Source organism: Rutilus rutilus, assembly GCF_951802725.1.
Source record: "Rutilus rutilus genome assembly, chromosome: 6".
NCBI lineage: Eukaryota > Metazoa > Chordata > Actinopteri > Cypriniformes > Leuciscidae > Rutilus > Rutilus rutilus.
Window position 1 is genome coordinate 41,464,561 of NC_140214.1, and position 72,089 is coordinate 41,536,649.

Consider the following 72,089-nt stretch of genomic DNA (forward strand, 5'->3'; position numbering starts at 1 on the left):
GTCTATGAACTATGATGATATTGTAATCATTGTTTTAACTATGTACGAGGCACTGCGAGTGCGAGCTGACATCGCGTTTGTCTCTCATGCAATTGCTTTCACTGCGTGATGTGTCAGTGCAGTTATAGATGTCCCCAAATGAGTTTTTGTCTTATATTTATATCATATTATGTTGTTATATTAGAATATCACATGAGCAAGAGTGCCGTTTTCCTGTGCACAATTGCAAATGTGCTATTTATTTTATACAACAGTTAAATTAACAAAGGTAACATTGTGAGTTACTTTTTGGACACAATATTGTCAATTTTCACTTTATATCACCGACGAGAATTTCATAATGAAGCCGTAGTCCAACAGACAGCGATGGTGTTTTTATTTTTATTTTATTTATTTTTTAACTGAAATCAGCGTTTTGAACGAATCATTTTAACGATTCAATGAACAATCAGTTGTTTTTCTGAATGAATCAGCCGTTTGATCAAAGAGTATAGAAGTACCAAGAGGCGAAACTCCGTTGCAGTTTTGAAACAGCCACTAGGTGGCACTTCGGTAGCGCGGCCGCCATTTTGGACTGAACCAACGGCTTTACCGTTAGCACAACTACTGTATACAGCATTAACATTATGAGTGGAAATAATTGGAAACAAAGAAAACAGTGTTCTGCCATCAACTGCAACAACTACCAGTGTACAACATAGACTGTAAGAAATATGGACAAAGCGTCTGTGACGTCACCCATAGACTTTCTGAAGAACGGTTTTGAAGCCGTTTATGGGGGGTATGGGCGGCGCCATCTTGGGAAATCCTAACCCCGCCCACCTTCTGACGCAGCGCGTGTCACTCAGCTCGCTGTGCTACTCCGGTTATCTCTGTATATTTTAGGCAACGAAATATGTTATAAAACACCATACTAACTCTTTTCGTTTTCATTTAAAGAAATCTTAAACATTATAGCCACACAAATGTGGTTCAGGCAACGCGTATTGATTATATTCACTGCACATAACGTTTGCCTATTTATAAAAAAACTAAATATAAAACACAAACCTGCCTCTTTTCGTTTTAAATATAATATAAAAATATTAAACATTTTAATATGGTCCAGGCAATATGTGCATTTGTACTAAACAACAGATTTTGCAGTAAACAACATTATAGATCATCTTCGTTGTATTAAAATTTAAAATGACAAAACTCAACCCAGTCTCTTTGTTAAATTTCAGTTTTATCAATATTAGCCATTATAAAAGTATAAGTAAAAGGTATAAGAACCTATACAAATAAAGCAAACAATTCAGTCAAACATACAAAGTCAGCGCTCTAGTCTAACGTTAACCATACAACGGTAAAGTTAAATAGCTTATAAAGTTATGAAACTTCCCCTCAGCCAAAACGATTGGCCAGGGAACAAGTTATAGATTCACAAAACCAAAAATCGCCTGTTAGATATAGACAAGACGAATTATACCTCATGTTTAACCACTACAGAGACGCCAGGGTCAGCGGCGAACGACTAGCCGAGGAAAAGCTGTTGCAGGCGGGGTACATGCGCCGAGCGCCCGGTCATCATCGCTGGATCTCACAACTGGATAAAATTTTCATAAATCTTTAAATAAACCACAGATTTGAGCTTTAAACAACTACATTCTCGCCTGAAAAACTCTTAAAACTACATTTCATGATACAGAAACAGTAGTATTATATTTCAAATGTGTTAAAAAATGGCGCTTCTTATGTTGTCATTCTCCAGTTGGCGCAGCCTAAGCTGTCAATCAAGCTGTCAATCAAAGTTAACCACGCCCTTATTTGTCATACATTTTATATCTAAATACTATCTAAACTAACGAGTTAGAAAAAAATTCACTACCCTCGCCGTTGTCAGGCACTCGGAACCTATCGAAAAATACAATAAAAGTCCATGGGACCAACCTGTAAAAACATGAATTTATGCTGTGAAAACAGACATTTTAACATGGGGGCTATGGACATTTGCTCCCTTTTGGGACCTTCCCCTAGCGGATTTTCGATGTATTGCAGTTTTTCGCACTTCCGGGTAGGCTTCATTTTTCAGATGAGAATGTTGCCCCTTGGTGTACAACCAATCAACTAGCATTTCATAGATTAGATCCAGAGAGGTAAAGTAGAAAAGGTTTTTATTAACGTTAAAGTGAGCTAACGTCAACGATAACAGGTGCTGTAACGTTAATGTAAGCTATCCCATAACCGCAGTAACAGTTTGCTAACGTTACGGATTTGGTCGAAATTGAGTCAAGACTCGAAGTGGGCTTTTTAAATCGCATACTTTTAGAGATATATGAACACCTAACCTGGCAAATGACCGCTTGATTAATTCATTGTTATCACTAAATTATCCTTTTAACTGGCACCTTTTTTTCGCATAAACATGAAAATCACTATCCAAACTTAAATGGTTGTAATTCAAGAATGCTTTGGAATATAGACCTATGGTTGGTCTTGCTTTAAAGAAGACATTTGTCAGATTATTGTTGAAGTGAAAAAAAATTATGAAAGTGAAACAGAAAAAAGTTATATAAGTTTGAGTTTATTAAAATGTACAAATTTAAACATAGAATTATTTATATTTTATATAAAATATATATTACAAAATATATTTTACTCTATAACTGCAAGAAAAGGAAAGCAAAAAATCTGAACAAGTTGTGTTCCACATTTTATGTTGATCTTTCTCTCGCTCCCTCACCCTTTCTGCCGTTGTGCTCAACACGGTTTGGAGCTGCGCGCTCTTGCTCGCTCGCTCTAGATTCCGGGAGATTTGAGCTAATTTGTGGGCATCAGGGAGCTGCTATCAATATGCGGGAGACTCCCGGAACTTCCGGGAGACATGGGATGTCTGCCATAGAGATATTAAAAACTAGAAACTACTATTTAGTTCATTTAACCGCTTTTGATTTTGAACCGGTATCGTTCATTTTGATGACAGCTGTGTTGCGTTCAGTCCAAGATGGCGGAGCTGCAGCTCTGCGCATGGGTGTGTTTGTTGCAATGGAACGTTCTATTGAGTTTCGCCTCTTGGTACTTCTATACTCTTTGGTTTGATCAAATCGGTTGAATAAATGACTCCAACAACTCGCTTAATAAGACAGTGACGTGCCGCCACATACTGGTGGTTTCAGTTTCATATTTAAAGTATCATTTAATTAAAACGTTAAAATTATAAATATTTCATATTTAAATATTGAATAGCTATATTTATGCAATTGTAAATGAAGTGTAAATATAGTAGGCTAATGCCAGTTTTGATTTACAAAATATGAATATTTTCATGAGTCTTCTGTCAATAACAGGCCTAAACCAGCCAGGGTACCAGTACAAAAACACAATCAGTAAAATATCATCTAATTATTATCAACAAAACTTTGAAAATATCTGTTGAGGGTAAATGTGGCTGAGTCGTCGTGAGCAGATGTAAACACTCAGGAGAAGTTGGATGAGTATGAACAGATGGGATCTTTTTATTTACCCCAATTAAGGCCACAGAAAGGCAATCAAAATTTACAGGAAAAAGGCAAAAAAAAGAAAGAAAAAAACACTGTTTAGTAAATAAAGTAAACTGACATGAGAGTCAAAAAAAAAATCAAAAAAATTTGCAGCTGCTTAGAAATTGACCTTTGCACAAGCCACTATACATAGAGCATCAACAGACTTATGTCATCTCATCTCACGCCCCTCCTAAGAGAATGAAGCTACTCGTCTTTATAGAACTAAAGGCACCCCTGAAATTGGCACATACCAACACAATATTACAATACAGGGGTGGCTCAGGTGAATAGTCCATAAATGCTTAAAAACAGCCAAAATGCTACATCTATAAAACTAGAAAATTACTAAATATTATTTCTATGGTTTCAGCTAACATTTGGCAAAGCTACAAGTCATATTAACAGCCAAAAAATTAATAACTCAAACTCCGGGTCATTTCCAATTGACCCAGAAGTCATAGCGTCATTTAAACCCCACAATTGCGGCAAAAAATCCTTTACACAAACAAACCGGAGACGCCAGTAAGACACAACGATGGTATGCCAAAGCTATGTTCCTTTTAAACTAAATAAACAGATACATAATTAACAAAAACATGTGTTGCGTGGTTATTGAAACTGATCATGATTGTGAAATAAATGGCATGGTTTTAAACAGCAAAATATGTATTGATAGTAGTAGCTATAGCATATAAATCACCGTAGTATTAGATATTAAGAGTGTGCACACGAAAGCTACAGGATTACTATGAGAGTTTTGATGAAAGGCTAGTCACAATATCTAGACGTATTTTTGTCAATATTGCGCACCCCTAATGTACGGTATTAATTTTGATTTCTTCAGGTCTTAAAAAGGTCTTAAAAAGCCTTAAATTTGACTTTAAAAATTGTGCAGATACCCTGATAACATGTTTCACTTTGTGCTTCTTCATTGGTGGCGATCATTTAGATCATGATATTTAAGCTGCCTACTGGTTACTATACGGCATGCCACTATCTCTGTAAGCCTTTTTTGGCACCCACCCCCTTCCAACTCGTCCTTCTTTACACTATTGTGTTTTTGTGTTGTGTTTCCAGACACAACAGGTACTTCCCTAGAGCAGTCCATTGAGGGACGTTACCTTAACGTGAGGCAGCGGAAGCAGGCTCTATACCGCCAAAATGGTATAATTACATTGTTAATAGATAATTGCGCACTGTATTTTTGGTCACTATTTTTACCTTCTGCTTCATGTCTTTACAGATACTGGCAAGTTCCGTCACCGCCTGCGGAGGAAAATTGCTGAGAGCAAGAGACTGCTATTGAAAGACATAGAGACCTATAACACTCATGAGCCTGCCATGCCAATTGATGTTAACGAAGTGGAGCAGTCGCTATCAGGAGACAACCCGTCCCCAACATGGCCGTGGGAGGTTCATGGCAGCGGTAAGTGGAGTTTCCCGAGGCCTCTGATTTATTTTGTAAAGACTCAAGTTAAAATTGTTATTTATACATTTTCTTTCCCTCTGTTGTAGCACAAATCGAAGACAAGTTAAACAATTTTAACAAAGCCATGCTGAAAATGAGACTGGAGGAGGAAAGGACAATACTTGTTCAGGAGATGGCCCAGCACTGCTCATGGTTGCAGGCAACTCTTAAAAGAAAAGCTTCAGAGGAAGGAAAGTTTCATCTTTGTAACCATACCAATCAAACAAGGAAGTGATGATGATAAGGACACCATACTTTAACTTTACCTAACAAGAGACTACTAGAAATCTTACTAGAAAGCAGTTGAAAAACATTACACTGACCATCTAATATTGGTGAGTTATAACAAATATTACAAAGCAAGTGGGTATGTCATGGTAATTTGGATTTGTTTTTCACTTTTCACTGACAGACAAGCGAAACAAGGGCCTTTCCTGTCTCTGCAGAGGACGACTGTCTGAAGTTTCGGATACATTGAAAGAGGTGCTCCTTCAATACAAGGCTGTTTTAGGCCCTCAGGGCTCTGCTATAGAACTGGAAGATAAACAGGAGAATGAAAGTGATTTCAGCAGTCCAGACACCAGTGAAAATGAAGAGGAGGAGTGCAGGTAATGAATAATGTGAAAAGTGTCATTTTTTTTGAATACCCTTAATTTATGTAACCTGTCAAATTGAGTAAAGATAACATTAATACTACATTTGTTTTCCAGAGTTTGAATAGGGACATGTTTAATGTCTACTCTTTTGTCTGTTTGTGTCTGTGTCTCTCAGGGAGGAGCTACCGGGCAGGTGTCTGTAATGGCTTGAATGCGGCCTGGGCGGTGAGAAAGGACTTCATGGCTGCCATTCCGGGTTCCTTTTTCTCCTGTATCACATTGTTTGGGTTTTTGTTTGCCGTTTTGCCATATGACTGATTACGCCACACTTTCATTTCATACCATATCATTTATACTGATTATTGCTCATTTCTCATTTTTCATCTCACATATTTACTGTAATAAATCACTATTTTTTGTATCTTTTTCCACGTGTGGTCTCCCATTTCATGTTGCCTGGGCAAAAATGAAGCCTGGTCAGGGTTACACTGTTGTTCCATTTTTGTAAGGAACCTGTTTGTAAGGTTTATATATGAGCTAAGTAAAATCACACCTTACACCAGGGCTCGAGACTAACGGCGTCCTATCGTCCTGGGGACGACAGAAAATGTGTTTAGGACGAACAGAAATATTCTCCAGGACGCCTACAGGACAAAAGACATTTTTGTATGTGTGTTCATTTATTACTATTAGGGTAATCTTACTTAGAAAATGTAAATACTAACTGACCAAGCGCTGACTACAACGGAGCGCGTCTTCTCATGCTGTTACTGTAATGGGTAGAGAAAATTACCACATATATTAGTTTAATTGAAAAAAACCTTCTTCTGTTTTGTTACTTTTTAAAAAAAAGCCGTTACACTGTTTCAGTTGGGTTGCCGTGGAGACGGTAGCTCAAGCGCTCAGAAATAAACATCCAGCGCTTGAGAAAGACATAATTTTTGTATCTCCACTTCTTTCCAACCCACAGGTATTTTTTAAACCTTTCCAATCTCTGTCAAAAGTTATCGAAAGAGTATATAACCAGTACGGTTGTTTAGGTGATGTATGTTGTCATGTTCCGTGTAGAAAGGTTATTATGCTGTGTTTATACTGTATGTATTGGCTTGCCGCTTTAGCTGGCGAGCTAGTTGAACTGTCACCGTTAGTGAAGGTTCCGTTCTCTCGTCTTTTTGTACTGACTGTAAACAGTAGTGTCAAGTAAACATTGGTGTTTAAAGTGTATGGTGTAATGTCTACATATTTGAATGTGCTAAAGCAATTGTTTCAAGATATAATATATAGTGTCATTTGTTGATGTATATTTGATATATTATAACGTTACAGTAAGACTGGTATCTATTTCACAATATGTTATTAATGGGTTTTGTATTTTATCTGATATATACCAATGCTTTTCATATTGGTTTGTTTATTGTATTCAGTATTATAGACCATTTCTATATTATATGGTCCACGTAATGGCTGAAGTACGGTTTATGATCTCATAGTATTATTGAGATATTTGATCCAAAAGAGCTCAGAAATAAACATCCAGCGCTTGAGAAAGACATAATTTTTGTATCTCCACTTCTTTCCAACCCACAGTGCTATCCAGCCTGTGGTTTTGTACCTGCCCAGATTCCCCTAGGTCTGAGGCCGGTAACAATTGGGGGCTCGTCCGCGGGATCCGTTGAGTCAAAAGCGAGGTGAGCAGTCATTGCGACGGTGAGACCAGGGGTTCAAGCTTCAGGGAAGGCTGCTAGGTTGAGCGTCATCCAGAGAGCAACAGTCACCGGTGAGACGTCACGATGACTACAGTAACTGCTCTGCTTCCACGTAGAGAGTGTAAAATACATGGTGGTCAGGTATCTGACATGGGTTCTGACATATCCTTTAATGGTCTTTGTAAGCAGATTGATGCTGCTTTACAAGAGGGGTTTAGCGAGGCTGAAACTATTAGAGCTGTACTTAAGATAACTAAGCCAGGTACATTCAGGGAAATGCTCACTAACCATGATGATCTAACAGTGAAGGGGTTAAAAAGGTTTCTCCGTTCTCACATCAGGGATAAAAGTGTAACCGAACTCTTTCAAGAGCTCAGTAATGCTAGACAGCATGACAGAGAGAGTCCACAGCAGTTTCTCTACAGGCTTATGGGGTTAAAGCAGAGAGTCATTTTTGAGTCACAGCAACCTGGTGTAGAGTTCAGTTATGACAGAAGGCTTGTACAGGGTACTTTTCTACACACACTCTACCAAGGTCTAAATGAGAGAAACACTTATGTTAGACATGACATCAAACCCTTCCTTTCTGACATGCAGGCTAGCGATGACTTTCTGTTAGAACAGATGACCAAGTCCATGACTGAGGAAGAGGGGAGGTTAAAACGCCTGGGTGCTGTAGCTAAGTATAGACCGGTGACTGTAAACAGTGCCCGATATGACCATGACGGACAGACTGATACAACCAAACCGAGTTCAGTTGACGCTGAATTACAGGCTAACCGTGACGCTATCAGAGAGCTGACTGCCCAAGTGTCCTCACTGACAAGACACATGACACTTGTTGACAAGTCTGCAGAACGTGTACAGTCTGGTCGCCCTAGCACATATGTTAATCTTCCACGGACACTGTCAGCTGACAAAAAGGGTAGATGCCACGACTGCGTAGTGAGCGGAACCATGAGCTGTCCCATTGTTTTGTCTGTGGCCAGGCAGGACACCGAGCTATTGGCTGTTTACAGAGGAAGGCGTCGGGAAACGGGAGGAAGTCGCTGGAGCAGGGCAGCCAGTGACTGTGAACAGCATTCAGCCCATTGTTAAGATCAAACCGCTACCCATACCATGCCAAGCAGGTCCAAAAAAACGCATCGCCCAGCTTATAGGAAAACGTTGTACCGTCTCTTGCAACATCAATGGTGTACCAATTGAAATGCTTTTAGACTCAGGGGCTCAGGTGACGATGGTCAGCAAAACCTGGATAGACAGAGCAGCACCCCATGTCAAAATCCAACCACTTCAATCCCTCTTTGCCGATCAGCCTCTTGAAGTATCAGCAGCAAATGGTACACAAGTTCCCCTTGATGGATGGGCAGAGGTTGACCTGCAAATTTGTAGTGAGCGCCATGGGTCGGTGACAATTGGAGTGCCCCTACTGGTCAGTCAGACTTGCCACTGCCCCCTGTTAGGGAGTAACGTCATAGCTGAGATCATCAAAGAGCATGACAACACTGTGAATGTGACTGCTATTCTGACCGACGCTTTAAGTGTCCCTGAGAACACAGTGGAGGCTTTGGTCTCTGCCCTTCGGATAACCACCACTGACGAGACAGCCCTGTGTACTGTACACACAGGCAAGAAAGGTGTCACTATACCTGCTGGTAGAGTCTATGAAGTCAGGTGCCAGGTTAGGGGGTTGCCAGGGAATTGTACCGTACTGTTCCAGCCTCTTATAGAAAACACCTGCCCTGAGGGCCTAGAACTGTTCCCTGCATTAGTTGACATTCCCTGTGGGCCCTCAAAATGCATTAAAATTCCTATCCAAAATGCAACCCGACATGCCATTTATTTGACCCAAAGAATCACTCTCGGCACTCTTGAGGAAGTGGCTGACATTAAACCGGTCCCGAGTCTTGAGCACATGCCGAATGACGTTGTCCAAACCTTTGCAGCTCAACTAAGTACAGATCCAACGGCTTACATGAACAAAGAACAGGACAGACAGATCAGATCTAAAGCTAAAGACAAGTGGCACCCTCCTGTTGACGTATCACATCTAGCTGAGGATGAACAGAGATTAGTTAAGGAAATGTTGTTTGAGCAGTCTGAGGTGTTCGCCAAAGACGATGCTGACATTGGTTGTATTCCTGACCTCCAACTTAGAGTCAACCTTACAGATGAAACACCTGTCCAAAAGTCTTACAATTCCATCCCAAAGCCCTTGTATCAAGAGGTAAAAGACTATGTTCAGAACTTGCTTGACCGTGGTTGGATCAGAAAATCCACCTCATCATACTCTTCTCCTGTGGTCTGTGTGAGAAAAAAAGACATGAGCCTACGTCTCTGTATTGACTTCCGGGGGCTGAACAGCAAAACCATCCAGGACCGCCACCCCCTTCCACGCATCCAGGACTTGCTTGACAATTTAGGAGGCAACTCATGGTTTTCCATACTTGACCAGGGCAGTGCTTACCACCAGGGCTTTGTTGAAGAGAGCTGCCGGCACCTGACAGCTTTTAGCACACCCTGGGGGTTTTACGAGTGGGTACGCCTCCCATTTGGCCTCACCAACGCTCCGGCAGCATTCCAACGCTGCATGGAGGGTGTGCTGGCTGGTCTAAGAGATGAATGCTGTTCTCCTTACCTGGATGATGTGCTCTGCTTTTCCAAGACTTTCCAGGGCCATGTTGAGGACTTAAGACAAGTTCTGTGTCGCTTAAGGGAGCATGGTGTGAAGCTGCGCCCGAAAAAATGTGAGCTGTTCAAACGCCAAGTGAGATATGTTGGACGCCTGGTCACAAGTGAGGGTGTTCAGGTAGATCCCAAAGACCTAGAAGCTGTGTTGCAGATGAAGGAGAGAAAGCCAAAGAACGTTGGAGAGGTCAGAGCTCTACTAGGTTTCCTGGGTTACTATCGCTCTTTCATCCAGGACTTTTCCAGAATAGCCCGACCACTGTTTAAGCTTCAAGAACATCCTGCCTTGTCCAACAAAAGCCCAGTTGCAGCCAAGTCCACCCAAAAAGGCCAGAGCAGTGGTCAGTTACCATCCCGGACACCAGTTCAGTGGTCCCCCGAACACAGTGCTGTTGTGTCCCGCCTTGTGGACATGCTGATCAAACCCCCCATCTTGGCCTACCCCGACTTCGATTTGCCATTCATCCTACACACTGATGCATCCAATGAAGGGTTGGGGGCGGTGCTCTACCAGGAACAGAACAGCAAACTCCGGGTTATTGCTTATGGGTCCAGGTCACTCACGCCTGCTGAAAAGAATTACCACCTCCATTCCAGTAAGCTTGAGTTTCTCGCTCTGAAGTGGGCCATATGCGATAAATTCCGTGATTATCTGTATTACGCAACAACATTCACTGTATATACAGATAACAATCCCCTCACCTACGTCCTGAGCACGGCCAAGCTGAACGCTGTTGGACATCGCTGGGTTGGTGAATTAGCCGACTTCCACTTCAACATCAAGTACAGGCCAGGCAAGGTGAATGTGGATGCAGATACCCTGTCCAGGTTTCCAGTGAAACTCCAAGACAACCTGAAGGAGTACACCGAGACAATGCCACCTGAGGTTGTATCTGCCATCTGGCAGGGGAATAAAGCTCAGAGAGATGAGGATGTGTCCTGGGCTGCCGCCCTTCAGATCTCCGCCTTTGATGACAACTCTCCCCCGATGAGTGCGCCCATGTTCACCCCAGAAGACATCAGAGCCGCCCAGAAAGGAGATGAGCCCATTTCCGAGGTGATTCGGTTGAAAGGGAGCGGATGGAATCCGAGAGACAAAGACTGGAGTCCAATACAACCAGGAACACGACGACTTATACATGAGTGGAACAGGCTCAAACTGGATAATGGTATTCTGTACAGGCATGCAGGACAAAATCAACAACTGGTCCTCCCCAAAGCACTCAAGTCAACCGTGCTCAAACACCTGCACGATGACATGGGACACGTTGGTGCTGATAAAGTCACCCACCTCGCAAGGCAACGGTTCTACTGGCCTTTTATGCAGCGCGACATCGAAGACTATGTCATCCGCCAATGCCCATGCATCAAACAAAAACGACCTGCTGTCCATGAGAAAGCACCAATGGGCTCAATCACAACTAGCGCACCTTTTGAACTACTCTCTGTTGATTACCTTCACCTTGATCCCAGTAAAGGAGGCTACGAGTACATCCTTGTGGTAGTGGATCACTTCACCCGTTTTGCTCAGGCCTACGCAACTCGAAACAAGTCTGGCAAAACAGCGGCCGAAAAGATCTTCTACGACTTCATTCCACGCTTCGGGTACCCTCAAAAGCTCCACCATGACCAGGGTCGGGAATTCGAGAACACCCTGTTCCAGAGACTTCAGCAGCTGGCAGGAATATCTCACTCCCGAACTACTCCTTACCATCCGCAGGGGAATCCTGTTGAACGCCTGAACAGGACACTCCTCCAGATGCTCAGAACACTCCATGAGGAAAAAAAGGCAGAGTGGAAAGACCATCTCCCCAGCATAGTACATGCCTACAACTGCACGAAGCATGAGTCTACAGGCTACTCACCATTCTTCCTCCTCTTTGGAAGACATCCACAGCTGCCCATTGACCTTATATTCAATCTCGACCCAGATCGGCTGGTACAGACACGGCAGGAGTATGCACAGACCTGGGCTTCCCGGATGCAGGATGCATACCGGATTGCCTCTGAGAACAGCAAGAAGTCTTCTGAGAAAGGGAAAAGGCACTACGACCGAGGTGCCAGAGGAGCCTTGCTGCAACCAGGTGATCGTGTGCTTGTCAAGAACCTGTCGGAGAGAGGTGGCCCAGGCAAACTTCGATCTTACTGGGAACAGAAGATCCACCGTGTCATAGAGAGGCTGGGAGATGGACCTGTATATCGAATCCAAGCTGAAACAGGTGACCAGACTCTCCGGGTGCTCCACCGCAACCTCCTCTTGCCTGTCAGTGACTTGCCAGTCAACCATGAGGAACGTGACACTGGTGTGGAGCGAAAGTCCCAAGGACAGAGACGTCATATGCCAACCAGAGAAGCAACTAAGTCTGATGTCGGCACCTCAGATGATGAGGGGGAGTGCCCCTACAACCTTAGACCCTTGCCTGTGTATGAGAGGAGGGCTGTCAGATACCATCCACATCAACCCGAGCTACACAGTGAGCTAAGGGCTGGGGCTCCCGAATATCAACCGTTGAGTCGTGCACCTGAGTCTGAGAATGTATGGCAGCCAGGACCATCTGACCCTTTGGTGACAGCAGAGCCAATGCCGGTACCAAGAGGGGTAGATCCGTCCCCTGCTGTGGAAGGACCAGATCAACACAGGGATGATGCTATGGAGAGTGAAAGCCCTCAGGATCCTGAGATAGATGCTGTGCCTGTTCCTCAGCCAGTAAGAGAGGTAGATCAGCAACTGCGGAGGTCCACTCGACCAGTCAAATCCAGAAACATCTTCATGTATGACCAGCCAGGAGAACCTTCCTACCAGCCCTGGAGAATGGGAACTAATGCCATGTACTGTACCCCTTCATCCATGCTGGCCTACCCAGTGTTTCATGAGAGATGCTACTATCCTCCCCCTGCTGTATGGACATACAGTAGAATTGACATGGACCAGGACATGAAAGACATTGATATCGACATACAATCTTACCTTCATACTACTTATCTGTGATTGACATACTGCAGGCTTACTTCCTGTTCAGACTGATGACTCCTGAAGACCATACTTACCTGAGGTCCTGACCGATAGTTTGAGAGTACCACTGTAGCCGGTAGTTCAGTTTAGTACTGGATGTCGGGAGACATCTCTTAAAGTAGGGGAGAGTGTAATGGGTAGAGAAAATTACCACATATATTAGTTTAATTGAAAAAAACCTTCTTCTGTTTTGTTACTTTTTAAAAAAAAGCCGTTACACTGTTTCAGTTGGGTTGCCGTGGAGACGGTAGCTCAAGCGCTCAGAAATAAACATCCAGCGCTTGAGAAAGACATAATTTTTGTATCTCCACTTCTTTCCAACCCACAGGTATTTTTTAAACCTTTCCAATCTCTGTCAAAAGTTATCGAAAGAGTATATAACCAGTACGGTTGTTTAGGTGATGTATGTTGTCATGTTCCGTGTAGAAAGGTTATTATGCTGTGTTTATACTGTATGTATTGGCTTGCCGCTTTAGCTGGCGAGCTAGTTGAACTGTCACCGTTAGTGAAGGTTCCGTTCTCTCGTCTTTTTGTACTGACTGTAAACAGTAGTGTCAAGTAAACATTGGTGTTTAAAGTGTATGGTGTAATGTCTACATATTTGAATGTGCTAAAGCAATTGTTTCAAGATATAATATATAGTGTCATTTGTTGATGTATATTTGATATATTATAACGTTACAGTAAGACTGGTATCTATTTCACAATATGTTATTAATGGGTTTTGTATTTTATCTGATATATACCAATGCTTTTCATATTGGTTTGTTTATTGTATTCAGTATTATAGACCATTTCTATATTATATGGTCCACGTAATGGCTGAAGTACGGTTTATGATCTCATAGTATTATTGAGATATTTGATCCAAAAGAGCTCAGAAATAAACATCCAGCGCTTGAGAAAGACATAATTTTTGTATCTCCACTTCTTTCCAACCCACAGTGCTATCCAGCCTGTGGTTTTGTACCTGCCCAGATTCCCCTAGGTCTGAGGCCGGTAACATTACTATAGTTACTATCACTGGCCGGCTACTCACCTGGAGACTTGTTTCGCGGTACATCACATGGCTTATTTTCACAGACAAAAACGAGACGATAACTAAATAAAAACTAGTTTTGAATGACAAAAACCATGACGAAAATCTATTGACATTTTCGTCAACGAATAAAAACTAGACAAAAATGTTAGATAGTGACGATTTGGGAAGCGATCCAGTCAGAACTGATGTCCTGCGTTTGTGGTAGATGCGCACATTTGTACTGTAACGTGCTGATCTACCCAGCGGCACACGGGTTGACATGCGCTGCATGTCTCATAAAACGTTAAAAAATGTAAACGTCTGGGAGATTGAGTAGAGCAGACAGATATAGATCTGAATAAGAGTGACGACGCAAAAAAAAAGAGCTCTATTCGGTACGGTTTTCTGTGCGCACACACCCGACCCGAAGCGTGCCGCCATGCACATAGGTCAAGGTCAAGGTCAAGGTCACTTTTATTTATATAGCACCTTAAAACAGCATTTCTGCTGACCAAGGTGCTTCACAGAAACACAATAAAAACACAATAAAAACAAAAGTCGTACAAATTACATAATAAAAAATATAACTCACTAAGGCTACATATCCACAATTATGAATAGGCCTGAGAGAAAAGATGCGTTTTCAGTGCTGACTTGAATACATATAAAGAAGAAGACAACCTGACAGATTGAGGTAACGAATTCCACAGTCTAGGACCAAGAACGGAGAACGCTCTATCACCTTTAGATTTCAAGCGAGAGTGCGGGATAGTTAATAATCTCTCAGATGATGATCTAAGAGATCTTCGAGGAGAGTACGGACAAATAAGGTCTGATATATAAACTGGAGCAAGACCATGCAAGGCTTTAAATACAAAAGTCAAAACCTTGTACTCAATTCTGTATTTGACCGGTAGCCAATGTAAGTGCAATAGAATAGGGGTGATATGCTCAAACTTTCCCTTCCCCATTAAGAAGCGGGCTGCAGCATTCTGTACCAGTTGCAAACGCATTAATGAAAACTGGTTGATACCAGCATACAAGGTGTTACAATAATCCAGCCTTGTTGAGATGAAGGCATGAATTACTGTCTCTAGATCACCAAAAGATAAAATAGATTTCAATTTCCGTAAGCCTCTAAGCTGGAAGAAACTGCCTCTGACAACAGAGTTTATTTGCTTGTCAAATTTTAAATGATGTTTTATAAACAAAGTTCGGGAGGAGCACGTTCAAATAAGCAATCCAATCTACTCGTCATCAAACAATTATGTCTACCCTAATCAGCATGACTAGAAGTATATATATATCCACACTGTCAACTCACCTAATATTCCTTGACAGTTTTTCAGCATCCCTCCACCACCCCGACTCCTCACTCTTGGCTTAATCTTTACAGCCAGGAATACGGGGGGAGTACTCTGGGTTCGGGCCGAATACCGAGCCCGGAGCCCTCTCCTCGGACAGCACGCCAAATACGCATTTATTCTATCTAACTTATTTGTAAGTGTGAACTAGTGAACTCTGAGTCGACAACAACACCCAGGTTTTTTACCTGAGTGCGGATATAGACACCTATACAGCGCGCGAGTACTGAATTGAGCTCTCTTTCGTGTATGAATGGACAAATGCACACATTATGTCGAAATGTCCGTTTTGGAGAGTATTCACGTAAACTATGTTGGTTATGTCTTAAACAGTTGTGAGTGTATCGGATGTGCATCAGTGCAATTGGGGATCCGCATGTCATGGACATGATCCGATGTCTTAAAGTGACAGTGGGTAATAAACCTAATGCGGTCTGTGTCCTTAATATTGATCAAGCAACAAAAGAAAAAGAGAAAAGCATTCACTGCTCGTTAATAGCTTTAATAATGATTCATTATATTTAATTCATACAAATAAGTATGTCTGCTGCTTGAAAGAATAAAGAATGATGATATTTTTGAGATGATATGTTGGCTAGTCACCAGTATTTATTTGTTATTTTTTTAATCCAACCAACTCAAAAACGTTTTGAGCTGTATGTATTTTTATCTTAATTTTCGTATATGTAAAAAAAGAAAAAGGAAAAAAAATGATTTGTTCTGCATGAATACAAAAAAAGCATTTAACTCCTGTTATTTTTTATTAAATCTGTTTTTTACCTGTTTACAGATAACTACTTTGAATGGAGCTAAATAAATATAATAATATATATATCATAAACATTTTAATGGTGTTTTTATTATGTGACTAACAGCTAACAACTATAGATGATAATAACAAAGTACAGAAACAACATGTTTATTTTGGGACGGTTGACATTCACTTTAGGACGATTCAAATCGTTTTTCAGGACGGTTCCAGGACGGAGGTGAAAAAAGTTAGTCTGGAGCCCTGCCTTACACATTCACTGACTCTATAGTGCCTTCTAGAAATCAAAATCTTTCCAATCTTATGCTCCGCCTCCTGACAACACACAAGCAGCTGGAGGTCTAAAATTTGACTAACAAGTTTATCATTCCCTGTATCAAAATATGTGCCACATGCTGACATTTCATGAATTAATGGGTGTAACACTTACCTAGGCCTGTCTGGCCAATATGGGTGTCTGAATTGTAGTTTATAAGTATATCCGGTGCATCAAGCTTGCCACGGCAGGTAAGGTCAGTGAAATTGGATTTATCTCAGCAAAGCACACCTCTTTTCAACCTATAATCAATCAAAATATGGATGTTTTAATGGTTTGTGTATGTTTTCAAAACATTTCTTAAACAACATATATGTCAGCTCTCTGAACAGTAGTTTTTGAAGATGTCTTGTGCGTCAAAATTCCCACAGCACCTAAGATAAGCATAATTAGGTTTATTTCACCAGAGCACACCTCTGTGTATCATAATCAATCAAAATATGGACGTTTTAGTGGTTTGTGTATGATTTCAGAACTTTTGTTGACCAACACATGTCAAAAATATGCTCTCTGAACGGTAGTTTTAGAAGATTTCTTGTGGATTAAATGTGCATAAAACATACATCAAATGTATATGCTAATACAGAGCAGCACTACAGGCATTAAATACTAATAATACATTTGATTTGTATAGTGCTTTTTAAGACCATAGAGAGTACTGTTGCAGTAGTCCAGTCTGGAGGTGATGAGAGCATGGATGCGATTGATGCATTGGACAGTTAGTTCATCAATATAGAATATGGGGCTATGTGTGCAGTATGATGCACCGAAGTAAGCAGGAAGATAGAGCATGTCTTAATTCATATGAATTGACATGCACAGGCTTTTAGCATATGGGTTACAGTTTACATAGCCCCATATTGTAGATTGAGGAACCAACTTTACAGGTGGTACATTTTGGCCTATTTACCAATGAGGGACAGCTGATTCAACCACCAAAACCATATATTTTTCTAAAAGCCTATAGCCTGTAAATGTTCTGTCAATGGTTGGAGAATTATTTAGGAACTGGTCTTTCCCGAAAATTACTGCCCACATGCTGTCTTATGATCCGAGGATGTCTGGGCCCTTGACTTGCCAAAGCAGGTCAGCTATATCATATGAAACTGGATATATTTTAGCAAAACATATAGGCCTACATCTGAATTTATTTTCCCAAAATTGCACACATCTTTATGTTTTAAGGTCGTGATTATTGTTCATGACATGCTCATGAAATTGTACTGTATCTCTGCATATGATATGCCTGGTGTGTGTGGCAATAAAATGACATATGTTATTTAACCAGATAGAAGGAAGCATCTGAGGAAATGTTACTGCCCCTGGACCCCAGGTTATCTCAGTAGAGCCCACCAAAGGTATAAAAAATGGCACATTCAAAAGGGCTTGAATCCTTGAAACACTGGGTCAGATCTTTCTGAAATGTGTTATGCTAATTACTTAAGATATGGTTTATAATGATTAGGGGTTCAAGCATGAAATGCTGAATCCCTATTGTAATTGTAAGGATTCGTAAAACGCATCGTGCAGGCCAAACCGTAAAGCCTAGAGACGTGAAACCTGGCCAGATGGTAGGCCTCAATTTTTGGGACAACCTATCAGAGTATGACCCCGATTGGCCCATAGGTGGCGCTACAGCAACCAAAAGTCCAAATTCGATTTAGGCAGGAGAAATTTTCTGCTATGTCGCATTTTGTCCAAAACCTACTTTTGCGAACTAGTCCCTGGTTTTTCGCCCGATCGGAACCAGACCAGTCTAGGACAATTCTCTGGACTCTCTTGATCAATAATTATCGAAGAAAAGTTGAACTTTTGCATTTGGGTGGCTGTAACAGGGTCATTTAGAAAAGGGGCGTGGCAAAATACACTAAAAAGCCTATAAATCCCAAATGAAAACTCAGAACTTCACCAAAATTGATGAGCATATGTGTCATAACATGGTAAAGAAGCATGCCAAGTTTCATGCAGATCGGACCAAAGGTGGCGCTATAAATGGCAAAAAGCTTCCATTCTTATTAGGGGTTCAAGCATGAAATGGGGGCAACTCCACACATTGGGGGCACACCCGGAGTAGTGGGCAAACTCTATTTGACTGTAAACATCAACACCCACCAAATCAACTCAGATCACAAACTGCACAACTACCTTTAACAATAAAACACTGTTAACATACTAAATTAAAAAACTATTCCATGTTTATTAATGTAATGCATACTGATTTCATTGACAGACATTGTTTGCTTCTTTTAATTAATTTTTACTTTGTTGAATGTTATCGTCTATATCAGTGGTTCTCAACCTCTCCTGCAGGGATCCCCTGACAGGCCATGTTTCTGTTTTAACCCTGAAATGGCACACCTGATTCAAATAATTAAAGGCTTAATGAGTAGTTGACTAATTGATTAATTGACTAAGTCCTACTCCTCCTACTCTAATAACTACTCATTAATTGAATCAGGTGTGCCATTTCAGGGTTAAAACAGAAACATGGCCTGTCAGGGGGTCCCTGCAGGAGAGGTTGAGAACCACTGGTCTATATGAAAGTGACAAAAGTATCACAAATATTGTCTTCTCTATGCATATATGTATGAAAGTGACAAAAAAATCTTTATTTAATATACATTTAATGGAAACTACAGGGATGCAAGCAGATGAAAGGTGGGAAAAAGGAGTGTGTGAGGGGGGTGGGGATTGTGTTTAGGCTTAACAGGCTGTTTGATTGGACAGCCGTGTGGTAAAAGCGGCATGAGGTAAAAGCAGCAGCAGCACCACCACCACCACCACCACCATTATCCACTGGAACATTCTCATCGTCTTGGGTCTTCTTTTTGGGTCCTTCTACAGTCTCACCACCACAATATAACAGGAGAGCCTAAAAATCTAATTGGAAAAACATAGATTTATGCCCCAAATGCCGGTCATTATTGGGAAATAAGTCCCTTCAGGATGAAGCAAGACCTGTTCGCCTTGTAGGGAGTTATTTTCAATATAATGACTGGCGTTCTGCACATTATCCCTTACTTACTAAATTACTAAAGTCATTCACAGGCATATTGTGTGGCTGTGAAATGAAAGTGAAAAATGTACTTACCAAGGATCAACGACCAAACAGTGGAGTGGGACTACTACAGGGAAGTGGGGCACGACAAAGACCGGCTTCTTCAGCTTGCTTCTGGTAGGGGGGGACAAATATGTAATGCTCAGCTGACATTTTCCAGTGGGTGTACAGAAGTTGGTAAAGTAAAAAATTGAGGATGTCCAAAACAGTACAACACTTACTTATCTACCTTACCAGGGACCACTGATGGAACTGCAACCAAATAATGCAGTGGGACCACATCAGCCTATCAGGAGCAGTGACTGGTAAAACATCAGTAAAGGGGACAGATGTAAGGTCATTTAAACCACCAAGAATAACAAGTTTCAGCTAAATCAATCACACACACACACACACACACACACACACACACACAACCCCCCAAACCAATCCTAAATGAACAAATATTGTAAATAATCACACTACATCACCTTCTATTGTATGAATGTTGGAAACTGCCATGCATATTACATATGGAAACATGTGTTTGTGATGACCATTATGGATATTGCACATTCATTTTAAATTATTAACACTGTCATTCGTGAGGGATAAAAAAAAAAAAAAAAAAAAAAAGTACAATAACCTGCATCTGACTTACAGCATGTACAGAGTCCTGCTTCCATTTGTGTGCGCATTTTGCTGGGTTGAATAATTGACTAACCTCTTGATAAACCACATATCAAAAGAAGAACATGTTTCTGTATGGAGTTAGGCATTCTTGAATTATCCAGTTCTGAAATGGCAGGAAATGTTGAACATCTACCATCTTCAACACAGGGCTTGTAAACAACACTTTACTTTGTATAGAAATATCACAAAATTACTATAAAAAAACTTTATTTAATATGCAATGTACAATAAAAAAAATAAAACAACATATATTACAAAATGAATTAACTTAAACAAATGACTCCTTGGGCTCCCAAGTAGGAGTCCACTGTTTCCCACTGAAAACAGAAGGGAGACATTAATTACGTTACATGTGATATTTCAATGATTCGATTGGGAATGTTAACTTTAAACACATTTGCACATTCTTCAAAACAGGTCTAGGTAAAAGCGATTGACTTCAAAACGTGTGTGAGAGTGAGAGTGAAATAGAGAGTCAGAGCAATCTTATTTCTGTATTTGTCATATACTAGAACACATACCATGCTGCACAAGGCTCCCAGTCAATCAGCAATTCTGTTTGGCTCTATGACAGGAACAACAATACATGCTTACATATTTTTTGCATCAGGCTTTGGTAACAGCCGCCATGTTTCCTGTTTCATGGTTTACCATGATATTTTAAGTATTTTAGTCAAGAGACTGTAGTATATACTGTATACTATATTTACATTATTTGACTATTTGCCAGCTTTACTTCTGTGATTGACAGGTATTTTAACTTAACATCTTGACTTTAATTTGACATAAATAGAACAAATAAAGAGTAGTATGGTGTTCTGTTATGCATGTCTTACCTTTCTCACTCTTTCTTTCAGAGCACTCCTAATTGGATAAACACCTGTGTGGTAGGAGCAATCTGAAGGCATCAAAACACAGATTAGGAACACAACAACATCATTAACATATTCAGGTCAAGCATTCACATCAAAGTGATCAAATATCAAGTCTGAATGCAAATGTATTAAGTCATTTACACTTACTTTTTTGTTGTTGTTGTTGCTTTTATCCATTCCTGCCTCTGTGGGATAGAAAAAACAGACATATATCCACTCAAAAAAGGCAAACAATTAAAAAACGGTCTTGCTCATCATAGCACTTATTACAAATATCAATATCATAAAAAAAACTGACAAATGCAAAACATGCCTGACTTCCGCTTTCTCTTCCCTGTTGACCCTGTGGTTTTGAAGAAGTCAGATGTCAAACTAAGTATGGAGTGGCAAACAATTAAGGACTATCTAGTTATGTCTTTTTTATACATGTTCATTAAAACAGGCACACATTCACTTGCTCACTCTCTCACACACACACACACACACAGAACAATACGCACACAAACCCTCATGTGTAACCTATGTCATACCACAAAAATGATCATGAACACCCAATCAGAACTAAATCAATCGGTTGAGAAGTTGCCCAGCAAAATTGCTGAAAAAGTTGTTGGATACAGTACATACCATAATCTTTCTTATGTGTGCAATAACCTCCATTGTAACAACTGACATCATTAGCTTAGCTTGGCCAAATCACAGGAGTACTTGGGCCAAGCTAAGCTAATGATTTCAGTTGGAGACAACTAGCCTTTAGCTTACATGCTAGTCGGCCCCTCCGACTTCAATTGAAGTAGGCTAATAGGGGGATATTTCGAACTGGGATGTTGCATGTGTAGCGGGGGGGCCGCTCAAGGGGAGGGGCTCAATGACTACCTCTAGATATGCACGACTACGCCACCCTGTTTAACAGGGAAATATTAATACTCATGAATACTCTACGGTACGCCACAAATAATGTTTCAGAGTAGTGTGCTCAGACCAGTGCTGAGACAGGTGACATGTTCAGGAAGTGGAGGGGTCTGGGCATCGATCGTCCCTCATGAGACAGTGTGCAGCGGAAATGAAGCATTCTGGAGAGAAAGGAAAGGGGAAAACATTTGCGCCAAGTAAAAAACGAGCATGTATTGACACTGGGGCTGGGCATTGCCACACATTTCCCAATGTGATCCAATATTGATGAACTCAGGGCCTATCAGGAACAGCACAGCACATTTCTCCAAAGAAACATCTCTCTCAACTCATGCTGTGAACTATAAGGAACCCCATAGGCACATCATTATAATATCAAAGGTTAAATATATATATATATATATGCATTTAAATTACACATAAGGAAGTTTTTATAATAACGTTATAATACATTTTTAATGACATAATAATGTTTCTACTCTTTTTTTTTTTTTTTTTACATATAAACATTTAAATGGTGGCTGTCATAAGTACATATAATTTATTCTAAAGCAATATTCTCACCAGCGTTCTATCAGCTTTAACATACTGCCCGTTATTTACCTTTATAAAGGCCAATTTTTAAAACCTTATTAAATATATGCATCATCTTTTTATGTCACATTTGTAATAATAAGGGCTGTTATCAATCAAATTAAATAATTTACACTGCAAAATTAGAACTGTAATAAATATAATAATGTTATGAGATTGATTTTTTTAAACAAATGTAAATAAAAAAATACAAAAAATAAATTAAATCAATGACACTTGTAAACATGAATCTAAACCGCCAATAGGTGTCAGCAAGAGACCGTCTTAATAAATGAATCATTGAGTCGTTCATTCAAACGATTCGTTCAAAACGCTGAATCATTCAGTCACGAAACACCGCGCTGAGTTTGAATTTACTATTACTACTGAAAATGGGCTCATTTTTTTCCATTCCTTTGGCTCGACCGCCCTACATATTTGCTCTTACCGAGTCTCAGCTCAAAGAAGGTCAGTGACTGAATTAACAGTTGAGTTCAAAATCCTATTGAGGAGACCAGGGCTGGTTGTCACTTTTTTCCGTCAAGTGTTGTAAAGATTTCGTATGTTTATTCATTATTTTAAGCTGGCAGGTTTTCCCAACGTGTTGTTCTTATTTGTACGTTAAATTACATGAAATTGACTATAGCTAATCTCAACAGACAACGTTACAGTTGTCAGTTAAAGTAAGGGTTAATGCCCGACGAGGTGTCCATTGTCAGGTATTAACGGTCGCGGAGGACGGTTGCCTCCGCCGAAGTCCATTAATACCCGTTTATATACTGTCTATGTTAATACCTGACAATGGACACCTCGAAGGGCATTAACACCATGGTCACTTGCCAAATAACACATTTTTAAAACATTAGTTTATATTTTAATTAATTTTACAATCGAAATCTAAAGTTTTTACAAACAATAACTTGGTTTCCATGGTTACGCCTGACGGTTTATTTACTAGGTGTCCTCTATCACTTTTTAATGGACACCCTGCAGCCAATCAGAATCGAGTATTCACCCAGACCATGGTATAAGGTTAGCCAGTTAACGTTAGCCTGCAGCAGTTTAGTGTAAAGCTAGAGCAGAACTGTTGAGGAAATGAGTAACAGATATTTATTTTGTTTATTTGATTTAAACTGACTTGCTAAATCAAGCTAGGTAGGATGGCACATTATTTAAATGGATAATGTTAGTTCACCAAAAATAAACATTAACCCATGATTTACTCGCCCTCAAGCCTTCCTAGGAAAGTCATCGGCTACACACCTATGTAGGAAAGTCATACACTAGGATGGCTTGAGGGCGAGTATATCATGGGATCATTTTTATTTTTGGTGAACTATCCCTTTGTTTAAGCTGGGTGACTTGTGTGGTTTTGCTGTTTTGGGCAGGATACTGCAGCCCGGAGGAATAGCCTATGGCATTTCATGACTTGTAGTAACGTTGATGTTTTCGATCTGTGTATTGCAGCTGAAGAAGACAAAGAAGAAGGAGATGAAGACAATATTTTTGCAGAGTGTCATGCAGCGAATGTGGCCGACTGTGCAAGAATGGAGCGGCAGAATGATCGCTCCAAACTGGAGGAGGAGAGGTTCAATGGTATAAGTTGGCCTATCACAATTTCTGAAACATGAGACATTTAGAAGTTTGCCTAACACTTTCTGTTTTGCAGCCAATGTCTGAATCCCCTGTCAGTGTCCATAGGTACAGGCATAATGTCGATGATTCACATGTTTTTCAGAGAATAGACGCCGCTGGAATGAAGTGGTTGAGAAGTTGAAGGAGAAATACCCCCAGTGGACTTCTGAAGACATCTCCAACCTTAGATTTCATTTTGAGCATTTTGCCGAGGAATATGGGTATCTTCTCCACTTCAGTAGTGCCCTGTAAGTGAACACTTACTTTCAGTACCCATGCATTTTGCAAAGCTAAACCCAGACAGATATCTTTTTAATTGTAACAAACACTATTTCAGCTCTAGGTGGCAGCACTCTCTGACATCACAAGATTCCACTCCACACAAGTCAATAATAGATCAGATTATTTGAATAAAATAAGTATTAATAATCTCTCACAATCTCTTGTTGTTTTTTCCCCCGTTTACGGTCCCAACATGAACTCTGGGACAGCATTGAGATGCTTGACTTCTTTCAGCATGACTCTTCTCCTGAGCAGCGCAGAGCGATGTTTGACTCTGTAGACGTTCATCATTATGGCGCCATCAACTTTGAGGAGTATCTTCAGGTTATAAATAATACCTTGAATTATGAGTTTTTGCAGAATTCTTTAACATCTATGTCCGTTTGTCTTCATCAAGAAGTCTTTAGCAGATGTTTGTTTCATATAGCCTAATTTTCACTCGTTGTCTCTCTCTCTTTTAGCTGATGAACAATATGGAATTTGCGTCACCTGTGCCCACGTCTACTTGGTTTGAGGAGGACAGAGATGAGATTATGAGATTGTGCTATGAGATATCACAAGCTGACACCTTTACACAGATGTGCTTTGGTTTGTTCTAGACTAATGATTGTTTTGTAAAGTAATGGCTGTCATCTGTGTTCTGTTAACTCTTTTTTAGAGAGAGCCAAAAAATCATTAAATATCAAATCAATAAGAGTCTGTGACACTATTTACTGCTCAGTGATCGCATAATATGTTACCTTGAATGATGCAATGGTACATTTGCCACAAATATGAGGTGACTTGTTTTAAATGTCACACACTCCTTACCTCAGACGTGCCAGCGCTGCTTTCACCCACTGATCCTCAACGCTCACACACACACCTTCTTGTTGTTCTTGGTGAAGAAAGAAATAGTTTTTATTCAGCTAGAGTTCATTTAAGTGATTAAAACTTGACAGTAAAGACATTTTACAATGTTACAAAATATGTGTAACTTTATCAAAATATACTGAATGTATCATGATTTCCACAAAACTGTATAAGCAGCACAACTTTAGTTTTCAACGTTCCTAATGATAAGAAAACATCTTGAGCACCACATTTGCATAATGATGTGTGAAGGATCATGTGGCACTGAAGACTGGAGTAATGGCTTCATTTTAAATGGATCATTTTTCACATTATTACTGAGTTTTTTTATAACAAATGCAGATTTGGTGTGATTAAGAGACTTTCAAAAACTATTAAATCTAAATGAACTTTTGAACAATGGTGTATTAAATAGTACATTTAATGTTTATTCACAGATTTTAATCATAATTATTTTTCAAATAAATCAACTTAGAGTGAAAAGTTGATTTAAAAACGTAAAATAATAATAATTTGTTACATTATATAGCACTTTTCTTGATACTCGAAGCGCATTGTGTTGACGGCAGCAGCACCTGAGCCGCATGTAAAACTTGATCTCCAGCATGATTTGAGAAAGACTCAAAGAGCATCTTGCTTGAACGGAAGCAAGAACGTCATACCTTATTTTACTAATTATTTGTATTGTATAAAATTAGTGACCAAGAAATAATGCTGAATCTCAATCATACAGTATATACACTACCACATTACATTGATCAGAAGTGATAGTAAGACATTTATGTACTACAATGTTTTTATTTCACTTTTGAACTTTACATTTAACAAAAATATTAAGCAGTCTTCAATACATCAAATCAGCATATTAGAATGAGTTCTGAAGGATCACACTGAAGACTGGAGTAATGATGCTGTAAAATCTGATTTGCCATTACAGAAACCTATTTATTTAATATTGTAATAATATTTCAGAACATTGCTGGTTTTTTCAACTAATTTTTAATCAAATAATTGCAGTGAGTGTTAGTGAAAAATCTTTCACGTTATAATAACACCCACTTTTAACATCTTTAAAATATTTTATTATTATTATTATTAACAAAAGTCACAGATTTTTCAGTGTACCAGACTGTATGTCCTGTGTTTTTTGTATCGGCTGTGTGCCCTCATATTTAAATGTATGGTTAAATGAACACCTATTTTGGTGTAACCACATTGTGTGGGTAAGTGGGTGAACCCTGACTCATCTCTGAGATCAGATCACAGTGACTCACATGATGGCATCTATGCGACACACACCTCGCGGGAGCTCTGCTCGATGAAGCCCTTGATCACACCGAAGGGCAGAGGATTTCGAGTGTATTTCACACAGCAGGCATAGTTCAGCGGCCCATCTGACGTGACATAAAGATGCTATGATTCTTACAGTCATAGTCATAAACCCACATACGTCCGTTTCTTACATAGTCCCCATTTAAAGGCATCAGAAATATCAGCTGAATCCACAGCAATGCAATAAATCATGAGGTAAGACCTCATTTGTATCCAGGAGTGTGCATGAGGAAACAGGCTCAGAAGAATGCTGCTGATGAGAGTGATGCTGACCAGAGACATTATGAAGCGCATTTCAGACAGAGATGTTTGCTATGGCAGTGCAGGGCCTTATATACAGTATTTGATGAGATAAGTGATAAGATCTGCACGTGTATCGTAGAATCACAAATCAGATACAGGCTCCAAAATGGGGACGGCAACCACGGAAAACGAGGACAGGAAAGCCAGTAATGCCGATATTACATTGCTTACAAAGCAAGTCCCAACCACAGATGTGCAGAGTGATCTGAGACTGTTTCCGCTTGGTATCTTGAGCAATTACGCATGTCCCATGTGAGAAGCTGCCGTGCAAATGCTAGTTATTGTAGTACATTTTACAGTATGACTGAATTTGTTGTGACTGATGATGCTAATTAATATCATGTAAGTAATACAGAATATCTATAGGGAAAAAACAGTTTCTATTCTAATCTAATCTATTCTATTCTGTTAATTTTACATCCCCTCTATGGCTAACAACGAAATGCATGTTATCTCGTCATCTATTTTGAATCTTTTGTTAGCTCTTTGAGAGTATTTATTTTATCTGATGGTATTACATAGGGCTGGTCCGAATACCATTTTTGAGCTTCGAAGCTTTGGTAGTAATGAACATCGACTACTCGAAGCTTCGGAGAGAGGGTGCTGAACATATTCTTCTCTCCAATAAAGGCAATATTCTCTAGGCTATGTGTCTGTATGTCCGTTTGCATTTTGATTATTTCGAGAACCGTTCATCCAATCGACTTCACTCGGGAGTGCAGTGTCGGATTTGGTGCAATATAGATGGACACGGGGCAGCCGTGATAAAATCTACTGTCTATGGATAAAATAAAGGTATGGATTACTCTTTCGAAATCTTTATTCGATAAAAATGGGTTAGTTTTTGCTAGTAGACGCAGATTATAACAAGTTATTGTCAATTAAAAAGCCTAATGCCTCGTTTCCACTGAGTGGAGCGGTACGGTACGGTTCGGGTCTGTTAACCATGATCTGGCTAGCGTTTCCACTGCCAACAGTACCTTTACTTGATAGGCGTGGTGTTTCGATCGACGTCATTTTCGCGCGAAGAAGAACATAACTGAGTAAACGGATAAATTTTTTTCACGAGTGATGTGGATGTGGTGGATGTGGATTCGGACGAAGGGAGTGGACAAAGTGTCACGCTAGGGCTTCATTAAGTGGAAACCTACATTATATAAAACATATTGTATTTGAGACATCACTGTGGCTCGTTGGAGACGTTGGATGAGAGCAGCTTTGAGCAGGCTGATCTGTGTGTGTGATGGAGGCGTTCGGCTACGGTTCTCCTGGTAAAGCATGCGCTTGTCCTCAGCTGCCCGAGTCTTCATATGTCAGCCATCAATCCCTCGCCTTTTTCGACTCTCGAAACATTATCTTCCTCAGTCTGGAAGACAAAAGAAATAAGAAGTGCCATGTCATGTTACCGGGTGGATTCTACAGTAGAGGGTTCCTCAGGTAGATGTGGTCGGTGAGCGGTTGTCAGATGTCAAGTCAAGTCATCTTCATTTATATAGTGCTTTTAACAATGTAGATTATTCAAGCAGCTTTACAGTGATAATAGGAGATTACAGTGACAGAGATTGTTCTGGCTTTACAGCAGCTCTAGAATAAAGTTATTGTCCAGATAAAGTTAGTTTTGATTGATTCACTTCCGTCGCAACGATCATTAGTTATTAACTTAGGGGCCGCTAACACGACACCGCTCTAACAGAAAACCCTTAAGCTCTCTCTGCGCAAACTTCAAGTCAAGTCACCTTTATTTATATAGCGCTTTTTACTATACAGATTGTATCAAAGCAGCTTCACAGTGATAACATGAAAATAATACAACAAAGTTTGTTTCTAGAAGAAAATTGCGTCATCGTCCACCTTAAGCAAGGCAGATCAATATACAATACTGTTGAATATTAAATGTCCCCAACTAAGCAACTAAGGCAACAGTGGCAAAGAACCAAAACTCCATCAGTGACAGAATGGAGAAAAAAACCTTGGGAGAACCCAGACTCAGTCGCTCAGTTCTCCTCTGGCCAACAAGCGAACAGTGTGTGATTATGATCCAGGCAGCATTACAGGTCCGAAGTCAGATTGGTCGTGTCGATGAGGCCTTCACAGGGCTGATGAGGCTGGCACTTCAGGGATGCGTCATGGATGGGTGCAGGTGCAGGTCCACCACCTGATCTGGATACGGCCGGGGTCCACCTCACTTCAGGAAACGGAGAGACTGGTTGGGACTACAGGACTGCGTTGTCATCATGTCCAGGCGCAGGTCCTTCATCGGATCTGGATACGGCCTGGATCCGGCGGACTGCGATAAACCTCGGGATAAACAGAGAGACTAATATTAGCGTAGACGCCATTCTTCTTATGATGTAACGAGTTCATGAGGATTTATGGGAAGTGTTCCCGGTTCCGGCTGGCCTAATCTATGCAGCCTAACATTGAATTATAGAAGTCTATAATGTGTTATGTGTATGCTAGGTCAAAGAGATGTGTCTTTAGTCTAGCTTTGAACTGACAGAGTGTGTCTGCTTCCCGGATAATGTTAGGAAGACTGTTCCAAAGTTTTGGTGCTAAATAGGAGAAGGATCTACCGCCAGCAGTCGATTTTGATATTCTAGGTATTATCAACTGGCCGGAATTTTGAGATCGCAATAGACGTGAAGGACTATAATGCGTTAAGAGCTCGCTCAAGTACTGCGGAGCTAAACCATTTAGTGCTTTGTAAGTAATCAGCAATATTTAAAATGTATACAATGTTTAATAGGGAGCCAATGCAGTGTCGACAGAACCGGGCTAATATGGTCATACTTCCTGGTTCTCGTAAGAACTCGAGCTGCTGCGTTTTGGACCAGCTGTAGTTTGTTTATTAAGCGTGCAGGGCAACCACCCATAATAGTGTAACAAATATGGGCTAGGCAAATAACTGCGGATGCTACCTGGCAACAGAAGATGGATCGTCACGGAGCCTGGGTTGTGAATGAGTACACCGGAGTCATAAATTTTAGCTTGAGTGTGTGTATTCAGTAATTAACAAAACAACAAACTAAACATAAACAAACAAACAATATAAACAAAACAAACAACATAAACAAAGTACCTTCAATGACACATACAAAACATAATTCTACTTAAAGTTCAGTTCAATGGCAGATTAATGCACTGCCAGCGAATGGAAAAGAAAACAGGAAAAGAAGAGGAAAAAAACAACAACCCCGACGCAATGTGTTCCACGGCCGAGACAGAGTCAGGTGAGATGTCAGTTAATTACGGGTTGAGCAATAGATAATCCAGATAGGAAAAAGTTCAGTCACGATGGATGTGTGGTTCGCTTATCCTACCACATATATGTCCAAGTTCTCTTAGCTCGCCATCTCGATCGGAGTCCTTGAGTTGGGACAGTCGAGAATTCAAGAGTCCATAATTGGAGAATGGAAATTAGTTGATCCAGAAAAAAAACCTGACCTAAGAAGGCCAAAAATACAAATTAAAAATTCCATTCAAAAAGAAAGTAACCGTAACAAATACTAAAGTAAGTCAATATATGCATAACCATACCCGCTTAATGCAAGGCATTTCAGTAAATAAATACATCTACAAAATGCATCTACAATAATTGTATTATACTTACATAGAAGTATAATAAAGTAAAATAATTAAATCTCATGTTCCATGATATTTCATCATAACTTGAATTTCATAGTGAACTAATCTAAATGTAATCATTTTCAAAATCAAAACATATACTCAAAATTAACATTCAAAATAATAATACAAAGTGCACCTTCAAATTCCAATAAACAAAAATATTAATCTCCAAATTACCCAAAACACTAAAGCAGAGTTTGATATGAAAAAAATGAAAAGTATTGCGCAATATCAAAAAGGAAAATACGTAGCTACGTTAAAATCAATAGGCTTCAATGACCACCAATACATGTAGCCATTTCAGCAGTAGTCACAACAGTGACAAAACACGCTCAACACAGCAATAATGCTCTAAACTAGCAACCTTGCTAACTTATTAAATCAATGCATTCATAATATAACAGGTCAAATGTTTACCTTTGAAATCGGAATGACTAACGCGGGTCTCCAGGCGTGACCCGACGTCTAAACAGAGCTAAATCAGACAGAGGCTCTGATTAGAAAACGGTAGCAACTATAGTCAAAATAATACTTCAGTGAGCAATCATACGGCTGAACTGAACATATTACAGTCAATTAACGGATGGCAAAAGACTCACCGAGTATTCAGAGCTTGAATCGCCAAGGTTAAAGCACTTTGTAGGTTTGATTGGGGACGCCAAACAGACCATACCACAGCCACAGTGGAGACAGAGAGAGGAAGTGAACTCCGTAACCCGTAACTTTAAGGAAGTTGGAAGTTCGCGGGAGCCGCAGGAAGTGGGCCCGCCAAAATAAAAGTCTTAACTAAATACGGGTTACAGGTTCCCCCCCATACTCATGTACGGCCTCGTACATGTAGATGGCTGATGGCACACAGCATCGTTACAGGGAGTGGAGGTCAGAGGGGTCTCATCAAGCTGAAGAGCAGAGGCATATACATTACTGAGCCCATGGAACAGAGACTGAATGCTATGCAGGAATGGATTCCCAAGCTTCGAATACTGCAGACGAGTAGGCGGCTGGCGTGTTCGAATGGGACGTTGTACTCGTGGTTCAGAGTCTGGGCTGGAAAGTTCAGGTGTAAAAATTGATTCGGAATCACTTGAAATGCTTACTGGCTTCAGAGCAGGCACAGGTTCTGGATCAGAGGAGGTGCTTTCCCCAGGAGGCTCCGGGTAATCAGCAGCATTTGAGTCAGTTTCATCTGGAGGTTCTGCAGCCACACCTAGCTCAATGGAATCTAATTCTGGTTCAGAATCAGCAGTAGGTGCAGGTCCAGACTCTGATTTTTGTTCCACCTCAACAGTTTCGTCAGTGACAGACTGTGAACGCTGGCCAGGCGGAATCACAGACATAACAACGGGAGGAACTGCAGGTGCTGGAACAGGTAAATCCACCACGGTTGTGACACGGGTAGGAGAGGAGTTGGAGTTGTCAGGTAAGTAAGGTAAGAACAGTTCTTGCAGATCATCATCAGGGTCTGGAAAGTCAGAGCTTTCAGGAATCACTGGAGGCAATAACTTTACTGATATTGTCTTTGCTGGTTCAGGCTTGGAAGCTGACGATAAGTAACCACAAGGTAGCAACAGGTCTCGGTGGAGAGTTCTGATGGGGTAATTTTTGCTTTCTGGCTTGACTGTGTATACCGGAAGAGTGCCGGCTTTCTTCTGGATAACATACACATCTGGCTCCCATCTGTCCGCGAGTTTGTGCTTGCCTCGTACTTTGACATTCCTGACCAGAACTCTGTCCCCAACAGAGAGTTCTGAAGCTTTGACTTGCTTGTCGAATCTGAGCTTGTTTCTCCCCATAACCTTTTCTGAGTTCTCGGTCGCAATCCTGTAGCTTTCTTCAAGATGGAACTTTAGCTTTTCAACATACTGTGAATGAGATGTAGACGGTTTCTCAGACACAGGCAGCCCAAAAGCCAAATCGATAGGAAGGCGGGGTTGTCGACCGAACATAAGTTCATATGGGGAGTATCCAGTGACATCATTTCGAGTACAGTTGTAAGCGTGTACAAGCGGCTTGACGAAATCTTTCCAGTGAGTTTTATCCTGATCTTGCAAAGTGCCCAACATGTTTAGAAGGGTTCGATTAAATCGTTCCACAGGGTTGCCGCGAGGATGGTAAGGTGTGGTCCTGATTTTATGGATCCCAGCCATTTGACAGAGCTCTTTGATGGTATGTGATTCAAAATCACGCCCTTGATCGCTATGGAGCCGCTCAGGAATTCCATAATGAACCAGGTAGTTGTCCCATAGGGCTTTTGCGACTGTCTTGGCTCGTTGATTCGAGGTAGGCACTGCTACGGCGTATTTTGTGAAATGATCCGTTATGACGAGGACATCTTTTGTGTTACTCCGATCTGGTTCTATAGACAAAAAGTCCATACAGACGAGTTCTAAAGGCCTTGATGTTCTAATGTTGACAAGGGGTGCAGCTTTTTCGGGTTGGGCTTTCCTCCGGATGCATCGCTCACATCTTTTGATCTTGTTACAGACATCAACTGACATGCGTGGCCAGAAGAAACGGGATCTCACAAGGTCCAGTGTTCTCTCTATGCCCAAATGGCCCATTTGATCGTGAAGCTGGAAGAAGACATCAGGCCGATACTCCTCTGGAAGGACAAGTTGGTAAGTGGGCTCACCTCCGATATGTCTCCTCCTGACGAGAACATTATTATGGAGCTCCAGACGTGTAAGCTCTCTCAGGAGTAATGGCAGATCGGGGAGCTGTTCCCTCAGAGATGGCGGCGGAGTTTCTCCTCTCTCCAACTGAGCAATGATGTGCTGAAGGACTGGATCTGCTCTTTGTTTGGCAGCGATCTCAACATCAGAAAGGGATGGCACAATGGGTGAAGAGAACTGCAGATCGTTTACAAAACTGTCTGGCAGGCTGTCAGCGGTAGTGGAGAGCGTTTGCACAAGAGCAGCGACTTGGTCTTGATCAGGTGAGCTGTACACCAGTTGTCTGTCACATACAGCTTGGACTGAATGCTGGTCAATAGAAACACAGAATGGATCCTCAAGGTGTTGTTCTGTGAACTTCAGTATTCTCTCTCTCTCCTTCTGGGATAGGGCATCCTCTGATAGTCCAGCATGAGGTCGCCGAGAGAGTCCGTCAGCATCAGCATTCAGCTTCCCGGCTCGATAGACAATCTTAAATGTAAAAGTTGAAAGGGCGGAGAGCCATCGGTAGCTGGTAGCATCCAATTTTGCAGAAGTCAACAAATACGTTAATGGATTGCTATCAGTGACTACAGTGAAATCCGATCCGTACAAGTAGTCAGTGAATTTCTCCGTGACCGCCCATTTGAGCGCCAAAAACTCAAGTTTATGTGCAGAGTATCTGCTTTCACTGCGTGACAGGCCTCTGCTAGCGTATGCAACCACTCGGTTTCTTCCATCATGCTCTTGATACAATACCGCACCAAGACCCATAGAGCTTGCGTCTGTGTGTAAAATGTAAGGTTTCCTTGGATCGGCAAAGGCAAGGACCGGGGCGGTCGTGAGTTTCTGGATTATCTCCTCAAAGGCTTGCTGGCAAGCAGGGGTCCAACGGTCAGCAAAAGGTTCTTTTGGATTCAGATAATGTTGCGACTTCCCCACCTGCTTGGACCTTTTCTGGCTGGGCGGATATCCAGAAGTTAAATCATTGAGGGGTCTAACGATGGAAGAATACCCCTGCACAAACCGCCGGTAGTACCCTGCAAAACCAAGGAATGATCTGAGTTCTTTGAGGTTTTGAGGGACAGGCCAGGACGTTAATGTGGCAATCTTGTCAGGATCGGTCTTCACACCATCGCTGGAAACGACATGTCCAAGGTAGTGAACTGATGTTTGGAAAAAGACACATTTTTCAACGGATAACTTCAGTCCGAACTCTTTCAGGCGTTGGAGCACTTTCAGCAGACGTTGCTCGTGCTCTTCCAGTGTTGGTGCAAACACGAGCAAATCGTCAATAAACACCAGCGCTTCTTTCAAATTCAAATCCCCCATGCACCGCTCCATGAGGCGTTGAAAGGTGCTTGGGGCATTCGTCACCCCTTGAGGCATACGATTGAATTCATAAAATCCAAGTGGACATACGAATGCTGTCTTGCTCTTGTCGCATTCCTCCATCTCTATCTGATAGTACCCAGATTTCAAGTCCAATGTAGAGAACCATATGGAGCCAGCGAGTGCTGAGAATGTATCTTCCAGCTTCGGCAGTGCGTACGCATCCTTAATTGTCTGTGAGTTCAACCGTCGATAATCAATACAGAGCCGTACCGTACCATTTTTCTTTCGCACCACAACTATCGGGGAAGCAAAGGGTGAGTTAGATTCACGTATAACACCAGACTGCAATAGCTCTTGAATGTGCTTACGAACAGCATCCACATCTTGAGGGTGTATCGGTCTTGGTCGTTGCTTGAAAGCAGTTGGATCCGAAAGCTTGATGTCATGCTTAACCTTGTCCGTGCGACCAAAATCTAATTCATGCTTTGCAAACACCTCAGGCATACTGTCGAGCATGGCTGTTACACGTTGCTTCCATTCAGTTGAGAGCGGCGACTCTCCGAATTTGTAGTTCAGCTTGGTCGGAATTGACTCTGTACAGTGGGAAGGTTGACGCATACTTTGTTCTTTTTGAAGGATGGTCTGAATGGCACTTAACTCTGCAATGGCTACTCTGGTAGGAATCACAACATCGTGGTCAGACTCGTTAGTGATTACCACTGGCAGATAGACAGGTTGGACTGGAGGTAGGTCGACAAGACTAGATTTCACCATCAAACCACCAGGTAGAGAGAAAGAGGTTGGATGTTGAATAAGCACTTCTTTCTCACCTTGCAGGAATGGACAAATGGCATATGCGTCCAGCACAACAGTCTTCCGAGCAGGAATGGTCTGTGGGGTAGTGGACAGCATCTTCAAAACACCATGATAGTCATCGGTTGTTAGCTTGCGTCTAATCTCCAGAATCTTGTGCACCGCCTTGTATCCAAAAGGCACAGGCTGAAACTCAGAGCGTGATATATAGTGCTGGTCGTAGACGACATCTAGAGTGTTGGTGCCAATCAGAACAGGGGGCTGTGTCGTTCGCAGGTCCGGTACAACCAAGGCCAGGGTATCTATGTCCATCTCTTTGCCTATAAACTCAGGTGGGAAAGTCAAACAGAGTTCGACATACCCGATGTAAGGCACACATTGTCCATTGGCGCCCTCTACCTCCAACAGATTATTCAACGGCTTTATCTCATGGTCTGAAAGGTAGGTGTTGTAGAAGGAATGTGAAACTGTGGTGACTTGAGACCCCGTGTCAAAAAGGCAATGGAAGATGGTCCCTTTAACCTTGACCTCGCCGGTGCTTCTTGTACCCACCAACCCCTTTGGCAATGGGCAACGTGGTGATGAATGCTTAACATGGGGACATTCATTGGTTGCAGCTCCTGCTTGTCCCTTGGCAGAAGCTGCTTCTAGTTTGATGGCTTCCGCTTTTCCCAGGATTGCTGCTTGCATTTGAGCTGGCGGCGTTTCTCTTCCACCAGACTGGGATTTGACTGACTGGAACAATTGGGGACTATGTGACCATCCTGCCCGCACCGGAAACAAAACCAAGGCTTTGGCCTGTTGACTCCCTGACCAGATTTTGGGTTCTTTTTGTTCAACTGAGCGTCTGATTTAACAGAGTTCTGAGCCAACAAGGCGGACATCTGGCTCTGAAGTCGCAACATCTGTTTTTTCAATTCTTCAATAGCGCTTGTGTCTGAGGTATGGTCACATGCACATGCACTAGTGCTATGAGTTTGCAGTTTTGCCTGGTGCCTCACTGATGGAATGTGCTTCTTCATTAGTGTCTCTTTTGCCAACTGCCTGTCTTCTTCAGTTCTGAGCATAAACAACAGCTCTGAGAAGGGAGGTGGTTGGTCTCTTTTCTGTTCCAGTTGCAACTTGTTTATCACACCGCTGTCCCAGCACCCTCTGCAAAATTGTTTCAGCAAGTATCTATCCAATTCAGCAGCTGGAATACCACCACGCTTAACCACGCCACCAAGAGCGAGCTGGAGTCTCTGCAGGTATGAAGATGGTTGTTCTCCCTGGTCTTGAAGAGTGTTCAGATATTTGGCAAACAACTCCTCCCCATCTTCAACTGTGGCATAAGCGGAGTCAAGCACATGCAGAAAGGCAGCAGGCAGAACGTTGGGTCCAAAACTTTTCACCAGGTCTGCAGCTGGAGGGAGTAAACTTTCCAGTATGCGCCTCGTGATGTGTACCGGTGCTAGACTTGGATCTGCATTCAAAAGTTCAATTTGTGACCTCCAGGACTCGTAATTTACTTCATGCTGTGGTTTTGGAAGTTTTCCTGAGAAGGTGCGTAGTCGGAATGAAGACATGGGCTGAAAGTTAACATCGTCTCTGCGCACAATGTGTTCAACTACCACCCGTTGGACCTCAGGAGGATTCAGTTCATTGCCAGAGAGTGAGATTCTTGGTCCAACGTCCCTCGTTGGGGTTGGTCGAGGTCGAGGTCGAGGTCCTTGCTGTGCAACCGAGGAACGACTTCCATGTAATAAGGGAAAAGTAACTGACTGCGGTTGATCAGTCTCCATAGCTGTTCCAAGCACCTCAACAGTGTCCTCTTCCTCCTCCTCCTCCTCATCATCTTCATCATACTGATCTTCCTCTCCACCACCAGTGGCTGCTATCCCCAAATGTGAACTTATTTGGTCAAACATTCCTTTCAGAACGCTATCGAATGACTGGCCACTCTGTCGGGAGATACGTTTCAACTCTTGCAGGTAATCAGGAAACGGGGTGGCCTCCACTGTGGCTGCGGCGGCACACTCACTCCTGAGTAACTTAATAACAAAATTGGCAGATTGAGCTGGAAAAGTATAAGGCAGTTTCGGTTCTAGCTCTGCTAAAGCTGCTGCATTAATAAATTCAACGGTCAGGTTTTTGTAAAATGGACTCTCATGTTCAGTAACGGTAAACGACTGTTTAATTTCACCGTAACTACGTAAATGATCAATGATTTCATCATCTGCTTCGGTGTTTGTCACACCACTAATAATGACAGAATTAGCTACATTGATACCAGTTTTCTTAAAGAAATCCATGGTCCCACTTGATTACTATTGTTCTATATATAAAAAAATGGTAATTACACAATGACACAAGTACAGACATTCACAATATCAGGCTCCTGGCTGGCTCGCCAAACATGTAACAAATATGGGCTAGGCAAATAACTGCGGATGCTACCTGGCAACAGAAGATGGATCGTCACGGAGCCTGGGTTGTGAATGAGTACACCGGAGTCATAAATTTTAGCTTGAGTGTGTGTATTCAGTAATTAACAAAACAACAAACTAAACATAAACAAACAAACAATATAAACAAAACAAACAACATAAACAAAGTACCTTCAATGACACATACAAAACATAATTCTACTTAAAGTTCAGTTCAATGGCAGATTAATGCACTGCCAGCGAATGGAAAAGAAAACAGGAAAAGAAGAGGAAAAAAACAACAACCCCGACGCAATGTGTTCCACGGCCGAGACAGAGTCAGGTGAGATGTCAGTTAATTACGGGTTGAGCAATAGATAATCCAGATAGGAAAAAGTTCAGTCACGATGGATGTGTGGTTCGCTTATCCTACCACATATATGTCCAAGTTCTCTTAGCTCGCCATCTCGATCGGAGTCCTTGAGTTGGGACAGTCGAGAATTCAAGAGTCCATAATTGGAGAATGGAAATTAGTTGATCCAGAAAAAAAACCTGACCTAAGAAGGCCAAAAATACAAATTAAAAATTCCATTCAAAAAGAAAGTAACCGTAACAAATACTAAAGTAAGTCAATATATGCATAACCATACCCGCTTAATGCAAGGCATTTCAGTAAATAAATACATCTACAAAATGCATCTACAATAATTGTATTATACTTACATAGAAGTATAATAAAGTAAAATAATTAAATCTCATGTTCCATGATATTTCATCATAACTTGAATTTCATAGTGAACTAATCTAAATGTAATCATTTTCAAAATCAAAACATATACTCAAAATTAACATTCAAAATAATAATACAAAGTGCACCTTCAAATTCCAATAAACAAAAATATTAATCTCCAAATTACCCAAAACACTAAAGCAGAGTTTGATATGAAAAAAAATGAAAAGTATTGCGCAATATCAAAAAGGAAAATACGTAGCTACGTTAAAATCAATAGGCTTCAATGACCACCAATACATGTAGCCATTTCAGCAGTAGTCACAACAGTGACAAAACACGCTCAACACAGCAATAATGCTCTAAACTAGCAACCTTGCTAACTTATTAAATCAATGCATTCATAATATAACAGGTCAAATGTTTACCTTTGAAATCGGAATGACTAACGCGGGTCTCCAGGCGTGACCCGACGTCTAAACAGAGCTAAATCAGACAGAGGCTCTGATTAGAAAACGGTAGCAACTATAGTCAAAATAATACTTCAGTGAGCAATCATACGGCTGAACTGAACATATTACAGTCAATTAACGGATGGCAAAAGACTCACCGAGTATTCAGAGCTTGAATCGCCAAGGTTAAAGCACTTTGTAGGTTTGATTGGGGACGCCAAACAGACCATACCACAGCCACAGTGGAGACAGAGAGAGGAAGTGAACTCCGTAACCCGTAACTTTAAGGAAGTTGGAAGTTCGCGGGAGCCGCAGGAAGTGGGCCCGCCAAAATAAAAGTCTTAACTAAATACGGGTTACAATAGCATTACAATAATCTAGCCTTGATGTCATGAACCCATGGACTAATTGTTCTGCATTTGTCAACGAGAGCATATGACACTTTATATATATTTTTAAGATGTAAACATGCGATTTTACAGATACTAGACACGTGACTTTCAAATGAAAGATCGGTATCAAAGAGCACACACAGGTTCCTAACCGATGACGAAGACTTGACAGAGCAGCCATCAAGTGTTAGACAGTATTCTAGATTATTATGTGAGGAAGTTTTTTGTCCAATAATTAGAATCTCTGTTTTTTCAGAATTTAGTAGTAGGAAATTACTAGTCATCCAATTTTTTATATCAGCTATGCATTCCGTTAGTTTTGTGAATTGATAAGTTTCATCAGGGCGTGAAGAAATATAGAGCTGAGTATCATCAGCATAACAGTGAACAGACCCTAACTAATTCCATGCTTCCTAATGATATATCCTAACGGTAGCATGTACAGAGTGAACAACAGTGGTCCTAGTACTGAGACTTGTTTGTAGCGGTGGACTTGTTACTGCTACAAACTGATAACAGTCAGATAAGTATGATTCAAACCATGCTAATGCAATTCCCCTAATGCCAACATAATTTTCGAGTCTATTTAAAAGAATGTTGTGGTCAATAGTATGAAATGCAGCACTAAGATCGAGTAACACTAATGGTGAGATACAACCACGATCGGATGATAAGAGCAAATCATTTGTAACTCTAATGAGAGCTGTCTCAGTACTATGGTACAGTCTAAATCCTGACTGCAAATCCTCGCAGATATCATTTCTTTCTAAAAAGGAACATAGTTGTGAGGATACCGCCTTTTCTAGTATCTTTGACAGAAAGAGTAGATTCAAGATCGGCCTGACTAACTCTGTACGATCAAGTTGCGTTTTTTTAACAAGTGATTTAATCATAGCCAGCTTAAACGTTTTTGGTACGTATCCTAATGACAAAGATGAATTGATGATAGTCAGAAGAGGATCTATGACCTCTGGAAGCATCTCTTTCAGTAGCTTAGTCGGTATAGGGTCTAACATACATTTGTCGGTTTAGATGATTTAACAAGTTTAACGGATTCTTCCTCTCCTATAGCAATGAATGAATCAAATTTTTCCTCAGGGAGACTACAATGCTCTCCCTGATGCGATACTGTAGTAGACGGTTGCATAGTTATAATTTTCTCCCTGATATTATCAATCTTATAAGTAAAGAAGTTCATAAAGTCATTACTGCTGTGCTACTTGGAAACTTCTGGGCTTGAAGCTTTATTTTTCGTTAGTTTAGCCACTGTTTCAAATAAATACCTAGGGTTTTGTTTATTTTCTTCTAATAGGGTTGAAAAATAAGCAGATCTAGCAGTTTTTAAGGCCTCTCTTTATGCAATCAAACTCTCTTTCCATGAAATGCGAAATACCTCTAGTTTTGTACTCCACTTTTCTGGCTGCTCTCTTAAGGGCCCAAAGCTTAAGGACCCAAAGCTCATGACCATTGGTGAGAGTAGGAACATAGATTGACCGGTAAATCGGTCAATTCTTCACCACGACAGACTTAAATACTCTAAAGATTCTTAGACGGATTAAGAATCTTGCTGAAACAGTTAACTTGTTGAAAATCATGCTGTGCATGCTTCATGTTATTTATTGTGATGTAACTTATCAGTGAATTGATGCATTTATTCATCAATATTAATTTGGCTTTTCAAGAATTTTACTAATGAAAGCCATTTATTATGTGTACCTACTGCTTACAATCTACACTCACCTAAAGGATTATTAGGAACACCATACTAATACTGTGTTTGACCCCCTTTCGCCTTCAGAACTGCCTTTATTCTACGTGGCATTGATTCAACAAGGTGCTGAAAGCATTCTTTAGAAATGTTGGCCCATATTGATAGGATAGCATCTTGCAGTTGATGGAGATTTGTGGGATGCACATCCAGGGCACGAAGCTCCCGTTCCACCACATCCCAAAGATGCTCTATTGGGTTGAGATCTGGTGACTGTGGGGGCCATTTTAGTACAGTGAACTCATTGTCAACCAATTTGAAATGATTCGAGCTTTGTGACATGGTGCATTATCCTGCTGGAAGTAGCCATCAGAGGATGGGTACATGGTGGTCATAAAGGGATGGACAGGGTCAGAAACAATGCTCAGGTAGGCCGTGGCATTTAAACGATGCCCAAATGGCACTAAGGGGCCTAAAGTGTGCCAAGAAAACATCCCCCACACCATTACACCACCACCACCAGCCTGCACAGTGGTAACAAGGCATGATGGATCCATGTTCTCATTCTGTTTATGCCAAATTCTGACTCTACCATCTGAATGTCTCAAGAGAAATCGAGACTCATCAGACCAGGCAACATTTTTCCAGTCTTCAACTGTCCAATTTTGGTGAGCTCGTGCAAATTGTAGCCTCTTTTTCCTATTTGTAGTGGAGATGAGTGGTACCCGGTGGGGTCTTCTGCTGTTGTAGCCCATCAAGGTTGTGCGTGATGTGGCTTCACAAATGCTTTGCTGCATACCCCGGATGTAACGAGTGGTTATTTCAGTCAAAGTTGCTCTTCTATCAGCTTGAATCAGTCGGGCATTTTCGCCCACAGGACTGCCGCATACTGGATGTTTTTCCCTTTTCACATCATTCTTTGTAAACCCTAGAAATGGTTGTGCGTGAAAATCCCAGTAACTGAGCAGATTGTGAAATACTCAGACCGGCCCGTCTGGCACCAAACAACCATGCCACGCTCAAAATTGCTTAAATCACCTTTCTTTCCCATTCTGACATTCAGTTCGGAGTTCAGGAGATTGTCTTGACCAGGACCACACCCCTAAATGCATTGAAGCAACTGCCATGTGATTGGTTGATTAGATAATTGCATTAATGAGAAATTGAACAGGTGTTCCTAATAATCCTTTAGGTGATGTTCCTATATCTGAAACAATCTTTATTGCACCTGTACGAAGACGAATTGTGCTCAAATAAAGTAGTAATTAAATCTGAAGCTGTGCTTGTCATCGCATTAACAAGTTTTTAATAAAGATCCAAATTGTTTATGCGCAGTTAGTTAGTCATGAAACAAAGCGTAATGTCAGAAAAATCTTTAATACCACATCATTCTCGTCATAACGACAGACAGGGTTTAGATTAAGCCAGGATTAGGCCTTAGTTTAATTAGGACATTTAAGTGGCTTTTATAAACGTGCCTTAGAAAGCAAAACCCATTACTGGTGTGAATCTTAAAACAAAACAATGGCTGAGTAATATTTTAAGATATGTCAGTGCAAGTTACTTTCAGTTAAAACGGCTCAAACATGCATTTTAGTCTGGGACTATAGGCTTACACCTTATCTGTGAAACCAGGGGAATGTCTTCCTGCTTGTCGTTTTGCCATGTTGAGTCTGATTGATGATTTCTGCAATACAGACAATACAGACTCAGATCTGGGATTAGCTTTAACCAGAGGTTTTGTTACAATGTCGTCCAGCAGAGTTGAAATGAACAGGCCACATTTGATGGTAATGTACCTTAATAACCAGTGAGAAATCTAGTCACATCATTATGATAAAATATTAATAGTTATTATTCATTGTTTTATGTTTTATTCATAGTTTATATTTTGATGACCTCTTTTTAGAGCTTAAACAAAACTGCAGTGACACGGTTGTAAAGTTAAAGGAGAAATAGCCTTGTTTTTGTTTCACCTCTAGGTGGCAGCATTCTCTAACATTGCTGTCATTCTCATCAAGTGACTACTGAATTAGTTCTCTTACGAGAGGTTCTCTCGTATTGCGTAAGCTAGCTTACGCTGCGGGAAAGTCTCCTTTCACGAGATACTGAAGCCAAAAATTATCCTAATTTTTTAAAACTTGTCAACGCAGTGCGGCAGCCTGCAGACCTAGGGCAAGCGAGTCGCGTGCCCATTGGCTGCTCTGCGGCAACTGCAGCAGCCTATGGCTGAGCCTTGCGCGTGACGTCACGTCCAATGAGCGCGCTTGGCGCGCTTAGTGCGTCACAGCCCGTGATTAGGGGTGTGGCTTAGCGTATATAAGCAAGGAACAGAGGCTGCTTCGCTGGTTTCTGTCTCTTCAGCGAAGCTCTTCGCATCGCTGATCTCCGAGGAAGCCGCCTTCGAATCCAGCGACCAGCACGCCGAGGATCTCAGCCTGAGGACGCCGGCCGCTCGCCGCCTTCAGCCTTCCCTGCCTGCTGCGCCATCCGGCATATATATCCTTTTCTGCTCTGTGTTTGTGTGTTTGTGTGTCCGCCGCGACACACTTGCATCTAAAAGAGCGCGAGGCGTTGTTTCAAATGCCTCGCACATCCTGTGGCTCGTCAGAGCCTCGCTCAGCGACGGAGACCGCCACGTGCTGTGCGCTCTCTGCCTGGGTTTTGACCACGCTGTTCGCGCTCTCTCCGAGGGCGGCTGCGAACAGTGTGAGGAGTTACCGATGTCGACCCTACGGGCTCGACTCGCTAACTTTGAAGGAACTCCACCTTCTCCGGCCGCTTCTTCCGGGCCACGAAAGAAGAAACGTCGCTCTCAAAGGCCGCCGGAACTGGACGCTACAGCTGAGCGCTCGCCGGAACCTCTCCCGCGAGCCTCGCTCTCTCCTTCCCCCCCACCCTTCACCGACGCGCAGCGGCCGGCCGCTGCCCGCACTGCCGTCGCCCTGGGGGACGATGCAGATGATGCCGCTGACAGCTGCTCTCTGCTCGCGTCCGACAGCGAGGATTGGTCGGGCTCTCACCGCTCCGCCCCCTCGACTCTGGAGTCTTCTCGAACCCGCGCTAGTGTTGACGCAGAGCTTCTCCGCCTCCTCACTTTAGCGGTCGAGAGAATGGGACTGGATTGGTCCCCACCTAAGGAGCCGGAGCCCAATCGCCTTGACGGGTTTTTTCTGCCTAGCCGCCGCCCTGCGCCTGCCTCTAGGTCAGCACCCTTCCTGCCTGAGCTCCACGCCGAGCTCTCTAAGTCCTGGAACGCTCCGTTCTCCACCAGACTCCGCCCGCCAGTCTCCTCGGCTCTCTCCCAGGTGGACGGAGCCGCCGAGAACGGCTATAACGGCATCCCCGCCGTTGAGGATGCTGTGGCAACGCACCTTTGCCCGCCGTCTGCTAGATGGCGCTCAAAGTCTGCCCTGCCGTCTAAAGCCTGCAGGACCACCTCAGCTCTCGCCGGCCGCGCTTTCGCCGCCTCCGGCCAGGCTGCTTCCGCCCTGCACTCAATGGCTATCCTTCAGATCCTTCAGGCCGACCTCCTCCGTGAACTGGACGAGAAGGGCTCGGATCAGTCTGCCTTTACCGATCTGCGCAGCGCTACGGATCTCGCGCTGCGCGCTACCAAGACCGCTGCTCAAGCCATCGGCAGATCCATGGCCGCGCTCACCGTCATCGACAGACATCTATGGTTGACGCTCGCGGACATGAGTGAGTCAGAGCGCGCTGTGTTTCTGAACGCACCACTCTCGCCCACCGGCCTCTTTGGCCCTGCGGTCAGCGGAATTGTGGATCGGTTCTCTGAAGTGCAGAAGGCGTCGCAGGCGATGGACCTCTTCCTGCCCCGCCGTTCGAGCTCAGCCACAGGCCGCCCTCAAACGCAGCCTCCTGTGCGCAGCTCTAACCAGCGCTCTTCCAGGCCCCCCAGCGCTTCGCAGCGACGCCAGGGCAATCGCCCCAGGTCGCGCTCGACCAGCCGTCACAGACCGCCGCCCCCACGGGGCCCGCGGCCCAAGATCGCGTTGAAGCCCGAGCCCGCGAAGTCCTCCTAGCATCCGCAAGGAGGAAAAGATGGTTGAGTCCCGCTACGGCCGGACCGCCATCAAAACGCACAGCTCTGTCAGTCCCCTATGTTCAGGCTACTGCAGCAGCACACACCGCAGCCAACGAGCCAGTATTAACACTCGCTCGCCTGCACACAAACGCCGTTTTCACGGCGACCCAGATAAATCTCAAAAAGAGTATAAGTGCTTTAAGTGTAGAAAATGTGCCCACACCCATGTGCTCACTGCCTCACACAAGTACAATCCCCATGGTAACGCGCCCAGAGCGCTCTCTCATAAAGCGGCCTCACACCGCTCGAGTACTAAATGTAGTAAATGTGCCCACACTTCCGTGCTCACAACTACTCGCTGCTCGCTCTGTCACTCAGTTACCTCAAATTGCCACGGCTCAAGCCGCAGGGGTATTAAGTGTAGAAAAAGTGCCCACTCCCGTGTGCTCACTGCCTCACACAGGCCAGGTTCCCATGGCAACGCGTCCAGAGCGCTATCTCTCAAAGCGGAAACTTTCCGCTCGAGTATCAAGTGTAGGGAATGTGCCCACAGCCCTGTGCTCACACCTGCCCACTGCTCGCCCTGCCAGACAGGTTGCAAACCTCATAAAGCCCCCAAACACTGGCCGTGTCATAAGTGCAAATCCCGCGCCAGCTCACGAGCACGCGCGCCCACTTTCAGACACCATAATCCCCACGCCGCTCTCGCGCCTGGGTTGTTTGACAGCAGTTCACGCTCCATCGTCCGAGATCGAGCTACTAAAGTCTGCACAGTCGGCCAGCCCTGTTCTTCTGCCCTCGTGTCCGAGCATCGGCGGCGCGCGCGCCGCCCCGTCTTCTCTGATACAGGTTCCCCATCCCGCGCAACGCGGCGATCTGAACCCAGAGACCATTCGACCCCTAGCCATGCATGCAAAAGCATGGGAGGCTATTCAGGGCGCGTCAGAATGGGTGCTCAACACCATAAGACACGGTTATTCGCTCCAATTTGCTCGTCGCCCTCCGCGCTTTCTAGCGCAGACGGAAACGAAAGTGAGTTTGGAAACAGCACATCTGCTTCAAGCAGAGATATCAAAGCTGCTGCGAAAAGGGGCCATAGAACAGGTGCATCCTTCCCTGAGCGAGTCAGGCTTTTACAGCCGTTACTTCCTCGTTCCCAAGAAGGACGGAGCATTAAGACCTATTTTAGATCTGAGACATCTGAACAAGGCTCTCATGAGACGGCCGTTCAGGATGATTACAACCAGACAGATCCTCGCGCAAATTCGCCCAGGAGACTGGTTTATCTCTCTCGATCTGAAAGACGCTTATTTCCAGATCCAGATAACTCCCCGTCACAGGCCATTTTTGAGATTCGCCTTCGACGGTCGAGCTTATCAATACACAGTCCTGCCGTTCGGCCTGTCTTTAGCACCCCGTACATTTACGAAATGCATGGACACGGCTCTCGCTCCCCTGAGGAGTCAGGGAATGCGAATTCTGAACTACTTGGACGATTGGCTCGTTCTAGCGCAGTCAGAGACAGAGCTTGTGTCTCACAGAACAGCGCTACTCGACCACCTGGAGGGTCTAGGCCTGGCGGTCAACTGGACCAAGAGCTCGCTCTCGCCCCGGCAGTCGATTTCCTTTCTCGGAATAGATCTGGACTCGGTGGCGATGACGGCCAGATTGTCGGAGCAGCGCGCGCGCCGCATCCAGCGCCTCGCTGCATCCTTCAAAGAAGGCGACCGGGTTCCCCTGAAGGCATTTCAGCGCATTCTGGGGCATATGGCCTCAGCTGCAGCAGTGCTTCAGCTGGGTTTACTGCGCATGCGCCCGCTTCAACGCTGGCTGAGAACGCGCGTATCCCATCGAGCCTGGGCGACCGGCGGCTCGCTAATCAGAGTGACTCAGGTCTGTGTCTCAGCCCTGCAGCCCTGGCTAGCAGCCGAATGGTATCACACGGGAGTGAATATGGGAGTGGTTTCACACCGGAAAGTTGTCTCAACAGACGCGTCCAACCTAGGTTGGGGAGCGCTCTTCGAAGGCAGACCGGTCTTTGGCCACTGGTCAGACCAGGAGAATCTCCTACACATAAACTGTCTAGAGATGCTCGCGGTCGAGAAAGCGCTCATGCACTTCCTCCCTTTCCTCCATGGTCACCATGTTCTAGTCCGCACGGACAACACTTCAGTAGTGGCCTATGTGAACCGCCAGGGCGGTGTCAGATCAAAGCAACTCTGCGCCCTGACGGAACGCCTCCTCGTATGGGCTCAGCACTCTCTGCGCTCTCTGAGAGCATCGCATGTGCCTGGCCATCTGAACGAGGGTCCCGACAGACTGTCCAGGGACAACGTTCCCCCTGGGGAGTGGTCTCTACACCCCCAAACAGTCCAGTCGCTGTGGCGCCGCTTTGGCAGAGCGAAAGTCGACCTCTTTGCGTCAAAAGACAACGCACACTGCCCAGCGTTCTTTTCGAAGAGCGAGGACGCGCTGGCCCAGTCTTGGCCCAGCGGCCCGCTATATGCGTTTCCACCAGTCTCTCTGCTGCCTCAGGTCATCGACAGAGTCAGGAAAGCGCGCCACACAGTGCTCCTCATAGCCCCGTTCTGGGAGAACCAAGCCTGGTTCCCGGAACTCATACAATTGGCAGACTCAGCCCCTTGGCCGATTCCGGTGCGGAGAGACCTTCTCTCTCAAGCCCGCGGCTCGATTTGGCATCCCCACCCAGAGCACTGGTCTCTGCATGCGTGGAGCCTCAACAATTACATGCTGACCTACCAGAAGGGGTGATGAACACGATCATACAATCTAGAGCCCCCTCCACGAGGCGGCTCTACACGTCTAAATGGTCTGTGTTTAACAAATGGTGCACTACCAAAGGGCTCAATCCACAGACATGTGGGGTCTCGCAAGTATTGTGCTTCCTTCAAGAGCTACTGGACGCGGGCAGGTCCCCCTCCACGCTCAAAGTTTATGTCGCGGCCATTTCAGCGCTCTCTGTTTCAGAGCCGGGCCGCGCATTAGGAAGGAACGAGTTTGTCATCCGCTTCCTTAGAGGAGCGAGGAGGATGAACCCCCCGCGACCCCCTTCGGTTCCTATGTGGGATCTTTCACTGGTCTTAGACGCACTGAAAGCACATCCCTTTGAACCCTTAGAAACTGTGGATATGAAATACCTCACGCTCAAAACCGTTTTTCTGATAGCACTGTCTTCAGTAAAACGTGTGGGAGACCTTCACGCGTTATCCACTAACGCTGCGTGCCTCGAGTTCGGACCCAATGACTCTAAAGTTATTCTCAGACCGAGGCATGGGTACGTCCCAAAAATTTTGGGCACTCCCTTCAGAGCGCAGGTCATTTCCCTTTCAGCCCTGCCGAATACTGGATGCGAGGCAGATAGTCACCTCCTCTGCCCAGTTAGGGCGCTGAGAAGCTATATTTCGCGCTCCGCCGCCTTCAGGCGTTCAGAGCAGCTTTTTGTTTCGTTTGGTGGGCGCACCAAGGGTCTCGCCGCCTCGAAACACACCCTGTCCAGATGGATAGTCGATGCTATCGCAGCTGCTTACGCATCTAAAAACCTGCAGTGCCCCTTGGGCATTCGGGCACACTCCACCAGAGGCATGGCCTCATCGTGGGCGTGGTCCAGTGGGATTCCCATTCATGACATTTGTGCAGCGGCAGGCTGGGCCTCCCCCTCCACATTTGTTAGGTTTTACAACCTGGAAGTCCCCGCTTTGCAGGCCAAAGTGCTATCAGTCTAAGTCTCGCGTAAGCCAGCCCACTGTCTGTGCGCGGGCTACGCTGCTGATTTAGCTCTACTGGTTGAGCTACACTATATGGAAGTGTTAGTTGGACCGGCTGTGCCGCTCCCTGCCCCATATTATGTGCTTATGTACTGTGGTATCTTGGCCGCCCAGCTCCGCTTCGCGTCCCCTGGGCTCCCCATGGGAATTCATTCAGGATGCTGGGCGCGCGCACGGCGTTGACAAAGGTGTTCCCGCAGCGTAAGCTAGCTTACGCAATACGAGAGAACCTCTCGTAAGAGAACGTACTCGGTTACTAACGTAACCTCTGTTCTCTCTAGAGAGGGAACGAGTATTGCGTAACCCGCCGTGCTCTCGCCACGAGCTCATTTTCGCTTCATGCGACAGAAACCAGCGAAGCAGCCTCTGTTCCTTGCTTATATACGCTAAGCCACACCCCTAATCACGGGCTGTGACGCACTAAGCGCGCCAAGCGCGCTCATTGGACGTGACGTCACGCGCAAGGCTCAGCCATAGGCTGCTGCAGTTGCCGCAGAGCAGCCAATGGGCACGCGACTCGCTTGCCCTAGGTCTGCAGGCTGCCGCACTGCGTTGACAAGTTTTAAAAAATTAGGATAATTTTTGGCTTCAGTATCTCGTGAAAGGAGACTTTCCCGCAGCGTAAGCTAGCTTACGCAATACTCGTTCCCTCTCTAGAGAGAACAGAGGTTACGTTAGTAACCGAGTACGTTTTGTGCATAGAATCATCATAATACATTAAAGTTAAATAGTCTCTCTCTTTTCTCTTTAATTCTTCTCCTATTAAACTAAGTCACAGCAATGAGGCTCTTAACCTCTTTTTTTTTTTATATAGGATGACTCTTCTCCTGAGCAGTGCAGAGTGATGTTTGACCCGACACTCACCGATACAACACTATCAACTTTGAGGAGGATTTCAGGATACAAGAATCACACAGCCTTGAAGGCCAACACAGAAACAGATATTGTTTTTCTTACAGACTTACTAAATCAACTGCATTTAATTCATTTTTTACCAGAAAGATAAGAGTTTAAATATGAAAATTAACAAACGTTTTATTCATCTTGATTTCTCACACAACTTGTGTGCTTTTTCTGGGTGAGTTGAAGTGAACTGCAGTGCTAATAGAGTCTCACGAACAGTCGAGCACGGAAGACCAACGGCCAAGATCAGTATTTTCGTTAAATAGGCTAATACATAAAATTTTGGTTTGTTTTTTCACCAAACCATATATCGTATACCGCCAGTTCCCTTTCGAGAGTACTCTCGTGTTGCGTAAGCCTTAGCTTACGCTACGGGAAAACCCCTTTTCTCGAGAAGATTGAAGCCAAAAATTATCGTTTAATTTTTCTTTCATTTAAAACGCACTTGCTGCAGCAAGCAGACCTAAGCGAGACGGTTTGCGCGCTTATTGGCTGCTCTGTGGCAACTGCTGCAAACTATGGAGAGGCAGCTGTGACGTACGAACCAATGAGGGCACTTCGCTCGCGCCCTTCGTGCATCACAGCCCGAACAGCACTTCAGCGGGACGAGCTACTGCACTGCAGGACTGAGGAAGCCGGCTTCGGACACTCTCCCTACGCCGCCTTCAGCCGTCGTCTCCCGCTGCGCCATCCGGTGCGCATGTATCCTTTTAAGCTCCGTGTGTGTCACGCTGCGTTCACTCACGTTTTACTAAAAGAGCAAATTAGCGGGCATTGTTACAAATGCCCCGCCTCACCTGCGGCTCGTGCCGAGCCCCCTCACTGCTGGAGACCGCCACATCCTTTGCGTCTCCTGCCTGGGGAAGGACCACGCCGACATCGCTGTCTCTAAAGGCGGCTGCCCGTCAAGCTGCATCAGCACTCCACACGATGGCGGTGCTTCAAGTGTTTCAGGCCAACCTTCTCCGCACTATGGACGAGGTTGGTCCGGACCCAGAAGCGTTTAGAGATCTGCACAGCGCAACTGACCTAGCCCTGCGAGCGACGAAAAGCACCGCTCAGGCTATCGGCAGAAACATGCCGGTCCTCACCGTCTTGGAGCGCCATCTGTGGCTGACGCTAACAGACATGAAGGACGCGGACAGATCCTCCTTCCTGGATTCGCAGATCTCGCCATCTGGTCTGTTTGGCCCGTCTGTCAAGGGCTTCGCGGAACGTTTCCCCGAAGCACAGAAAGCGTCACAGGCCTTGCGACACTTTCTGCCCAGGCACTCGAGTTCTGCGTCAGGCCGCTTGTCCTCTTACATTCCTCAAAAGAATGTACAATCAGAACTGCCGCCTTATGCGGTGGGCTCTGATCCTACAGGGATACAATGTCTGTATCACTCATGTCAAAGGAACATCCAACATAGTTGCAGACGCGTTGTCCCGTGTTTACTAAGACTAATTGTGTGCAAAAGGTGTGCACCTTTTGGGGGGGGCGTGTTACGTCCCCAGAGTTCTGGGTTCGTTTTATAGTCATTTTGTTCTGGTACTGCTTGTGGTTTGTGTGTTTGTGTTTCTCTACCAGGCAAGATGGCTTCTGTGACTGTTCCGGCAGCTGATTGGTGGTTCAACGGCTGATTGGGACTTGGAACTCCGCCCACTCGTCAGTGGCTGCAGCTGGCTGGGCTCTTTAAAAAGCCCAGTTTTGGATCAGTTCTCTCTCTCTGTTCCTGCTTTTGGTTTGATTTGTACCTTTTGTATTGTTTTGGTTTGTACCTTTTATTTGTACCTTTTGTTTGGTTTGTTTATGACATTTAGACAACTTTTCTGACATTTTGATTAGAACATTTGACAATAGTTTTAAATTGTTTTTGTGTGTTAGTAAACCTACCTTGTGTTCCATTTTGGAACTTGTAGAAGCAGGACGGAGCATTTGTTTATTTGTGGATTCTTATAATTTGTGCTAATTACCTTTTTTCTTTCTTGTTCATAGAGAGTTGGGGAATAGATTTAGAGCTACTCTGGGGTATACATCACCCGTAGGTATACTTCTCTGTCTAGAAACACCAGCTAGACCTGGGCGGACCACCAGCTGTAAGTTTGATTAGGGCGCCTTGAGCGTGTGCCAGATAGGGATTGTATTTTTTTTTTTTTTGGCGTTAAAATAGGTTAGGGGTGGGGTCCTTTTTGTTTATTTCTTTGCTTTGGTCCGTCCAGTCCTCCCCTTTCCCAGAAAATGTTTATTATTTACACTATTACCGTGGCTAAATAAAAGCTTTGTTTTTATACTGTATTTGGTGTTTGTGTCCTTTTCTCGCACCACAACTCCATACCTCCTTTGCTGGCATTGGTGGGCCCGAGCAGTGGGTTGTCAGGCTCCCCTCCCTTTGGGAGCTAGAACGTAACACCGCTCAAAAAAGCAGCCGCCTTCCCAGACTTCAAGGCCGCCGCCTCAGCTGCCAGCTTTCCAGCGTCATCCACCCGCTGAAGCTCGCCATCGCTCGCGCTCGTCGAGCCGCCGCAGACCGACTCCCCCATGGGGACCAAGGCCCAAGATTGTGCTAAACCCTGAGCCTCCGAAACCCTCCTGACCAGAGGGGACAAACGACGACGGTTAAGTCTCGCTGCGGCCGGACCACCGTCGAAGAGCTTGTGCACACTCTCGCGGTTCCCGCATCAGAGGCGACTGAAGATGTTTATATTGCAGTACACAAGCCTGTTACACAACATGCACGCCTGCACACAAACGCCGTTTTCACGGCGACCCAAATAAATCTCAAAAAGAGCAAAATGTCTTTTATCCGGCTCGTGCCGACTGTGTTTTAATTGTAGGAATTGTGCCCACTATTCAGTGCTCACCCCTACTCATAAACACTGCCCGTTCAGTGTCACACACACACTTAGGGCTTCCACTAATAAAAACTTCCCTGCTCTCGCGCAAGGTTATAATCGTTAACGAAAACTAACGAAAAAACGAAAACTAGGTGGGAAAAAACATTGTCGTTAACTGAAATAAAAATAAAAACGAGGCATTACAAAAAAACGATAACTAACTAAAACTGTAATGTGTGTTTGGCAAAACTAACTAAAATAAAATAAAATTATAGAGTAAATGTCCTTAGTTTTCGTCTTTGTCAAGGTCTTCCATTTTTTAACGCTATTTAAAACACGCAGCGTATTCGTTCAGCTGCATTTCCTTTCCCTGCTCTCCCTCCGTCTCTGTCACTCATGCGTCTCTCACATGCGCGGGCGCGCACACACACACACACACACACACACAGCCCCTCCCCTCCCTCCGTGCACACCGCGTCTCCATGAGAACGAGTGTTCGTTCGACGTTGAAAGCAAGTTCGCGAAAGGTTGGTATCTCTATCTCGTGAACACCTTTACACAATCACACATTAAAAAGTGGTATCAAAATATTTTAAATTCTGAATATAATTTTGTCAGTGTGTTAATGTCGACCCGAGAAGCGATTGCGCCTTCTTTAGAAAGTTAACTAGTCGCAAGTTTGAGGTAAAATGCACTCTTTGGTTGTGGTTGTCGATGTCAAAACACTATATAAGCTTTGATTCAAATATTAAATAATGTTATCAATCCAGATGAGTAGGCTATTGACTGTAGGGAAAGTGGGGTGAGTTGTGCCAGTTTTTACTCAAAGTGACTTTAAAGTGAGGCCACGGCAGTAATGCCTTCAACTTAAGGATGTACATATATTTCAGGATGTGGTGCATCCCTGAGAACAATAACTTTGGATCTGAAATAAATTGTTTCAGAAATATAGCTCTTGGAAAAAAAGTGGTCTCATGGCACAACTTGCCCCTGGTGCGGGGGAAGTTGTGCCTTTAGGGGAATACATTGGGGTAAATTGTGCCAGTGATTTCTGAAGTAAAACAGAACATTTTAATGTTATGAACCGTAATGCTATATGAAAGCAAGACAAATTCAATACAAAATTACTCATTTAAGGTTTATTTAAATATTGTCACCCTGGAATACTATAGCATGCGTTTTTCTACTATGGTCAATTGCATAGGGATTTTGTATTGAACATAACTCTGGATCACAGTGTCATAGAGACAAGGGGGCGGGCTCATTTTACCCAGACGACCAATCAGTCTCTCAGGATCTGTCTGTCAATTATGTAAAATATAAGAATAAAGTGACTAGGCTAATTTCTAAACATACTATTGTGACATAGGCCACTTTAAAACGGAATAAAACTTCTCTTTAATAACATAGTGCAAACTCAAAACTGAAATCAGTGTTAGCTAAAGGCGGGCATACACTGTGCAATTTTCGTCCGATTTTGAGCCGAATTCTGACTCGTGCGACTCTTTTTCGGGTCGGGCCGATTTTCAGCTTTGTCGTGCAGTGTTCGTGTTCGTGCAGTGTTCGTGCAGTGTTCGTGTTCGTGCAGTGTTCGTGCAGTGTTCGTGCAGTGTACAGGGGGAAACGAGAGGCGATTAACCTCTCACGACCGGCAATCGGATGGTCGGATGAATTTCTGGCATGTTAGAAATTTTGGTCGCTCCTCGTGACTATATCGCACAGTTGAAGCAGAGCTACGAACCGATTGCCCTAAACTCAGTGTTTTTTCCATCACTGCGCCTGCGCGAAAACAGTTTCATCTGCAGAAACAACAACAACAAAAAAAGAAAGAAAGAAAAGGGAGATAGGCCTATTTAAGTTCTGTAGTTCAAAGCTACAAATTACTGTTGCTTACCTCCAGTTCGTGTTGCAAAATGGATTAACCATTACCCACTTCTTCCAAGCCACCTGCGATGTACACTTTGCCTCTTTTATTGTTAAAAAATGTTTTTGAAATAAAGCTGTTTTTAATTTTCATTGATGAATTATTGCAGTGGTCGGACATAGACTGTTAATAATTAATTATATGTATATAATTCATTGTAATCGACCTAAATGTTTTAGACAATTTTCAATGAGGAGAAGTCTATGTAATATTTTATTATCCTCACAGCGCGTTGGTTATGCGGTGATGCGCTATGAAATTGTTGCGTGGCAATTTAATTATAATAGCCTATCACTTTAATAATAAAAGTAGCCTAGGCCTTCCTTAATAATAATAATAATAATAATACAATAATACTAGTCTACTAATAATTTAATATATAAATTGGAAATGCTAAATCTTCTTGATATTGATAGCTGATGCTTGTTTTGACAATATCTCTGGATAGGCTGATATCGTCCATTAGTCGAGTCCCAAAATAGATAAATAGCCCTGGATAAGATGCAGTAGGCATTTTTGAGGAAAAGTACTTCAAGTGTTGTTTCTATATGATTTTTAGGTGCTGAATCCATTTCTGCCAATAACAAGTTGTAAACATCACTGTTTTGGCATAAACAATAAAAACAAAATGGCTGCCAAAAAAAAAAAAAAACGTTTTAATGCATTTATTGCAGTTTAAACATTAAACATTATAACTAAACTATGCATTCTCAGAATATTTAAACATGTAAACAATGAAAAAACAACATTTACATGAAAGGGACAGTTTTTAATGGCTGCTGGAATTATGCCAAGGTACCAAGGTACACTGGGAAGCATATATCAGTGGAAATATGCAATTATGCCCAGCCCGAAGGGGGGAACTTGGAATACACATGACCCCAGGGGGCTGCATATTGAGAATCACTGGGGTGTCCAGCCGCAGGTGGAATATTTCAAACCCAGGGGTGGCAAGGTGGCTTGCCGAGGGAAAGACACATGCTCAGAGAGGCTTACAGTGGACTACACACGTGGGGGTCGCCCAGAGGCCGTGTTAGGTGTCGCCCAGCCTGCAGCTCTACAGATGTCTGTTAGTGAGGCGCCATGCGCTAGAGCCCAAGAGGATGCCACACTCCGGGTGGAGTGGGCCGTCACACCAAGGGGGCATGGTCGACCTTGCTACTGGTAAGCCAAAGCAATGGCGTCCACTATCCAGTGAGACAACCTTTGCTTGGAGAGAGCCTTTCCCTTCAGCTTCCCACCATGACAGACAAAGAGCTGGTCTGAAGTCCTGAAACACTGCGTTCTGTCTACGTAAGCATGGAGGGTGCGTACTGGACAGAGCAGTGCCAAGGCTGGGTCTGCCTCCTCCGAGGGCAGCGCTTGCAGGTTCACCACCTGGTCTCGAAAGGGTGTGGTGGGAACCTTGGGCACATATCCAGGCCGGGGTCTCAGGATCACGTAAGAGTTAGCCGGTCCAAATTCCAGGCACGCTTCGTCAACCGAAAATGCCTACAGGTCCCCTACCCTCTTGATGGAGGCCAATACAACCAGGAGCACTGTCTTCATTGACAGGAACTTAAGCTCCACTGATTGCAGAGGCTCAAAGGGAGCACTCTGCAGAGCAGTTAAAACCACTGAGAGGTCCCAAGAGGGAACGAGAGGAGGGCGAGGAGGATTCAGTCTCCTCGCTCCTCTCAGGAAACTGATGATCAGGTCGTGCTTTCCAATGGACTTACCATCAACTGCATCATGATGTGTGGCAATGGTGGCACCATACACTTTCAGGGTGGAGGGAGACAGCCTTCGCTCCAACCCTTCTTGCAGGAAGGAAAGCATGACACTGATCGGGCCTTTCGTGGGTTCTTGAAGTTTAGAAGAACACCAGTTGACGAAGAGGTTCCACTTCAACGCATAGGCATGTCTCATGGACGATGCTCTAGCGGAAGTGATGGTAGTCACCACCGCTGGTGGTAGGGTACTCAAACCTGCCTCGTCCCATCCAGGAACCACACATGGAGATTTCAAAGATCGGGACGAGGGTGCCATAGGGTGCCCCGTCCCTGAGAAAGCAGGTTCTTTCTCAGAGGAATTGTCCAGGGAGGTGCTGTCGCGAGGAGTACTAGTTCTTGGAACCAGGTGCGGTTGTGCCAATACGGGGCAACCAAAATTACCTGCTCCTCGTCCTCCCTGATCTTGCGCAAAGTCTGCGCAGGTCAAAGTCACTGGGACTCGGAGCGTGCCGTGTTGCCATGCCCACCTCGGGACTTGATCGCGAAGCGGTCTCATATGAAGCAAACCGAGCGACGTTACTGCGGCTGCGGATGCCATATGCCCCAGGAGCCTCTGAAATAGTTCCAGTGGAACCGCACTCTTGCCCTCGAACTGACGAAGGCAAGTTAGCAGTGACTGCGCGCGCTTGCTCGTAAGCTGCGCGCACATGGCGACCGAGTCGATTTCCATACCGAGAAAAGAGATCCTCTGCAAGGAGCAGAGTTTGCTCTTCTCCCAGTTGACCCGAAGGCCCAGACAAGCTAGGTGCCGGAGCACTAGGTCCCTGTGTTCGCAAACCTTGTCTCGAGAGTGAGCTAGGATCAGCCAGTCGTCGAGAGGAACAAGGGCTGCCTCGACAACCTTCGTGAAGACGTGAGGAGACAGGGCTAGCCCGAAAGGGAATTATATTGGGCCTGCCCCTCGAATTATATATATATATATACTGGTATGCCTCATTTGCATATGTAAACATGACATTTCAGAAAACTTGTAATACAAAAAATGTCTGTCTCTATGTAAGTGAAAAACTGGAAAGGTTTTATGGTGATATCTATAACTTAAAAATGTTACCCTATCCACCTGTAGTGTTTCGGCTGTGAATAATGCACCTATTGTTTCAATAACAATTACAAGAAAATGGGACCCTTATTTCAATGTTATACGGTGGATCCTTATTCAGGAGACATTGAACTTTCTAAAAATGTGGTATAACAACTTTTCCTCAAAAGTGCCTACAGGGTTACACAATCTTGAAGATTCGGACCTGACTACATAGGCGCAACCCGGCACGAGGATCTATCGCGCTGATTCGCGCATATTTCACACGTATAGTGTGAGCAGTCAAGTCGCAGCTCGACGTTCGGACTGTACAGTGTGAGCACAGAAATCCTGAGCTTTGGCTTTACATCGCATGCGATATACTCGTTCAGTGTGAGTAGGTTCCTTGCTGAAATCGCACAGACATCGCACAGTGTATGCCCGCCTTAAATTAAACAAATAGCAGGCAGGCCCAAGTAAAACAATGATGAGGCATGTCCATCTCCTCACTTCTCAAGATTATCCCCTGTGAGAATGTAGGTCTAGGTGGTCTGGATCTGGCACAACTTAACCCAGGCCCTTTGGCACAAATCACCCCAGACCCACAAGTTTGAAAAACTAGCATGATCCAGCAGTTAAGAGCTAACATCATGCTAACTGTATAGACTCATTGTGTAGCCTACTAAAGCACTAAAACATGTGTGAAATGTTTTCAAACTTGTCTATAATTGGTCAGACACTACAATCAAAAAACCTTAATCATAGAAATTTTACTTTGAAAGGGAAACAACTGTTTTTTGCACTAAAATGTGCTTAACTCTCATGCCATGTGTCTCTCTTCTTTGGAGGATGAGTAAAAGTGATTGCTTTTCAAAATTATGTGGTCACATGACCAATTTCTTCTATGGTTTTCCAGAAACAAGGGGTGGAACTACTTCCCCCCTGGCACAAATCACCCCACTCTCCCCAAAGGGTAAATTTAGTATAGGGTGTGAAAATTGTACAGCTGTGGTATTAGTATAGGGTGTGAATTCTGTATAGAAGATGTGTAGATTTTTGGTACAGCGTGTGGATTTTGTAAGAGGTAAAGGAATTTCAATGGGGTGTGAATTTTTTTCTAAAATTGTATTATGTTTTTATTATTACACAATACTTTTTCTGACTTTTTTTAATCTTGCCCCTACAAATAACCCAAATTACAAAAAAAGACTAAAACTAACACTAAAACTAATAAAAACTAAACTAAAACTAAGCATTTTCATAAAATAAAAACTAAACTAAACTAGCAAACCCACTTTAAAAACTAATTAAAACTAAACTGAATTTGAAAACAAAAAGTCAAAACGAAATAAAAATAAAAACTAATGAAAAATGCAAAACTATAATAACCCTGCTCTCGCGGCGAGTGTATCATGTGTAAACCAGGCGCCCGTTACTCAATCCGCGCCTCCTCACATAAGCACTGTATGTACAGTGTCACAAGCACAAGTTGATCAGGTTACCGGATCCCTAACACACAGCGATCCGAGCCTAGACATGATTCTGCCCCTAGACTTACGTGCAAAAGCATGGGAAATCATCCCGGGTGTGTCAGAATGGGTGTTAAACACATGATAAATACATGTATGACTGTTGGAACGAACCAAAAACACTGATGCATTAAAGAGGAGGGGCTCCCCTGTTCCAAGATGGTGGCTCCATTGACGCATTCGTTCCAATGAACTGCCGTAGCCAAGGCAACATCTATATATATATTCTATGATATGTACGTAGGTCGTATAAAGCAGAGACCGTTACCTGGCTTCAGAAAACATCCTTATGATAGAATCCTTATGATATAACCAGATATAATAAAATTATGTTCCTTTGATCCCACATAACCATAATAACTACATAAAACACATTCAGAAAAGGACGCTGCATCATATGTCAGAGCTCAGTGGCAAACACAGAATACATTTCCAAAAATCAAAACAAACACTGACGTCATTGTTGTGTTCACATAATTAACTAAAATCATTTATTTACACACTGCTAGGAAAAAGCAAGGGGGCTACTATTATGAAGTAAACTAGCTGTGTTGGTTGTTACAGAATCAGCTGTGTGATGTTTATGGTGTGCGCATGCGTTGGGGTGGGGAAAGGGAGTTCAGTAAAAAAACATGCAATACAGATTCTGTGTGTCTCGGCTTTTTCGTAAACAAAGTCATATGGTCACCTTGCATTCTAATTACCGTAGTACCCCGCAGAATAATTGCACCTACGTAATAGTTCAATTAACCAGTAGCAAGGACCAGAGAGCAAAAGCAAAGTTAAGACGCCTGATACACACGTCGTCCCAATATTATAATGTTATTTTTCCCATGTTGATAATGAAAAGTGAATAGCATGAGTAAGATTGGATTTGCAATTGGCTATATCGGGAGACATGATTTTGACGACTTAATAAGTTTTGTTTTGTAGGAAGCCTTTCTTTAAAGTGAATTTTGTTTAATTGTATCTTAATTTTAAGCAATTTGTCATCAACCAATTGCATGGATTTAATAAATAAGAAGCGAATATTCCATAAACAGGCTCTAACTTGTTGGTCTCTTCTAAGCACAATTTCTCCCCTCACAAATGTTTTATCTGGAACAACATGAACATCATATATAGAAACAAAACTCTCTTTATAGAAAACTGGTTTAAACATGATATTCTACTGGTATCCCAATTATTAAATAACTCAAATCAAATTTTAACTTATGACGACTTCACCCATCAATTTAATTTCCATCCTCCAAGAAAATAATTTGATATTGTAACCAGAGCTATACCCCATGGGATCATCACCCTACTTAGAAATGAGACAGATTTGGATCAATTTAATATTTCTTTCTCCAGCAGTGTTTCAATAAATGGTCTATCTTTTCTAGACAGAAAAGTTAACAACAAAGTAATAAAAAATCTTTTATGTGCAAAATCTATCCCTGCCTCCAGATACAAATGGTCCCCCTTGTATGAAAATATTAATTGGAATAGAGCATGGAGTAACCCACATACATTTTTACTTACAAACAAAGTAAAAGAAATATCATTTAAAATTCTTTACCATTATTACCCCTGTAACAAGATTATCTCTAAATTTATCCCATAGACGAAAAATGCAGCTTTTGCTTTATGGAAACGGAAACGTTAGACCATTTATTCTATAGTTGTCCACATAGCTCTTCTCTGTGGAATGATATACAATGTTTCATTAATGGACAACATGGCTCAAACATAGGCTACATTTATCTAATTTTGATATCTTCTTTTACTTTTCTGACTCAAACTTCACTGTACAATATATAGTCAACTTAATAATTTTGCTTGGAAAACTCTTTATTCATAAATCGAAGTTCATGAAAAACTACGGTGACGCATTGCTGCCACATACATATTATTTTTTCCATTCAATTATGTCTAATAACGAGATCTTATGTCGTTTTAACGACATCTTTTCTCGTAATAACGAGATCTTATGTCCTTAAAACGACATTTTTTATTGGCCTTATTAGTCATGTACAAAATATGCCTTTATCCACATAAAATTGAAAGCTAATCATGTCTTTATCATACATCTACGTTCAAAAAGCTGAAGAAATAGCAGCCCCCAACGGACATTCATGTTAAAAGATCAAATTCTGTACACACCTTATTAATAGCAGATGAGCCCAGAATACGAACATTGTGTTTAATTGCACATTAGGCTAAGCGTTTTCCTCCCATAGAAAACCCTTATAATAAAGAAAAAGCTTAATGTGGCTTAATAGGCTACTTCAGTGATAAAGATCAAATGCTGTACACACCTTATTAATAAACCATACTATCCTACAGAAAAGCAGATGAGCCCAGAATATGAACGCAATGCATTTAATTATACGTTAAGCGTTTTCCGATAGAAACCCTTTATTATATATAAAATAAAGGTGGCTCTTAACGTGGCTTTCTTTGGGAGGATGGCATTGCGGTGCACAGCAAATCTTTTAAATGGTATTCAATGCAAAACAAAAACGAAAAATAAAAGTAGCCAATAAAATAAACAAATTATTGTGGCATTAATTAGCCCACAAACAATATTTATTTTAAAGCCTAAACGAATTTGTTTAAAGAAAAGTACCAGCGTTGGGCGTTTATCTGTATAGGCTATAGTGTTTCAGCCGCCCTTTTCAAACTGGCGCAATAAAATGCAGCAGAATTTGATTTGTTAAACATGAAGAGGACTTATCAGTCTGGCATGGCCGCTCGCTCTAACGTTAACCTAGATAAATGTTCGCTATTATTAAGCGCATATCCGAATGTTTGTGCGGAGTGTGGAGCGCGCACTGCATGACGGCGCCGGTGCCATCACTCGCATTTTCCAATCAACAGTGGAAACAACTTAAATACTCCATCATTTCTGGTCATACAGAAAAGAATAATACATCAGTCGCAACTACTTTTATTTGTGTAAACTCACAACAACAAGAAAACGTTGTGCTTTTGTAAAATAAAAGAAAACGAACAGGGCGCGATTACATGATCTCTGTGAATTGGAGCGCGTCTCAAAAATGAACCGAAAAACAGTGTATAGACAAGCCTCACAGACATGAGAAATATAACTATCTATATAAAGCTTATAAAAAAAATGTCCACCAACGAAAAAAAAATCCAATCGAAAGCAAATACGGTACTATCTGATTATGTAGTCCTGTCTGTATGAAAGGCGCATCTCTAGAGGCTACATTACAGCGGAGATGTAGATATGTTTGCAGGTAGCCTACACTGATTTAGAAAAGACTAGTTCATTAATAAACAATTAAAATGCTTCATTATTTCTTTCAGACACATTTATTATATCATTAGCCTACTTTTGCAAGTCGTTTCCCATCGTGCTTTTGATCAGCGCAGTCGGTGGAGAGCAACTGCGCTCGACTGCAGAATCCGACACGTCCGCCTTGCGCTCGCGAGAGTTTTTTGACATACGTCAGCATGACATCAGAGCAAGGCGGACCGCACTCGGACACATTTCTAACCGGCATGCATCTCGCGGGTGATCACCGGTGATCGGTTCTGCGCAGATTTTGCTCATCTCAAACAAGCCTATTGATTTAAACAACTGTGATGTTTACAGTAGTTCTCTTTTAAAATGTTTGATTTTAAAACTCTGATATCATGTTTTATGTGTGTGAATATTCCCAAACTATCTGACAGTGCGATCTCTTTGGGTTATGCAATTTAATTTTTGTAAAAAAAATAAAAACACATATGTCTGTATTAAAGAAAACATTATTGATAAACATGTATTTGGAATGGAATTAAATAACAAGTACTTTGGGAGTCTTGTTCATTTTATTTATTTTCATATAAAAGCAACAGAACTTGAATTACATCCAGTTTATTAGCAACACTGTGCACGAGCGTGAATCCCGTGAATCCCGCGATATCCATCTTTGATCTCACAGGTGTCAGATCCACTGCGTGAAGAGAGAACGGTCCGGCTTGCCTGCTCTTTTTTCACTCCTCCTCTCACTGCAGCCGCCTACTCTCGGCTACATTTCAGGCGAGGCAAGGCGCATCTCAAACAAGCCTAATTATCGTCAGCCCTCTTGCGCCCTCTGTTGGCATTTGTTATAATACATAATATACATAAGTTCATTGTTTATATATTTCTTCATGTATTTTAATAGTGTTGTTAAAGGTGCTGTATGTAACTTTTCTACTAAAATGAATCCTTTTTTTATTGCCTGTGTGTGAAGGGGTTGTAATCTCACATTAAAATGATCCACTTTTCGGGTTTTGCTATTACCTCGGAAAGCAAGTATTCTTATTTTTATGTGAAGGTGCCGGGTCGGATTTACCGTGAAATCCAGTGACGTGACCTGCACGCGCGCTCCCGAGCCTCTCGCCTCGCCTAGCCTACTGACTTTGCACTCAACAGCGACGACACTGCAAATTATGACATGGACTTATGACTTATGCAACTTGTGACATGTCTGATACTAGGAAACGACCTGCTCCCAGCACAACACAGACTCCAACACAAACTCCACATATTATTGATAAAAAAAAAAATTCTGCTGAAGCTCGTAAGGCCAGACGTGAATCGCATGAACTTCGGGTGAAAAAACACGGCTCAACATCGGCAGGGCATTTGAATCATGGAGAAACCTTATCTACAAACCTAGAATGTACATTTCCTGAAGAAAATGTGAAGTGGTGCTTGCAGTGGCAAAATTCGGCACGGTTGATAGGGTTCCATACTTATCATGGTACGAGCATGGAGCATTAGTTCAACGTCAAGCTGATAAAAGTAGCCTATCATTGTAACGTTGCAGTGGGAGTTTACCTTAGTTTCCAGCATGTTGTGTGATGCTTTCCGGTGTGTTGCGTCTCGGTACCCACAGTGCTCGCTCATAAATTCGAGCACGCGCTTGTAAACTTAGTGGTTGCAATCTGAAACATCACTGCTAGAGGTCGCTGAAAACTACATACAGCACCTTTAAATAAAATAATATAATTAATTACTTTTAATACTTTATTTGAACCAATTATATTGCCTCATTTGTAATATGTATTTAAGTCAGTGGAGAGCAACTGCGCTCGACTGCAGAATCCGACACGTCCGCCTTGCGCTCGCGAGAGATTTTTGACATACGTCAGCATGACATCAGAGCAAGGCGGACCGCACTCGGACACATTTCTAACCTATTAGAATTGTTCTATTGTTGAATTGGCTATTGTTCACTTCAGATCTATCTTTATGACCAAAAAATATATAAATAAAATAGTCGACACTGACAGCCCTAGTTTTGAACATTTGAACATGAACCTACATTGTTTTGCATTTTGTGACTAAAATAATAGGCTATTAAAATACTTTCTTGTCACCTTCTCCTGTAAACAATATCGTGAATAGTTTCATATTGTGTATTCAGCCATATGGTCAACTGTGTAAATTAAAATTATTACCACCTTCAAAAGTAAAAACTCAGAATGACACATTCCAGAATATTATGTTTATAGATTACAATTAATGAATTTATCTGTTCAACTTTAAAGTTGTTGTTAATAATTGTGCAAAAAGTTGTGACTTTGATGGTGTATAATCAGTGTTGTGGGTAACGCGTTACAAAGTAACGCGTTAGAGTACTCTAATTACCTTTTTCGTGAAATGTGTAACTTAACGCGTTAGTTTCTTGCGTTAAGTAATCAGTAACTTCGTCATTTTTTTTTAAAAGTAATCCGTTATTTTAAGGAAAGGAAAATCCCGACTGCAGCCTGCTTTTTGTCAGACAGTAGGCTTAGGTCTACTTTGCCACCTGCGGTTATATCAGCGGAGCCGAAGCGCTGTGATCGTAAAGTCAATGGCTGTGATACGTCTGTGCCCTGCATGCGCCTGAGTCTGACCCTGTGTGTGTGTGTGTGTTTTTTTCGAACGACAGGTGTCGTGCCGAAAAGTGATGGTCCGCCGAAAATTGATTGCGCCCAGTCTCTTAACGTCTACAGCTGGATTAAACATACATAACGTACAAATAGCCATCAGTTTATGTCCGTGGTAATAGCAAAGGTATTTCTGTGTGATACTTTAACGTTTCTTTTAACATAATAATAACAAGATGGCAGAGAAGACAGCGTTTGGATTATGGAAGTACGCACATCATGTTCAATTTGTCAACGAAAAGGAAAAGAAAATGCACACTCTGCGTTGGTGAAAAGCTTCTGTCGACCGCCAAAAATTTAATTCGGTTTGTAATCATTTGTTTGACAGGCAGCTGTTAATTTCGGTTAGATCGTTGACTGGTTGTTCATTTCTAAATGGATTTAAATCTGCAAGCCTGTTTACCTCAGGTTGTGTTTACAAGTAAGCACACTTGATACACTTTGATAACTGCATTAGATTTAAAGAAAAAAATCAGGAGTTATCTTGTATGGTGCTCATATACAGTAGCCTAGGCTATCCGGGCTGGGTAGGTGCGAATTTTGATTAATATGTTCTGTGATAATAAATAAATAAATAAAACGCCATGTGGAATAGCCTATTGCTGACTGTCTTTCCTGTTATTGTTATCCTGCAGTGTTAATTTAGTCGGATGACTGACGTTATTCATTGTCAGGAGTCACGACTTCTAGGTGCATTTAAAGGGGCCGGGGGCTGTGTCTGTCATGTGTGAGCCGCTGCAAACGGCTTTTAATTTTTGGTAACGCATGAGTACTCTAACGCGTTACTTTTATGAATAGATAACTGTAACGTAACTGATTACTTTTAATTGATGGTAACGTTGTAACCTAATTAACTACTTTCCAAAGTAACTATACCCAACACTGTGTATAATTTGCATAGTCCTCATATCCAGTTGAAAGTGAGTGAATTATATAAAAAAATATATACTATGTTCGTAAACCATTCAGAGATGACATTAATGACATACAAAATCCCTGTGATGAGAAAGTTGTGTACGCCATGGAGGCCACAGACTCATTGAGTGAGGAGACGCTCAACCAGTTGAAAACAGCCACCACTGCAGACAGTGTATTGCAAGCTGTGTGTGAGAAACATCTGAACGGCTGGCCTGCGAGGAGGCGTGGCCTGGATAAACGTCTTCACAGCTACTGGCCAATGCGACACAACATCAGCATCCAGAACGACATCATCATGGTAGGAGACAAAATCGTCATACCACAAGGCTTCAGGAGAGAGATCTTGGAGAAACTTCATCTGGCTCACCAGGGTGTCCAGCGCACAAAAGCAAAAGCAAGGAAAGTCCTCTATTGGCCAGGCATGTCGCGTGACATAGAGATGACAGTGGAGAAATGTAGGCAGTGCCAACAATTTCAGCCACAACAGCAGAAGGAGCCTCTCATCACACATGAAGTCCCTGAGCTCCCGTGGATGAAAGTTGGAGCCGACATCTTCCAAATGAACGGTCAGTCTTACTTGTTATTGGTGCACTGTAAAAAATCCAACTCACAAAAAGTTAGACTAATTATTATATTTAAGTTAACTGGACAATTAAATGCAAAAAAGTTGGCTTAACCAGTGAAAAGACGTTGTTTCAACAATTGTTGGACTAACTTAGTATTAATTGTAAAATCGATTTGTAAATGCAAGTTAACAAGCATGCAAGTTGGGTTGGAGGTTGGAGCATGCGCATTGTAACGACCACGAAGTTGGCGCATGTGCAATGAAGCGCGCCAACAACGAACAGACTTGACGAAGGAGCCATTTTAAGCATCTGCGTGAGAGACCGTAACGGACCTACTCACAGCCAACGTGTTTCTTCTTTCTTCAGCTTATTTACAACGCGAAAGCCATCATTTTCTGTAAGTATATGTATTTATATTGAAGTCGTTTGTAAAAGTACATGTATCATCTTGACCGCAGAGCCCTGGTTACGGCTATTCATTTTTTTCACGAGCAAGCTTAACTAACGTTAAGTCTCCTAACTTAAGTATTCAGCATGTAAACTGTTTAGAATATAACCTGTGTAATCGTAGTAAGTTAGGAACAAGTTCAAAATCGCCACTTATTATTTTAAACTAGCTTTGACGTTATAATGCACTATGTAACATTTCATTTGTGCAATACACCAAAGACATATTTTGAAGTCGACTCTTCATCTTAAATTTAAACTCACACACCCTTTACAGTGGTCTAATATTTGAATTTCATGTTTCAGACTGAGCTTTTTATCTGTGCCCTTCCGGCTTTCTCACGTGTTTCCAGACTAACTTAACGTTACTCGACGGAGTCGACAAGACTGCAAACGTCTAATTTAAAGTAAGTATAATTTTATGGAGTTGATTTAGATTTGATATTATTAACAAATACATGCAGAAAAATCTATAAATTTGATCGAATTTGCAAATGTATTTTGCAATCCACAAACATGCATTGATTTCAACTTGTGTCTTCAATGAATTTGATCTAATTCAAAGTACCATAAATTGTGATACATTTATACAAAATAGAATATTTCTATTCACAAACATGCCAATGTTTGTCCAAATCTCTGCACATTTATTTAATTCTGAATTTCACAGACACAAGTTGAAATGCTGTTGTTTGTGGATTGCAAAATACATTTCAGTCAAGCTCATGGATGTGTGTGCATGTATTTAAAGGTGCAATATGTAACTTTTTTTCAACAGGAAAAGAGGAGGAGATGACAGGATCATCCCTAAAGGCCAGTCTGATTATTCTCTGGAAAAGGAATGGCTCATCTTGGTTGAGGAAATGAAGAAGAAAACCACAAATATAGTGTTCATCAATCAGAAAATGAGCTTGACTTTCTCCCTCTGACAATTGTGGAAGTAGTGCCAATGGTATCTGAAGTGCTTGAACGATGGCCTGCCCCATTTCTTCCAAATGAGGTAAAATAAAGAAGACTGAAATTAAAGGTGCATTGCGCAACTTCTCATGTTAAAAATACCCGTTTTCTAACCCATACATGCTTAAACAATTGCCTGATGGGCTGAATGAGCCCTTCTATGATCACTGCGATTGCCTCTATAATCCTGTACAGTAAAATAAATAAGAGGGATTCGGGTCGGAATCTGAGACTGGGCGTGACGTCATGCGCGTTCACGGCACGCTCATATGTCTGGCAGGTTTGTGTATGCGCCGACGCCGCCATTCTCCGTAGAAAATGGATTCTAAGAGACCGGCTTGTAGTTCATTTCAAACACCAACGCAAACTCCACGTAAGATAAAAAAAAAAGAGAACTTTTGTCTAGTGCAAACAAAAGGTCCAAATTGGAGTCAGACAGGCGTCGGGGTAAGACGAGAGTAAACATAGGGAAGGCTTTCAACAAATGGAGAGATCTCCGGTCTGCTCTAGGGCTCAAACGGGATCCTCAGTTGGCTTTTTTCTTGATAAAAAGGTAAGATATATCCCATTCTCTAATGTCTGATACGGCCAATAATGACAATAAATGACGATCCATAAAATGTGTAATGCTTTAGCGTAAGCTAGATAAATGTACAATCGGAATAGGTTTTACTAACTTACCATTGTCAGTGATCAGGTTCAGAATGATTGTGATATAAAATGCTGATATATAAGTTAGATACTTAGACACAAATTTTGAGCAAATTACTGCTTAATTACGATGTATTGCTATTGGAATATGCTACTTAGCTGATTAATAAAACAGGCTAAACCCCCGCAAATCTTCGGCGGATTAGCCTGTTTGGCTTTTATGGTAACGTCATAGTGTCACTTGATTGTTTATTACCTTGAGACATTTGGGTGTACTTTGTTGACCGACTGTGTATGGTATGGTGTCATTACTATTTTGAGCTTTTACAAAGTAATAACTTATATTGTTCATGAACGTGTTTCCATAATAATTGTCATAGTGGATACAGTAAACACATAACACAGTTCAACATGGAGATAGATGGGAATAAAAAACGAAGTTTTCTACTACCCCCATTTTTTCCCTCACACATAAGTGTGTTATTTACTCAATTGCCTTTCCTTTCACATATTTTAAATTACTTGCAGATTTAAAACTTTATTACCTCTGAAGACATTATGATTGTAAACAAAAGATTTGTGCGGCTGATGCTCCTTGGGTTATGACCAGCTCGTGCTCGTGCAAGCGTGCGTGTGCGTGTGCGTGTGGTCCGTGAGCGTGCACACCTCTGGTTGCAGTTTTGCTTGCCGCCAGAGGGGGCGTAGTTCTGCGAAAACTCAGACTCTTGCGCAATGCACCTTTAAATTAATTGGCTGTAGATTATCTTTAATACAGGTTATTGTTGTGTTGCTTGTAAATGTTTTTTGTAAGCCATGTGAAGCCAGTTAAACAATGTTACAACCAAGACCTGTTTTATTTCTATCACCAGTTATTGTGGACCTCCACGAGACATTCAGAGCATCAACACACCAGCACACTACGCAACTCCTAGAGCTACGCAGAGCAAGAAAGGGGGCATTTGGAACAGAAATGGAAGATCATCTCAAAAAGCTTGTTCAGCAGGTAACTTGCTGATAAACATCATGTGTCAAAGATAGTTTTAAAAACAAATTTATCAGAGCTGTTTGCTATTATATAAAGAACACTTTCTGAAGATATTTTTGAAGGAATATGACAATGTATGCCAAGTTTACACTGGCTGATTAGACTGATTTTGGTCCTGAACTTAGAATACTGCATACAATACTGATTTCCTATTCAGCACATCTGACATCTGATTAGGTGGCTCATTAGCAGAGGCTCTATGACTTCAAACATACATGCAAACTCATAACAAATTTAAATTAATAACTGTGCATTAACGAAATTTGTTGTTGTTTTTTGTACCCATTTTTTTTTTAGACCACAAATATTGTGACTCAGAAAGCAACTGTCCTGGAAGGTCTCCCATGTTTCTCAGTGAAGATTCATGCCTGGTGAGTATGTTTCATTACTTCAACAGATATACAACATCTTACCAAATGACCATGTGTGACTAAAAGGAATGTGAATTTTTGTGTTAACAGCAAACAGATTGTTTTGATGATTCATTGATTTGATTCAAAGTATTTTTTTGCAAGTACAACATGATTTAGTCAATGATTGGGTATGCAACATGTTAACATGTTTTAAATTATAGGCCAGATCATTATCATTTACTAAGATTTATACCATCTTATAGTTTTTATTAGTCTGGTTGACACCAAAACCTTCTATTGAACAAAATGAGCAAACGACTGAATGAACAAACAAACAACTGGATCAATGAATGAATCAATGAACAGTAACAGATAGTATAATATTTGCTAGCCAATTGTAAACCTTCGTTGTATCTGAGAGTGGGTCTGGGGAAGGTTCATTCACAGCCCATTTCCAAAGGGGCGTCACCAACGGACGTCGCTCAAATGCCTCTGGACGCAATTGGATAGACCTAAAACCAATCAGAGCGATCGTCATCGTGTAAAGCCTGCTTCAACATTTGTGATTGGTGCCTCTATTTGGAAAAATTGGAAATGGGCTTGAATGGGCTCTTGGCCAGACTGACTTGCAGAGCAAATCTCAAAGTTTGTCAAGGTTTTCCCAGGCTAAGTTTTTATACTTCTATGTGAAATAGCTTATTCAGGGCAGTACTAAATTGAAAACAAGACAATTGTTATTTGTGCGTATTTGAGTGCATTTACTTGGAGATTCTGCAAGTGGGATGCAAACTTATGAGCACATTGTATAGGATTACTTTATGGTTCCTTAATGTATCTTTTTTTGTTGTTTGTTTTTGAGGTTAGTGTCAAGTGATATTGATTTATTCTTTATTATTAGGACAAGACTCCAGAGGACAGACAGACCAGAGGGATGAAGGTGGGAATCCTTGTGGTGATTGAAGATGATGCACTTGCATACCTGTTTGGCCTTTTGTTTGCCTTGGATTTTGAGTACCCAAAGCAACTGAAATACATTTTGAGAAGGTGTTCATGAAGATGGCCACTCATTGCTCTGCTAGGATACAGTCCCTAAAAACTAAGCTATAACTGTGACGTTGCATTTGTGAGCTGTTTGGATCAACTTGAGGCTGTGATAAACATTGTGCAACTGTTTCAGCACTTTCAACACAAACGTTAACTTGCACTTATAAATCTGCTCATTTTGTAACATTTTCAGTGTTAACAATTTAAAATGTTAAACATTTAAAAGATAGAACTTTTAAAGTATTTAAGACCATTTGAATGTGAGAACTACTGAATGTGTTAATGTACTCTTTAAACTCGTGTACATTTAATGTACTCTTTAAATGTGTTAATGTACTCTTTACTTTTTTAATGATAATGAGTATGGCTTAAGTGTTAAACATTGTTTCCATTTCCACACCAATGTGTTGCTGCTGATGTAAAATAAAACCTGGACCAAAATATCAAGCCTGTAGTTTTAGCTTTATTTTTTAACCTTGTAATAATGTTGATTTAAAAAAAAAGTAGTCAACCGAACATACTTTATTAAGTAATGTGAAAATAACATTAAAAGTTGAAATTTTCTAATTTTCTAATTTTTTTTAACTACAAAAACTGAATCAGCTGAACAAAAGATCTTAAGTTGGGAGAAATGTGACTTTACTTAGTGAATTGAGTTAAGTGAACTACTTGATTTAAAAGTTGAGTAAACTCAAAAAAGCCATGCAGCAAGTTGCCTCGAAATTTTAAGTTAAGTCAACTTTTTTTTTTTTACAGTGTGGACTATTTGACAAAATACCCAGAAGTGCTGAATTTACCTGATTCAACAGCTCTCACAGTAATCCAGAAAATTAAGTCTGTTTTTGCTAGGCATGGAATTCCCAGAGAGCTGGTGAGTGATCACGTTCCTTTTGCCAGCTACGAGATGAAGTCATTCGCAGCCTCTTGGGACTTCAAGCTCACACACTCAAGCCCCGGATATCCACAGTCCAACGGACTCGCGGAAAGGACCATAAAGACAGTAAAACATGCTCTGAAGAAAGCGATGCATACCGGCACAGACCCACATCTGGTACTGTTGTCACTAAGGAACACACCAGTGACAGGGCTGAACATGACACCTGCACAGCTGTTGATGGGAAGGGCTCTGCGCAGCACACTTCCATGTTCCAGCGCTTCGCTAAAGCCATCCACTCCACCGGACATACAAAGACGGATTCAGGATCTGCAGTCACGCCAGCGCCTATATCACGACCGTGATGCCAGGCCGTTGCCTGCCTTAGATCCGGGTACCACCGTACACATGCAGACACGACGTGGTTGGGAACCAGCCGTAGTGACAGGCCAGAGA

General features: G+C 42.4%; 1 protein-coding gene and 2 long non-coding RNA genes across 3 annotated transcripts; 1 reads left to right on the forward strand and 2 right to left on the reverse strand.

The window, feature by feature from the left end:
• Window positions 1-22,404: 22,404 nt before the first annotated feature.
• LOC311292181 (uncharacterized protein) lies at window positions 22,405-25,329 on the forward strand. Its single transcript, XM_084411765.1, has 5 exons — window positions 22,405-23,023; window positions 24,023-24,151; window positions 24,294-24,438; window positions 24,682-24,796; window positions 24,934-25,329. The coding sequence occupies exons 1-5, from the start codon at window positions 22,948-22,950 to the stop codon at window positions 25,069-25,071; spliced, it is 603 nt and encodes a 200-aa protein (XP_084267891.1). The 5' UTR covers window positions 22,405-22,947; the 3' UTR covers window positions 25,072-25,329.
• Window positions 25,330-29,841: 4,512 nt separating this feature from the next.
• LOC311292182 lies at window positions 29,842-31,309 on the reverse strand. The gene is made up of 3 exons (XR_014627679.1): window positions 31,186-31,309; window positions 31,004-31,061; window positions 29,842-30,403 (listed from the first exon to the last, which is right to left on the reverse strand). It is a non-coding gene; the product is annotated as an uncharacterized lncRNA (long non-coding RNA).
• A 6,328-nt stretch (window positions 31,310-37,637) lies between these two features.
• On the reverse strand, window positions 37,638-39,254 carry LOC311292183. The gene is made up of 3 exons (XR_014627680.1): window positions 39,131-39,254; window positions 38,949-39,006; window positions 37,638-38,347 (listed from the first exon to the last, which is right to left on the reverse strand). It is a non-coding gene; the product is annotated as an uncharacterized lncRNA (long non-coding RNA).
• Window positions 39,255-72,089: the final 32,835 nt, after the last annotated feature.

What these genes read in the sequence shown, in the direction of transcription:
- LOC311292181 (XM_084411765.1), top strand. Translation starts at nt 22,948, where the DNA reads ATGGGCTCATTTTTTTCCATTCCTTTGGCTCGACCGCCCTACATATTT. An exon ending in CGAGTCTCAGCTCAAAGAAG is followed by an intron (nt 23,024 to 24,022) that starts GTCAGTGACTGA and finishes TGTGTATTGCAG; the next exon opens with CTGAAGAAGACAAAGAAGAA. An exon ending in CTCCACTTCAGTAGTGCCCT is followed by an intron (nt 24,439 to 24,681) that starts GTAAGTGAACAC and finishes ACTCTGGGACAG; the next exon opens with CATTGAGATGCTTGACTTCT.